Raw genomic sequence first — 72,089 nt, forward strand, 5'->3', positions numbered from 1 at the left:
CACATTTATTTGATTTAATTGTAACTGTAGGTAAGACTACAGGCCTTTTCAAAGAGAGGTGAGTGGCAAAGTTTTCTTGAACAAGACTGTATATGACAAACGGCTATAGATAAGCACGGTGTTTGTATTCGACTAAGCGTCCCTAGAATATATTCCACCTCCACTCTAATCACTAGTCTATAACACTAAGTGGTAGATATCTACTACAACTTATGGTTTCAATTTTAATTGAAAAATATTGGGTGGTCCTGTTTACTGTCTTTAAGAGATTTTGTTTTAAATGAGAAGTTCTAAAGCCAAATTTCATGTTTGTAACTTTCAGAGATTCTGCGATACCGATATGCTATTATATGAGAAATAATTTCTATTCTCACCTTTTCCTTCCCCTTTAGTACTACGATATAAAAGAAATGCTGAAACACGTGTTAAATTATTTTAAATTGGAAATCAAAATACCAAATTTTAAGTTTCCAGTCCTATACGTTTTGGAGATAAGGGTATCTTCTTAAAATAACTCTCACCCCAATTACTCCTCTTTTCGTGAACTTTCAAAAAAAATTCTTAGTGCTACGCCACGTCACAAATCCTATGTAGATGTAAATTCAAAGTTTCTACTAAGTCCCTGGAGCAGCGCCTTTTAATCTAGGGTTACGAGTCTCTGACAGAACTAAATTTAAAATCTATCTATATATATAAAAGAGAACGCACAAATCCTTTGTGAACTCATCACGCTAATGGTTGAACCAATTTCGCTTTGGCTGAACCAATTTCTTTCATTTTTGGGGGGTTATTATGATTCGGACCCTAGATGGTTTTTATCATATCACTTTAATTTTTAATTACCAGTGTCTTGAGATAATTGACCATTCAAGTGTCCATACGTACAAATCCTTTGTTATTAGTTCATCATAGGTAAAAATAAGCGTATTTATATGCAACCCGCATGACCATGTGACTCGGCGGGTTAACATAAATGACAGGCGCTATAATTTTAACATTTACTGCAATTTGAAAGCGAAAAAGTAAAAATTATCTAAGTAAAAAAGTTTATTGCGTTCCGGGGTGACCGCAGCGAAGCGGGGTGAACGCTGCTAGTTACAAATATTACGAATGTTGTAACAAACATTAAATTAAATATCATTTAAACACGAAATAAATATTGTGTAAGAACTGTGCTTTTATTAAGGACAAAACTGGTAAAATATAATATTCCACTGCACTACAATGCTATGCAGTAGTCTTGCTTTAAATAAATATAAATTTGTGAGAATATGGATATTATTATTTACTATTATTATATGCAAGCCAGTTCTTCGTACAAGTAGAATATGTTTATGGGAAATATTTGAAAGTTATATTTGATCACCCTTTTCCCGTTACGTAACTTATTTGAACAAAAGTGAAATAAAACCCTAGCTCGACCATGTTCAAAAATGTGTTTCATACGATGCAGTGTTTATTCTTTGCAAGAAATCTAAATTCTTTTCTGCTTTTACGATTCTTTTTTCAAACTGAGTTAATAAAATAGAAATGCCTCACGTGCTAAATATGTTTACAAATTCATTTCATACCTTTCAAAAACTTTGCCACCCTGTAACGTGTTTTGGAAGCAAAATTTTCGAAAACGCTGTGGCATGTCCACATGGTGACCTCGTTAAGTAAAAATTGTATATACCTAGTTTCATCTCCTTAGCATGGAAGATATTTAATTTTCGCCGTATGTATTAACTCCTCCACCTTCTTAGGATACGAATTTTAATGAAACTTACATGGTTAAAAAATGGCTTCAGCCAAGTGCTAACAATGTTCTAAAATTCTCAAACATTTTTCATGAAATGAGACGGAAGTGGAATTTCCTAGAACGCTGGGTTGCGTGTCTCCTTGGTTTTTATATTAAATTTCATCTTCATACATGAGAGATTTGAAAGATACTGTGTTTTTAGCAAATATTTTAGACCTTGGCTCCCTCTCCCTTAGAATACGCATTTTAGTGAACATGACAACATGAAACCATGCTCTAGAATAGTTCTAAATATGTTCAGTAATTCTCCTCGAACACTCTATGTTGATGAGACAGCCAACGGGGATTTGGATGTCGAGAAATAAGTAAATTAATCTCTCCCTCCTTCTGCTTAATAGGAGAATTTCGAAAACTCTAAAATACGTATCCCATTCTTTTTAGTTCAGATTTGGTATACCAAATTTCACATTTCGAATTTAGTGGTTAATTTTAATATTATCGAATTCGGATATTTTCTCCGTCTTTAAGAGGGGAATTTCCGGAAATATACGTTCAATTATTTTTAGTTAAAAAATCAAAGCCAAGTTTCACACCTCAATCTTAAGCAAATGCAGAAATTTTAATAGGTACACACTATTCTCCATACTCCTCTTAGGACAGAATTTTCGAAAAAGCTAAACATGCATTTGTTTGTATTTAGTTGACTTTAATTTTGAAATTTCACGTCTTCAATATAATTCTTACAAATAATTCTTACATTTATCATTTTCTAGAAACAAATGAAATAAGATACAGTTGAAAAATTAATATTATACGAATTACTCCTTTCTTGTTTAGGTGCGTAATTTTCAGAAACTGTGAGAAAAATGTTCAGTTATTTTTAATGGTTAGTTTATATGCCTAGTTTCATATTCCTAACTTCAGGGATTTGCAAGATACACTATCCTATTTACGCCCCTAAGGATACATATTTCCAAAAATCCTTCTTTTTCCCTTGCTTTCGTCAAAAAGAGTATTCTTGCTAATTATAGCATTATGACTTGTTCGAAAATGAGTAAGTCACTTACATTGTCTTATATATAGTATAGATTATTAATATTATTGTTTGATTTTGTTCCTATTACTGATGATTTGAGAATACAATGGTGCAACTAAAATTGCAGAAACGGTCAAAGACATGCGCGAATGATGTGGACGTGAAGTATGTAGTGGTTAAGAATGTGGGCGCTTGTTAAAAATATTGGAACTATTGTCCTAGAGGATCCCGAAACTTTAGTATAGAAAACACAGCGTCTTGTATAATTTCCTACTTTATAACACTACTACGAATAATCTATATGAACATTGTCCTTCTGTTAAATTATCTCACTGAAAAGTATTAAATGATCACCGAAAGCTAACATGAAATGGAGGCTTTACACAACTAGATCCGTTTCTTCTTTATTTAACTACACATTAAGTATAATACCGAAGTGCATTCTAAAGTGAGACTGTAGGAAAAATGAACCTTTCCTCTAACAGTTAAAAGAATAACAGAACATGGACGCTATAATAATAATAATAATAATAATAATAATAATAATAATAATAATAATAATAATAATAATAATAATAATAATAATAATAATAATAATAATAATAATAATTCAATTTCTTGAAAATAGTATTCAAAAATAAATAGAGGAAATAGAGGTTTGGTAATAATTATAACGAACCAGATTAAAACGTATTAGCCACTTCCGAACCCACTGAGGAAGAGAAAAGTTGAAAGTAAGAGATGAAAGGTAAGAAAGGAATAGTAAGAAGAAGAATGCAGTTGGTCGATGATTTGAAAAATGGAATCAAATATTGGAAATTAAAAGAGGAAGCTGAAGATCGAAAAAGGTGAAAGAAGAATTTCCAGACCAGAACTTAAGAAAACACACAATCACACCTGCCAACCGGTAGAATACTTAAAATAATAATAATAATAATAATAATAATAATAATAATAATAATAATAATAATAATAATAATAATAATAATAATAATAATAATAATAATAATAAATAATGATAATAATAATAATAATGATAATAATAATAATAATAATAATAATAATAATAATAATAATAATAATAATAATATATTTATTTTTAGTGCCATAAACAGCCAGATAGCAAAAATACAGCACTTAGTCATAGAACTAAGGGTTATAACACACATCATATATTCCTTTTAGTATTAATAATACATTTGTTTCGACGATAGGAGGTCATTGTTTATCCTATAATGTACACATAATTTTATGACTTGTGTCTTGTCTGGACAAACATAATTACTTCATTCTTCATTAAAATAGCTAGTCAATTATCTTAAAATTGTCCTTAAAACAAGGATACCGTCAAACATACAAATATACTATAAAAAATATGCATACCTATTAAAATGTTAAGAATAAGAAGAGAGATTCCCTTGCAACTTATAATCGATTGCTGAGAACCGTTTTTCGCTATCCTTACCGTTTTTGTTATATATTGATTTACGTCAAAACCTAAAATAACGCATTTCTACCATTTTGTTTGTCGAATCACCTCTATTAATGAACTCTCTCGAGAAAATCACACTCATACTTATTACAAAAAATTAGAAAATGCGCATCCTTTCAAATGGGGTTATCGTTCGAAATAACGGACGTATGTATGTATGTACCGGTACCTACTAACATTACGATATTACAAGTTGAAATAAGTGATGCTAATAATAATAACATCTTATGATCATGTTATGTTTTCTGTAGTATCATGTTATGTTTTCTGTAGTATCATGTTATGTTTTCTGTAGTATCATGTTATGTTTTCTGTAGTGGTTTGGGAACCGGAAGCTCTAGTATATTTATTTCACTTCCGATATGAGTAGAGGGATTACTGCCGAGATGGAATGTACTCTTGGAGCACTTAATATATTACCTAAAAAAACATCTCTTTATCCATTCAATAACGCTCAATGTTATAGCTGGAAGCGATAGATTTATACCACTTCAAGTTTAAGTAGAAAGATTAGAGTCGAGATAGAACATATTCTTGGGACAATTAATTGATTTCAGAAAGCGTCATATCGCTATTTAGTATCGTTTTAATCTGTTGTAATCAACACTAAAATGAAAAGTTGTTGATTTGTGCTACTTCCGACTTGATTAGAAGTTTAAGAGAGAAGGTGATATTTATTCCCACAACGCTATATTAATTCCTAAAACAGCTACTTCCTATCCCACTATGTAGATTAATTTGAAGCCAGAAGTCATAGGTTAATTTGTATCTCTTCCGGTTTTACCAGGATGTTAAGGATGAAGCTGAAAGTTATTCTTGATACCCTTTATTGATTGCCGAAAACTGCTTCTTACTATTTATTATCATTTCTGCTCTGTAGTGATCAACGTTAAAATCGGAAACAACCCATTTCTACCACTTCCAGTTGGCGAATCACCTCCATTAAGGAACTTCCTCGAGAGAAATCACTCTACTTATTTATTGCAAAAAGCAGAATAAAAAATTCGCATTCCTCCAAAGTTATCGTGTAAGGGCGGCACGTATGTACGTACTAATATCGATAAGTTCCACTACGCTCCCAATTAATACTTCAAATACCCCTGCCACACACACACACTAGCATATGTACACAAGGAAGTATACCCGGTAGTATCTACACGCTTACGCCAGAAACTAGAAACACACACACACACACACACACACACAGATTGAGACAGAGAGAGAAAGAGAGAGAAAAAATCTTGTGCCTTTATACTGAATGCACAATTACTCACAAAATCAATTAAAAAAGAAAAAGTTGTAAATGAAACTTTCAAAGATTGGTACCACTGCTCAATGTAACACATGAAATTGTTCCATAATGATTGATTCGTAATACGATGTATATGGGTTTCTTAATGTTACTATAACTAAATGCCTTCAAATTGACTACAAAATAAGAAATAAATTTATTTATCAAATTTTGTAAAATGGAAGTCGGTGAGCTTTATGGGAACAGTCTACTTAACAATATATGCAAATAAATAGTAATATACTTCACATTTTCCAGTAGGTGCAAGAAAGCTTCGAATAGTGTTTGGTTTCATAATCATTAGCGGATATATATATATATATATATATATATATATATATATATATATATATATATATATATATATGAGAGAGAGAGAGAGAAAACCGGTTTTAAGAAATTAGAATAGCACAACTAAATATGTATATGAATATTATAGATATATCCCCATCCCCCGCCCGAAGTTGGAACTTCATGGTTGAAAGATCCCAGGCCCGAACCTCTTTTATGTTGAAAATTTGATTGATATTGGTCGGGTAGTTCAAAAGCTATTAAGTTACGAAAATTGTCACTTTCAATTTTATATATATAGACGAAACAGTTTTTAAGGAATAATTATTTGGTTTGAATAGTTGATATAAGCGTAAATAGATACCTCTGTAAAGCAAAAGTGAAGCGTGCTAATGTAGATACCTTAATTGGTAAAATTGCAATTTTTGATATTATAACTAAATTGGTATTTACATTTGTTGAAGAGAAATACAGATTTGAAGTTAATGTGTTTCATGCGTTTGTAAAATTTGAGTTACAAGACTTGTAATAATAAAATTTAAATTTTTACCGATGTGCTGCATGAAGCTGCAGTAAGGTTCGATTTCCACTTCGCTTCTTCATTGTCTTTGCTCAATTGCGCCCTCTACTTCTGTGACCTGGAACTGAATCGTCTAGCCTTATGCAAAATCAGTAGCCCACCAAGGATTTTCATTCTCTAGTCTCACAAGAATATATTCTTAAAATCTTGGTAGCTCAGAGAGTAGTTGCTATTTTCAAACACAATTTCAAAATTGCCATATAGAAATTTAGAAGTTGTTAAACGCTCTTTCGTCGCGCATCCAAATAGAATTATTTGATTGGTTGAGAACGTGTGGGGTAATATCCAGCAATGGGAAACACTTCAAATCCAGAGGCGATCGGTTGCAAAAATAACATAACATAATTTTTAATTTATTAATTTTCGATGTAGATAATAAAACAAACTATATAATATGAGATGTGACCGATGAGATGTAAATTTTTCTCATTTTAGGGGACTCAGAGACCTTGACGTTTTAGAAAGTTCCTTTTTTAATTAGCTTACGTTATTATTAACGGAATTTAGCGGATTTTTTTCTAAGAGTCTTCGTGTAAAACCCTAGTACATTCTACAAAACCGGTTAGAAAGTTAGAAATAGTTTGCCCGCAAAAATTTTTAACCCTCGAGGAGTCGCGATGAAAAAGTAACGCTAGCAGTCGCGCGCGGTCATACGAACATAATGTGTTGCAAATATTGTTTTAAACATTTTTCTTGTATTAGAAACGTAATTTTGTATATTTTCTGATTAAGAGGGAATAACATTTTTATTATTATAATAAGTTTTACAGTAATAACTGTTAGAGAAACCTACAATTAGACATGTACTTTTTTATTTCTTATTTGGAATAAAAAGTTTTTTTTTCGTTAAATATTTCACTAGAGAGATAGCTACGCACTGCTTTTATTGAAAATTCTGAATCTGATGACAATCTTTTGTTTTTGTCAACTCTATGGTTCGCCTAAAATTAGAAATGCAATAGTAAATTACTAAAACGTATACTATATAAACATAACACTAAAATAAAGCTTCACAGCGCATTTTGCATTCAATTAGAGCTCACTCGTAGCTAAGCGGTCGGCATACACGCCTTTGGCGTGGGAATTACGAGTTCGATTCCCGGTGAGAGCTCATTAGGTTCGGATCCCATGTTATGCAGTAGGTCCACGTCTTACATAGCCTTGATGCTGAAACGGGCGCTAAATTAAAATCAAATCAAATTTACATTGAATTTTTTACGGTCCTGTTATTTTGAAACTTCACCTATATAGCACTACATTGAATTATTTTAGGTTATCTTCAAATTTACACTATTCTACACTTCATCGTCGCTTATTTCGTCCTCTCCTGCTCTGACTACATTCGGGGAATCGCTGGTAATTTCTGCGTTTAAGATCTTCAGACTCGCTCACAGACTCCTCACTTCACCTTTTGTGTTCACTCATATATATATATATATATATATATATATATATATATATATTTGTTATGATTTTAGTCATACAAAGCTTCCACGAGATCATCTCGGCCGATTTATCCAAATAGTCCATTCCTAACATTTCCCTCCGTTCTTTTAAGCTGTTTATTTCTAATTTCCTCTTTTTTCACACTTGGTATCAACTTGTTAACTCTGTCGACCTCTCTTCCGTTCATTAAAATAATATTTATAAAGCTTAAAGCATCTCAAAATCACGTGCAGAGCGAAACACTGAGAAAAAATATTACACGGTTAGTCGCGCGCGGTGGAAAGCACCGCAGAATCACTAAACAATCACTAGTAGTTAAACTAAACAACGGATAACGGAGTGATTGAGCAGGAATGTTCGAGAAGATGAGGTGGAAGATTAGCTAGACAGAGGAGTCTGTCGAACAAACAGAATGGACACACGATCAAAAATAATTTACCTGCGGTGCCTTTGATCGCGGCGCGACTACTCGAAGGTTAAAGTTGATTTTTATCATTTTTTACTTAGTGCGAGAAGCCCATGTAAGGTATACAAACCAACGTAGACGTCACGTCTGAGAAAAAGTCAACTTTTTTATTTGTGACTCGCTAGTATATATTAGATAATATTAAGTACTATAATAACTCCCTAAAATTCATTCAAATTAATTAACTAATTACTTAGTATTGTGCAAAAAAGGGTCAACGGAAGTTTGAAGTACCTTTCACCAACCAACTCTCGGTTTTCCATAAATGTTACAGAAACATTTCCTTTGACTTGAAGGGAAAAAATCTATTAAGTTAGGTAAATATATTTTTTATCTACTACTTGGGGACGAAGCGACCGGTTGAAGCTATAGATAGATAGATAGACAGACAGACAGATAGATAGATAGATAGTTATCTCAGTTGGTAATCCAAGTGTGATAAATTTAACCACTCTTGTCTTGGAGAGTGTGGTAGGGGTAACTTTGGAAATGTAAGTGACGAAACAATTTTCATTACATATTTCATTCTACGAAATGAGTCAATTTTGTTCAAATACTTATGATAGTTGATTCGTTACAGGATAGTAGAGTAGTAGAAATTAGTTTTGTTAAGTGTTCTTCTATTAGCTACATACATATGTATATTATGAATCGAAATGAGAAGTAATAACCTCTGAATGCTGTATATATTTGTTGTTCTTTTTCGCTCCATCCAGAACGTATTTGTATGCGTTAGTTTTGCAATTCTCTGACGAGTGTCTGGTGAAGAACAGAAATATATGTCTTAGGGCAGTGTTTCAGTCAATAAATATATTTTACATTAATATCAAAATATTGATATTTCTTAAGATAGTTACTTTGCAATATACGTATATAACAATTACATGTATAAAATGTATAACTATTATATTTTATACATATAATTATACCATATACTTTTCTAAATAACTTCAAATGTTTTCAGATGAATACAAACGTAAGTATTTTTATCAATATTTTATATTGGGAGTTAGTATTATAAACCTAAAATGTCAATCTTAGATAATTATGTAATTTAAACAAGAGCTACATTATTAATTATTTCATACTCCAGATTTAATGTGTAGTGCCTGACAGTAAGACAATATCAATTTAGTGAAAAATGGGTTTCGTATAGGTATTGGAGAGATGAATTGAAACATATATACAGTTTATCTATGTAAGTGATACGTTGTTAACAGTTATCATATTGTTAACTTGTGTTAAAACTTTATGAATTTTGTCATTGTGTCCATTAAGTCATATACCGAATTATTTTGAGAACGCGAAATTAAGAACACCAAAATACCTGCGATGAGCACCTTAACTTTTAGAGGACAACATGTGTACAAGTTAATCTCTTAATCTTAAACTCTTTCAAATTATTTATCACTTTAGGAATGAATTGTATATATCATGACATGCAATTGGAATATTTGGGAAGGCGAGGGAGAATCGGGCAAGTTGGGTGGAATGGGGTACTCCTATTTGCCGCCATGGTGATGCAGCGTTGCGGAAGCAACAGGAAATTAAATTTTCACTTGCTATCAGGGCGTGGAGTAAGCTGCGTTGCTGTTGGATAGGGCATGTGGCACGTGCGAATCGTTTGAGTTTTGTTGTCATGCTTTTCGACGCCTGTTAGAACATCAATTGTAGTAAAACTCAGGATAAGTCATATAAGAATCTAGAGAAAGGTTGAAGTCGTAACTATAGTTTCAGAGTATCATAGTTGCTGTAGGTTCGTGACTATAGTAAGTGAATTTGGGGTTGATTTCACAAGAGGCCATACACTACAACTGTATTTACTTTAGGTAAAAATTGTAATTCATATTTTGTTTTTTTCTTTCGTTTAATTGTAATAAAAACATATGATAGAATCCTTTGCTTCAACTATTATACCGTTACCAGCTCTTGGTTAGTTCATCTAATGTTACATAAACACAGTGTTGTAATACCAGGGTAAGATTCTTGCTGCATGCTCTCATTTGAGTCTCACCGTCCCTAAGTGAGACTTCTTAGATTTTTCTCATACCTTCGAACTAGCGCGCCTATAGCAGAACCCGACTTCCCAGGCTTAAATGCAAGTATGTTCTTAATTACCGAACTTGATGAGCTGGATGGAGGAGAAGGGCTGTTGCTAAAACATAATGTCCGTGTAGTGGAAGGTTATCTATGGAGCCTTGTTCTAAGCGGAATAGTATGAAGTTCCTTAACTCGGATACATAGTATGAAGTTTCTGTCATAATTCGAAGTAAAAACAATTTAAACAAACACATAAACACAACTACATACAACACACACATTCAACAGCAGCAACAACAACAACAAAAATACACAATACTACAAAGCATTCTTCTTGTAACAGATTTGGTGGAGACTACTCTTGAGTACAGAACTACGTTTTTGATAACACACTATGTGAATTTCAAGTGTGAGTAGTATTAATTAAACCACATTGAGAGCACTCTTAGCGTGATATTTAACCACATTTACCACTAAAATGCAATTTTACACAATTTTTGTACAACGTTTATGAATATTGCACATTGCTAATATTATTCCTAAACATAGTTTTATTAAATATGCCACTTAAATGTATTTTACACAGATAATTTAATCAAATATAACTTTAAAGCCTCTGAACAATACAATAACTTTGATTCTAAACTTAGAACTAATTATATATACATATTTTATTAACTTTTTTCTCTGTTTGACTTTTTCTCTTATACTCGTATTTTATTTCTTTTAATGTTGTTATTAATTTTTCTTTAAACTTATGATATCCCAAGCAAGAGAATGTATCCTATATTCTAATACGTATATTTTATCATCGTAGCTGCTTAATATTAATCCATAATACACCAAAATCTTTAAAAATTGAATTCTTTCACTATTTTTTATATTCAATATCTATGGGTTACCGAATATACGAAAATTAAAAAAAATGGAATGTATCTAATTTTTGAGAAAGTTTATGGACGTATGATAAACCATACACTGGACATTCACGTATGATATCATATATATTTGAGCTGTATTATTAGTCATACTGGGATAAGACATGAAACAATCTACTTGATATGACCTTGATATGACCCAGTACATGCGTCAAATAAGAGGAGTACTGTTTTGAATTCAATATAGTGCGTATATATCGATACTGTTTGCAACCTACACATTTTGCTTTTTGTGGTATAAAAGGACAGTAATAAATGTACCATAGTTTGCCGCTTTATCCAGTGTAAAGTAGGATTGAAATTAATTTTAGCCAATGTGTGTCTGATGGTCAGAGGGGTCTATAGCCTTCATAGCCCCTTGAATCCTCGCCTATATAAGGGACCATTTTTGGGTGTAATACAATGCTGCATTTTATACATCGGAATTTAGTACATTTTTCTTCTCATCAAAGAGATAGTCTATTTTGTCATACCGAATGTCTATTCAAACTTTCCTAGATGATTTTGGACGAACACGTCTTGATCTTTCTGTGTTGGGTGAAGACAGTAAAGCTAATACTGTACGTCGAGTGAATTCTAAGAAAGGGAAAGTTCTATCCAAATGTCTGTAGAGTATCTACAGGCTGACAATAGCACAGGTGAAACCAAATCTGACAAACGTCTGATACCACTTTTTTGATCTGGTTAAAATTCTATACAACAAACGAAGTTTATCAAAAAGGCCGACTCCACCCATGTTCCAGTGTTATTCATCAATGATCGATGGTCAATAAAATCCGTGTAGACAATGTGGGCAATATAATCTTCAAAAATGTCACGAAATATATCTACAGGGCTGACTTGTATATCACGCCACTGATTAATAATAAAGGGTTTCAAATTAATATTTTTTTCTTTTAAAAGATTTGTTTTGACTAAAATGTTTTCTTTTTCAAACTATGGTGTCCCTTTGGGCCGCTACTCTGTGAATTAGCTGGCATCCATCAGAACCACTAATATCGATGTCGTAGGTTTCTCCACTTACAACCGGACGCACCTCCATAGGTTATGATAGTAACGAAGTAACAACCAAAAGCAGGTTTTTGAGTAATCGCGAGGCAAAGTTGAATTTAGTGTATAATCGCTAATTAAGACGGCGTACGAACGCATGCAATTTGTTGACAAACCAGTCAATGTATTGCCATGATTCAAAATTACATTGAACAAACACTAGTTCTGAACCGAAATACTATATTATAGTGATTTTCAAAAAGTGGAGTTACTCCGCTCTAGCCATTTAGAACTCCATTTAGAATTATGTTCCCCTGTGATCATTAGAGTTCGATTTATAACTTCATTGTCAAGTAGTAGAATCGGATGTTGATCAGGATTGGGGAATCAACCAGAGCTTCTTTTCAAGTACAATCCTATCAAAAGAGTTCGAAAATGTGACTACAATTATCCTCAATAGAAATCGAGACCTTACGATTCCAATCCACGACTATCCAAATGCAAGGCCAATGATCTACCTACTAAGCCAATACTGCTGTCTATATAATATCTGCTATCAATAGAGTAAATTAATAGTAGTTAACCTAATATTGAAATTTTTAAAATCTGTGTTCGTAATCGTTTATTGCATTATTATCTTATTTAAAATCTGTATTCTTGTTCCTCTCAAACATTTAATATCTGACTTTTTAATTATTTTTTCTGACATGCAAAACTTTTGAGGCCACCATAAAATAAAACTTGTACTTTTATTTTATAAATTATTCTGATTATTGTAGACATGTGTCGAATTGGTTAGCATACAAGCACCCATTATCCACTACCAATACCAGATTCATTCACTCATGCACCACTAAATAAAGTGAAAACTCAAATTTAAAAATCCTTTCTCCGTAAATCACATTCAATCAAGCATGCATCCTTCACATTCGCTCGACCTACCACGAAACTCGTATTAAGGTCTATATAAGGTCTACAAGTAAATAATCAAGAACAATTTATAATTACAATTTCAAAGAATAATGCCATGAATAATTTCATATATTACTGATTCCCGTTAATAGGATTCTCCCAATAATAGTTATTATTTTCATGAAGTATTAATTCAATTAATTAATACAAATGAAAATATTGACTTACATTTTATCTGCTCGAGTAACTTCACAGCAATATCAAATTGAACAATTTACTAGGATAACAAATCTTGCGTACAGCAAAACGGTTACAATCCAAATTTGAATACTCGAAGTACATAGTGCAAAGAATACGATATAGTGCATACGACATACATTCCAGGCCTGGAATGCAAAAGATATAGTTACATTATACTGAATACATAACATAAATTTTAAATATATGTTGACCAATTGTATTTAATTCCTTAAATTTGACTATCTTAACTCAAGATTCTGACTAGATATGAATTACAGATGATTTGGCCGTTAATTATTTATAATTATTCTAGGTTCACGATAAATTTTCCTCATTGAAACATGGACTTTTCTTACATCATTTAGATTCTCAATTGAACCTATTTCTCGTAAGAAATGTCAAAGTCTGGTGTGTTCCAAGCCACCTGTAACCCAATGATTTTGTCACTTTATTTGCTGGACTAGATTTAAATTGAGACTTTATTAATATCTTATCATTGACTAAATAAGTTATAGGAGACATTTCCTTGTCATATTCTCTCTTCTTACAGTGCCAAGCTTTTTTTCCAAATTCTCTAAAGCTATTACCGTTAATTTTTTGTCCTTTTTCCTGACTTCATAATTATCAATTTCCCATTTTACGTAAAGCGGATCGCACCTATTATAATTTACATAGTTGCACATTTTGATTCAGTATGTTCCGTTAAGTTTAGAGAAAATTCAATTTCATGCAGGCCTTCATTAAACTTACAAGTAAACTTTACGTTTGGGTGAATCGACTTGCTGACTGAGACACATATGAGAAAGCAGTACTAAATGGTGTCAGTATTTCAGTGAAGTTGTAGGTGCGAAGCTCTAGGGGTTTAGGAGATACGGCTACCAGAAAATCACATGGAAGTACAGAATACTCTTGATACAGTTGGAGGTAACAGCTCTGTAAGACCTCTTCTAACGACAAAAGGTGAATAACAAATATATGGGTACATATTAGGACTAGGGGGAAGCCATATAGTAACGGTATACCTGACGGAGGCCATCTTGAAATCCGAAATTTTGAATTAAGGTTAAGTTTTTAAAATAGCAATAGGGTCATATGATACATGATTTAAGGCGGAAATTTAATCAGAAGAACAATGGTGATGTTAATTTTGATTTACGCGCAATTGGTAAAAAGTTACAGGGAAATTAAATATAGTTGCAGCATATCTATTAGTCCTTTCCCCCATCTTGTAAATTTTGTGTTAACGATAATAATTAAATAAAAAGCAGGTGGATAAATATTAGGTCTATGGTAAGATTTGCCTTGATGGCGGCCATATTCAAATCCGCCATTTTGAATCAGACCAAAGTTTTAAAGAAAACGTGTAACACTGACACCTTATTAATAGCAAATTTTACCATAACTCCAACGGTATAACCATTTTTGCCTTATCATTAACCAGCACAAAATTAAATGGATCGCTCCTTACGACTACTGCTTTGACGGAATTGTTAACGACAAATGTGTTAAGCGTATCTCGATTACCATTGTCAGGTGTGCTCACTGTGAGCAAAGCATTTGTGCAAGTCATGCACTCTTTTCTGAACTACGTATTGATTGTACTAATTGAGGACTTGTGTGGAAGAAAGACCCAAGTTCAATTATGACTCAATTCCACTTTGGTCATTTTTCCTTAAATTAGCAACTTGTTTATGCGATAAATGTAAATGCTGGTTAATGATAAAGCAAAAATGGTTATACTGTTGGAGTTATGGTAAAATTTGCTATTAATAAGATGTTACTGTTATGCGTTTTGTTTAAAACTTTTGTCTGATTGAAAATGGCGGATTTGAACATGGCCGCCATCAAGGCAACTCTTACCATAGACCTAATATTTATCAACCTGCTTTTTATTTAATTATTATCATTAACACAAAATTTACAAGGTGGGGTAAAGGGCTAACAGATATGCTGCAACTATATTTAATTTCCCTGTAAAATTTTACCAATTGCGCGTAAATCAAAATTAACGTCACCATTGTTCTTCTAATTAAATTTGCGCCTCAAATCATGTATTACATGACCCTATTCCTATTTTAAAAACTTAACCTTAATTCAAAATGGCGGATTTCAAGATGGCCTCCGTCAGGTATACCGTTACTATATATCTTCCCCCTAGTCCTAACATGTACCTTATTACAGTATTAGGGTTTCTGTCCCTGTGAAGGGCTTGGCCATATATTACAGTAAAGGGTTCGATTACCGTTTGTTCCTGTTCGGGAGAAGCCATTTATTAGTGTATCGGGGTTCGAACCTTATTGGTCCCTGTTCGGGAAAGCCATATATTACAGTATTGGGGTTCGAGTCCTGGTACGTTCCCGTGAGAGAAAACCATATATTACAGTCCTGGGTTCGATTCTCGTCTGTCTCTGTCTGTTTTCCATATATAACAGTACTGGGTTCGATCCAGGTACGTCTCACATAGGGATTAACCATATACTAGAGTATTGAGTTCAATTCTACTCACTCCCTATCGGGATAAACCCTTTTATTACTGTACGTGGTTCGTGTCCTACGGTCCCAAAGTGGGCTTGCGCTTTTACCATGGTCTGGGTTCGATTCTCCACCGTTCGAATGTCTTCTTTAGCATTTACTAGTGGGTTGGATTGACCATCGAAACTGACCATATAGCCGCTGGACAACCGGTTCAGAGTTCGGTCAGAACGTTACGGGAAACCGGCACAAAGCTTACTCCAATTGTATTCTTTAGCGCTAATGCAATTTATTAATGTATGAATTACTAAGTTGCATAGGCGCTAATCACTCGTGCTGTAAAGAAAAATGAATTAGGTTGTTCCTTAAAATTAACACATGTAAATTTAAATCATAATTATTATTTTGAAAGGATACTCGAATTTTAAGTTTTAATTTTAATTCAAAACACTAAAACTTTACGAACATATAATACATTACTTTTGGCACTTCAGACGGATAACTGATTGTTGTGATATATACATTGATTTAATTCAGGCCCATTGATTATCGAGAACGCGGATGACGCGGTCGTCACGGATTATTAATTATGTTTACTTACATTGCTGATTTTTACACTTTCACTAGCACTGTTCACTTGCTTTGACACTGGAAAGGGGGACCATTTTGGAAATTCATGGGGGATGTCCTGTAGGTTGCGGGTTGCTTTCCTCTAATCTTCTTTGCGATAGGTTGAATGGTTTGCCGTTCTCCAGCTCCATGCTGCCAAAACAACTTTATTCACATTTGTTGAAAATATCACCTAACGTAGCTCATTCATTTCGATAGTTCGTTCTAGTTTCTCCTGGCAACTTCACTAAACGTATATGTCAGACTCTTCATTATTGCAACATTTTCGTACCAGCTAATTCATTCGTGGTTGCCTCCTCTGGTGTCTCTATAACACTAACTTCACTTTTCTCTCCGTCTCGTCTTGTTGCTAGGCAAAGAATCGGTTTGCTACGCAGTTTGGTGATGTCAGAAGCTAAAAATAGCTATGACAGCCCATAGACAGGAATGTTTTGAGACGACGATTGTTCTTTGTGCTGAATTTTGGTTCCTTATTTGGGAAAGAGAGAGGAACTCTGCGATCTCCGTCGCAGACGAGACGCACATACATATATGCACATTCGTTTGTTGGCTGAGAGTAAAATTCTTGAGAGCACTATTGTGCGAGGTTCATTTAAAAAGTTAAAAATTTTCTTCACTAATAATCGATCAACTAGACCGTATAGTTACATTGGCGCTCGACAGGACGATTGTTTTGAGGAAGAGAGAAAAACAAACAGAACCCTGCAACACTGATCATTTCACCATTGTCACCAAATTTCTTCCACTGGTCTTCAAAGGGTTAACATCACTTAACTCGTCTCGAGATGATATAACGAAAAAAATTCAAAGTCCTTTCGGAAGTACGGTAACGAACACGTGGGCCATACGAAACGAATTTCGGATTACGGTTGGGCCATAATTTCAATAAAGTTTATCAATGTATTTTATTATTTCAATATTTGTCGTTTTAAAATACTTAAGTGCCAAAATTTCAAACACAACAAAACATAAACAAAGTTGTTATTATTCTCTTTCAAAATATCGCATTTAATAATTGAACAACTAATTACTAGCATTGTTTACCATTGAACACAAAAATATTACAAGTATATTAAGTAATCATTGTAACTTAAAATATTTACTAATGTAGTGTCTTGTACTTTTAAATGTAACATGAATTAATTGTCTTACTATTATAAAAGGCATTTATTTTCAATATTTACTTTCATTAAAAACAACTTCAAACACGTTGAAAAACTAACACAATAACTGTATATCTGTTTTCATTTGTTGTTATTATAATTAGTAGTATTATTTCAATTATCATTACTATTGTGAAACAAACATATAAGACACACATTAATTTCAAATATGAACACAAGTAAATATTTTCAGAATATTGGTTACGATATGAAAATTATGACTTAAATCTACAACGACACTCAATATCATAATATTTACATTTATTACATTCTGGTTGAAAATTAACCAAGAATAGACTGAGCAGTGGATGGTTTGTCAAACCATTTCACTTTTCAAAGTGTCTGCCCTACCCTCCCACATTAAAAAATTTTGAAGATACCTACCCACATTAAAATGTCATTTATTTCCATCCCCGAAGCAAAATGAAAATATAGGATATTTGGGTAAAATTTAAAAATAATATAGAGGGGATTAATAAGAAAATTGAATACTCCGGGCATTACATAATATGAATAACTCATAATATTGGAGGGACCTTTGCTTCCATGTTTTCAAGTTAAGACTTGAAATGTTTTCGTATTCAACGAAAAGATTAATACAAAGTGAAAGCAACAATAGTTGCTAATAATTATCAATACACAACTTACTTGATACTCATTTATAATAGGATGTCTCATTATATATTCTTTTCAACTGAACGACGTGCCATGAAGGTGTGTACAGGTAACTACCATAACTTACCACGCCAAACTTCAAGTATCCTCAGCTGATTACTAATCCCAGAGGCATACTGGTTAGTTAACACAAATAAATTGACATAACGCATCGTAAATATATATTATTATTAATTGGCGCATGTTTGTTGTTTAGAAATTAGGAAATTTAACAAATTAATTCAAAATATGATCATTCAGGTTTATTACCGAAAGGTTTCTCACCAAAATATCTAAATTTGTGATTCGAAGCATTTTTAATTTTGTAAAAATGAGACGTTGTGATGGAATAATCTGCATAGATTTTCCACATCTTCACAATTTAAATGTATTTCCTTTCACTATATTTGAAAATTTTGACTGCGCAAATTCACTCTTGCACTTCGAAAAGAAACACCATTATTTCCATGATTCAAAAAATTAAATTTCGTTGTGAATGCATTAACGAAAAAAAACATACTATTACAAGGGATTTCGTATTTCGTATGCTTGAAATATCAAGATTTTAAAAATGGTATCTCTAATCCAACCTTTTCTTCCTATTTTTTTGAAATATCAAAATCATTGCAAGTGTCGGTTTCATACAGTACAAGCAGTCCAGCTTAACGAAGTTTTTGTTTATCCTACACCTACCCTAGGTTTTTTCAACACAAAAACAATTTTGAAAGGTTTCATTTGCCAATAAACAAATAATGTGAGTGCATATACTAATACAAGATTTTCATCAATCCTGATTGCATTAGAAAGCGGTAGCTCAAAACACAAAATCGGTTTCTCAACATGTATGACTGCTGCATAGCACAAGAAATTGACTAACTTATCACTACTTGAGTTGCAATAACTTTTCTTTTGTGATAATTTTCGATATGCACCAATTTTACGGTATTCAGAAAGAACACTAAATTGCATTTCTTGTTCCACTAGGTCTTTCCATTTACCTGTACGTTTGATCTTTGTTATGACGTCACAATCAGCTGATAGCATATCACTGACAGTAATTGGTGACTGATATTTAATTCTACCATTACGTTCACTTTCAGATCGCTTAGACGTAAAAGATTTATTCACCCGGTTACCACATTCTTCCTGAAAAGGTTCGTGATGTTTGTCTGCAGGTGATAAGTGGTCAGCACCTGACCCCTTTACTACGTCATGGATCGCTAAGTTACTAGTGTGATTTGATTCAAAATTTTGGTCACTTTCAAAAATACACGTAGAGTATTGGTTACCATGGTGCGACAAAACAACTTTACATTCACGATTTCTTAAAGAACGTTTACGAACATACTTGGAAAATTTTGAAAAACAATACAACATGCGTTTAACTTCTTTTAGTTTCCGTCTGACTTTACATACTTTCTTTTTATGTTGCCGGTGCTTTTTGCCATATCGCACTTGTAAATTATATTTCCGTACCATTTGACAAACATTTCGTAGCCTACTAAAATAATCTTGACAGGTTTTTAATTTCTCTTCCCACGTTACCGAGTCATGGTCATTACCATTAGGCCTACCTGGCATAAAGCCGTTTGCACAATTTTCTAAGTACACAATTTGAGTGCAAGTGACTATGCAAAAGATGGCATAATTCATTTGTTATATCTGTATGTTCTTAACTTTCAACTCACAGCTTAAAGAACTACTCTCCTCTTGACAAATCTCTACAACCCTAACAGACACAAAAAATAAACAAGTTTTGTGAAACGAAACGCATTCTAATTGATTGGTTAGCAAGGTGCCATAGAGGCAATTTTCCTCTAACAAACTTAATACACTACAAGGCTGCGTATACGGGCTACTCTCATTCCCCGTTTCAACGCAATTTATTACAACTCTAGTAAACCTTTCTGTAGTGACGCACGCATTGCATCCATGAATGCCTTTTGTTCCTTTACAAAACAAACAAACAATAGCGGAAACAGCTGGCTGCTGATTCATGCACAGAGCTACGCTGGACGTGGCCAACTCGATGGTTGGTGGGGTTGCAAAGAAGCAGCTGGGTTGAGCTTGTTATTCTTTTCTCTTTCTATAATGCTATTCGACAGAGACAAATCAAACTCTTTGGCTTGGCCTAGTTCAACGTTAACGTGACTAACAACAGGAATGATTTCTTTTTCTGCTTTTAATTCACACTCAGACATTTCTTCAACCTGTTCAAATTCATTGTCAAGAAATTCAACAGTGGCTTGATTTAAAACGATAGGTGGTGACTGAGACCTAACACATGACAAAATAGTACAACTTTCAACACATTTATTTTTCACTGTTCGTGCGTATGCTTTCTGAGCTACGGGGGAATGTCCCACAAAATAACTTCAAACTCACGATCAACAAATTCTAAATTACCTTCAGCAAATTTTATTTTTAATGGTACTGTTTTTCCTTGACGATTTTCATAATTTTGAATATTTTCTAACTCATTAACTTTTACAAAAGGATGCGCAAAAGTTACAGTTTTAAGAGGATCAGCAAACCTAACCCGTTTCGGTGGTACAACTTTACAATTTATTTTCTGATTATCACTGAAATCCTTGTTACAACTAACATTGTAAACTTTGAATATCTTTTGTATATCCTTTCAGCTATACAAAAATGTAGAAATGTCTGAATTTTCATAGTGAACTTTCAATTTATGTTTAATGTCTGACAAGGAAATAAATTCTGATTCAAGAACACATTCATCTTTCACCTTTCGATAAAAATCAGATCTACGTAATTCACTCATTTTAGCAACAACTTTATCTTCAATTTCGGCCCTATATTCTATGTTCCTTTTCAAAAGAGATTTTGCAATTTCCTGTTTAGCTCCTTTACGAATTTTACAAACTTCCTGTTCTACTTTTAAAGCATTTTCAACTTCTAACAATGTAAAAGGTTCTTTTCTATATCTGAACTGATTTTCTACTATTAAGTACTCTGTTTCTTTCCATATTTTTCGCATTTCATGCAAGACAGGAATTATTTCTCTACTTAAGGACATGATGATTAATTTACTAACGCCAAAACAACAAAATTAAATAGTACTAATGAGGCACTACAATTTACCTTAATCGAGAAAATACAATTAACGTCGCTTTTATGCGGTTTTACCGAACGTTCCTGTGCTATCGGGCGCCATATATTACAGTATTAGGGTTTCTGTCCCTGTGAAGGGCTTGGCCATATATTACAGTAAAGGATTCGATTACCGTTTGTTCCTGTTCGGAAGAAGCCATTTATTAGTGTATCGGGGTTCGAACCTTATTGGTCCCTGTTCGGGAAAGCCATATATTATAGTATTGGGGTTCGAGTCCTGGTACGTTCCCGTGAGAGAAAACCATATATTACAGTCCTGGGTTCGATTCTCGTCTGTCCCTGTCTGTTTTCCATATATAACAGTACTGAGTTCGATCCAGGTACGTCTCACATAGGGATTAACCATATACTAGAGTATTGAGTTCAATTCTACTCACTCCCTATCGGGATAAACCCTTTTATTATTGTACGTGGTTCGTGTCCTACGGTCCCAAAGTGGGCTTGCGCTTTTACCATGGTCTGGGTTCGATTCTCCACCGTTCGAATGTCTTCTTTAGCATTTACTAGTGGGTTGGATTGACCATCAAAACTGACCATATAGCCGCTGGACAACTGGTTCAGAGTTCGGTCAGAACGTTACGGGAAACCGGCACAAAGCTTACTCCAATTGTATTCTTTAGCGCTAATGCAATTTATTAATGTATGAATTACTAAGTTGCATAGGCGCTAATCACTCGTGCTGTAAAGAAAAATGAATTAGGTTGTTCCTTAAAATTAACACATGTAAATTTAAATCATAATTATTATTTTGAAAGGATACTCGAATTTTAAGTTTTAATTTTAATTCAAAACACTAAAACTTTACGAACATATAATACATTACTTTTGGCACTTCAGACGGATAACTGATTGTTGTGATATATACATTGATTTAATTCAGGCCCATTGATTATCGAGAACGCGGATGACGCGGTCGTCACGGATTATTAATTATGTTTACTTACATTGCTGATTTTTACACTTTCACTAGCACTGTTCACTTGCTTTGACACTGCAAAAGGGAGACCGTTTTGGAAATTCATGGGGGATGTCCTGTAGGTTGCGGGTTGCTTTCCTCTAATCTTCTTTGCGATAGGTTGAATGGTTTGCCGTTCTCCAGCTCCATGCTGCCAAAACAACTTTATTCACATTTGTTGAAAATATCACCTAACGTAGCTCATTCATTTCGATAGTTCGTTCTAGTTTCTCCTGGCAACTTCACTAAACGTATATGTCAGACTCTTCATTACTGCAACATTTTCGTAGCTGCTAATTCATTCGTGGTTGCTTCCTCTGGTGTCTCTATAACACTAACTTCACTTTTCTCTCTGTCTCGTCTTGTTGCTAGGCAAAGAATCGGTTTGCTACGCAGTTTGGTGATGTCAGAAGCTAAAAATAGCTATGACAGCCCATAGACAGGAATGTTTTGAGACGACGATTGTTCTTTGTGCTGAATTTTGGTTCCTTATTTGGGAAAGAGAGAGGAACTCTGCGATCTCCGTCGCAGACGAGACGCACATACATATATGCACATTCGTTTGTTGGCTGAGAGAAAAATTCTTGAGAGCACTATTGTGCGAGGTTCATTTAAAAAGTTAAAAATTTTCTTCATTAATAATCGATCAACTAGACCGTACAGTTATAACCTATATATTTGTTATTCGCCTTTTTTCGTTAGAAGAGGTCTTACAAAGCTTTTACCTCCAACTGTATCAAGACTATTCTGTACTTCCATGTGATGTTTTGGTAGCTGTATCTCCTAAACCCCTGGAGCTTCGCACCTACAACTTCACTGAAATACTGACCACATCCAGTACTGCTTTCTCATATGTGTCTCAGTCAGCAACTCAATTCACCCAAACGTAAGGTTTATTTGTTAGTAAGTTTATTCGGGAAATAAATTTTCAGACAATGGTTCAAATCACTCCTATGCGTTTGAAGCTGCGCGATACTGAGATATAGAAATATCCCTAATACCCTTTTGCACACAACATCTTTAAATAATGAAAAAAAGGAAGAGACCCGAATTATTATGGAAAACCGAATGAGCAAACCAAAATCGGCACAAACATTATACAATTTATCACGTACTGTTTTTGCATTTAAAGTTTGGTGTGTTAGAACCCACACACCTTTAGTGCAAAAATCTACAACAATAAGACAATATTTGCCAGATTTTGACTGACATAATGGCCCACATAAATCAAAATACTATAGTGGGTTCGGAATTTTGTCATATTGGGAAATAAATTCTCCCATAGACTGTCTATTAATATTTTTTTTAATTGGCACTCCTTGCAACTAGAATCATCATTCCTAATTTCCTTTTTTATTGCATTCCAAGTGTATCTGTCACAGATTTTCGAGATACTTTTCTGGGTCTCAGCATGAGCAGCTGGTAATATATTATTATGATAATAATCAAGTATATATGCTATCAAACTCATAGGAAACTATATACAAATTTTGTAGGGATTCTTTAGAGCTTTTCTTTTCTTACACAATATTCCCTCAACGAGTTTATAGCTATCTACGTTTACATTATTTTCTAATTGTTCGCTAATTTGTATCAATTCATCATCCTTTCTTTGATGAGGAAACACAGCCTGAGAGGCAAATTACATTAATCACAAGTTAATTTTACACATATTTGTTACCTGATCCTTCCAACTAGGTTCTAAATCAACTGACTCAAATATCTGCGTGCTATGAACCCTAGAAATACAATCTGTAGGGGTGTTTAACACACTAAGTACATGTTTGACTTCAAATTCAAATCCCAACAGTCGATACAATAAACGTCCATAAATTTTTACGTTCTTTAAATTTCGTATAGCACAGGCAAGACCTTGGTGATCAAAACGTACATCAAATGTATTATGTAAATATGTTTTAAAACGTTCCATACATTCAACCAAAGTCGTCAATTCAAACAAATATATAGGCTTATTTAAACCATAGGGACGAAGTTTACGACTAAAATATGCTATGGGCCGTAGCACCCCGTTACGATCATATTCTTGTAGACATCTCCCTAAGGATTTAGTTGATGCATCTGAAGTGTTCACAAACTTTAGAATTAGATTTAGTAAGCATAACATAATACGAGTCACCAACGTTTGCTGTCCTTAATCAGGCTCAAGAACGTCATTAAAAAGTGTGGAATAAACTTGGAATAATATTGCAAAAGCGCTCCTAAAGTTAGAAACCTCTTTTGTTTTTTGGGTGGAGGCAAATTTTTAATAATTTAAAGTCTAGAGGGATCTAGATATAAATAGTTTCCATCTATAACATATTCCAGATACGATACCTTAGTCTGAAATAAGGTTGACTTACTTAATGATAACGTTATCCCACCTTCTCTGAAATTCTGCAATACCAATTCAAAGACACTCTTATGTTCATCGATACTATCTTGAAGGATAATTATATCCTCGACGAACCTCTCAATTCCTAAATATTTGATTGAATATAATAATTTAGAAATAGGTTTCGTAACATATGGGAACCTGCAGCTAAACCAAGTCACATAACACGCCACTGAAAAAGCCCCCTATGTGTTATGAAATCATTGTGTTTGCTAGAATTTTCAGTTAGTGAAATTTGTAAATAAGTCGTTCTGATATCATGATTTGATCCAATTTTACTTTGAGATATCTTTGCCAATATATCCTCCATCCTTGGAGTATATTTTGGATTTAAATATAACCGGCAATGTAAATGCTGAAAACTAATTATTAATCTCTTGTGACCATGTTTGTTAGTTACTAGTAAACTTGGAAAACACCATTTACTATCAGAATTTTCTATCACGCGATTGTTTAATAATTCATCTGAAAATAACATGTATATGCTTTTGATCTTGTTTACTTAATGGATACGCTTTTTCCTAATTGGAGATTGATTATTTGCTCGTATTTGATCATCCACGTCTTTAACTTTGCCAATTTTTTACAAAACACATTTTAATAATTTTTAACAAGTTCCTCTTCGTACATTTGCACTATATTTTCTTGCGCCAATAATTCGGGATCCGTCATCTGAGAATTAATACAGCTATTCTCCCCAGGACTGCTCTGGATTACCGAATTTGGTACTCTTTATTCCGTATAGTTGGCAACTCTGCTATCCATTCGACCACACAATTTGGATGTTGATTCTCCAACAAAACATCTGGACAAAGACTCTTCCGGCAATTTGCTGGAAAAAACAAAGAATCACTAGCATCATCGTCATCTTTTACTGGAGAGGTCGGGGAAATGTCTGTCCCGCCACCTTTCATTGAATCTACCGGCGAATATCTTAAAGTCGCAAATTATCCTTCTAAATTGAACCACAGTTTGTTAGCAACCAAATCAAGGTTCGTATGTATTTGTTCAAGTTCCCTTATACCCACAATAAAAACTGGACACAAATGTTGGACAAGATGAATTTTAAACTGTACATCCTTCTACGGAAAGTTATAGGTAACACAACATATGAATTTAATGTCAAAGTTGTATTATCCACTCCAACACCAGTAAAAGTTTCCTTTTCACTGTTTTAGGTTTAGTTAAGCATGAGTTCCAACGTTCATAGAACTCTTTACTTACCATCGAAATTTGTACTGCAGCTATTTAGGCCACAGTAGTATTTCTTTCCCATAACAAAAGACGTGAACAGAAACTGCAACCATATGTTTTTGTCGTAATGTAGTATCAGGATACTTTTTATTAAACTAAGAACTTAACGGTTACACTAACATCAAAACACTTGATCCTCACTGGGATTTCACATCATGGACCCCATATATCTCATATTACATTGTTTTCAGTGTCATAACCATGCTTAAATTGTGTCTTTTTGAAGTTTTGTTTTGGTAGAACAGTTCCTAGTAGAAGTTCCTCTCCCACGACCACTATTAACAGAACCAGTTTCACCCATCAGATCACTATTAGTAGGCTGGTTTCGATACGAGGAATGTACATCACGAGTAGTGGAGCGTTGCCTATCACTCACAGCCATGTTTGTTTTATGCCTACTGTCCGCCTTACATTACTCTGTTTATAAGAATGCGCACCATCACAAACGTAACACTGCTACAGCTTTTTTCTTTTATATAGGAAGCAGATGCCAGTCCTTTATAGACCAACAAATCATTTTCGTAAAGTTCATATTGATTAACCGCACTCAATATTTGCCAAATTTCCCATTCCTTATCACGAAATAGATCCTACCTAAGTTGCGGGTTTAAACCATAAAATAGTAGTCGAAGAATAGCTTTATTATCCGATGCACACTTGCCTCCCAATAACTCATAACATAAGCGCATTACTCTAATATATTCAAAGGCAATTTAAGTTGGATATTGTAGCCGATCAACAAGCTTATTTCGTATTTCTGGTTTACCTAACAAAGAAGCCATGACATTAAGTATATGAAAAAAATAACCAACCAACAATTTGTTATTGAAAACTCACTTATCAACTTCCAATGCAACTTACCTGAAAGCGACACGTAGCCAACGGGGGTTCAGGGGGCGGAACCCCATTCTAAACCAGAAATTGAAAATAATAAGGAAGCATAAAACAAAATGAAAAGAGAAAAAGAAGGATCAGCATTAAAAATTTTTAAGAAAATGAAAACTACAGGAAGCTATCAGTTAATTTTTGATTGAAATACTTTTTACATTGTTGAAGTACTTTTTATAATAATTAATGTGTTCTATAGTAGTTGAGGTTATAATGAAAGGAAAATTGTTATATTTGAACACACACAGGAAGAACGTAAATATTGTAAAATCGTTTTCAATGCGTCGTTTTTTGTTATTTTATTAGAGATTTCTTCATAGCTTGTTATTAAAGTACTTGCCAACATATCCTCATTTTATTGTCCTCACAAACCAATATGTGTTTAGTGTAAAATGGTTTAGATTGTTCAAGCTCCTGGGACTTCAGAATTGCATGTCCCCCCCGCCCGTTACGAAATCCTGGCTAAACGAACTAATATATGTTCCAGTAAAATAGTTTACAGTGATCGAGCCCCTGGTGTTATGATCATATCACGGACTCCTCCCTTCAAGAAATCCTGACTAAGTGCCTACCCGAAGTCCGAGATAGTGCAGAAAAGTACAAAGCCTCGTCAGGATATAATTCAGTGGTCTTTATATAATATATTGCCTTCAAAAGATTAAATATTTTTTTATAATGTGATCCATCACACTGTGGAATAATTTTATTGCTTCTAAAAAGCTAACGTTCGCAGTTGACTGAGTCACCTTTGACATATTTGTTCGTAACGTTAATCCAGAACAATCATTTGTTGGCTGTCTTTTTCTTCGTGATTTTCGAGGAATGGTAGTTGCCATGAACACCTGCTTGTACAGATAACTGACCTCGACCAGCCAAATGGTTATCAAATATACGTAATCTATTGGCATTATCAGCCAAGGACGAATGTCTTTCTCTTCGTATTTCTTGATACGAAGTAGACGACAAAAAAAGGTTTATGCCATGTGGTGTAGCATTCAACGGAACATTTTCTCTATTTTCAAGAAACGATAAATCCCAATCAAGGGGATTATATAATTCCAGTATCCTTATATCACCATTTAAGAAATAATTCAAACGCGTAATCGGAAAATATTGGTTAATCTGTATTTTTACAATTTGTTTAATAATATAATAATTTATATCAACAAACTAAATACCAAATTGTATCGCTTTTTACTTAGTAACTTTCCTAGCCAAAATCTCTAAATTTAATATGGTGAGTCGTAGTACCACACAGATACTCCCTACTTGTATTATTCTACCATTCATAATTCACACCTAACAAATAAATAACTACAATCATAAATCGTAATTTAATTTTCAACAAGTGCGATGGTTCAGTATGTGAGAATTCTGGGACAATTGTGAGAAAATGCGGGTTAATATTAAACTAAAAAATAATAAGGCATCGTCATTGGTCAGGGTCACAAATCGCCACCCCCAACATTATAGTAAAAGAGTAATTAGTACATAGGAAAAATATTTTGTAGCAGGCATAAGCAACTAATACTTTTATAAATATGTAAACCTGCATAGACGGTTTAAATAATTTAACAGCAGGCTCTAAATCCCATACACATAAATATGTAATATTCAAGAGTATCTAAATTCTAATATCAAAGTTTGAATAACTATTGAGTGAAAATATATTTAGAATACAATTATATAGCACAAGAAATAATACAAGAAAATTTTACAAACAAATAACGGAACTTAGTAATCATGCACTTTATGAAATTTAAAGTTATATTTTTTTTAATTTCAGATGTTCTTAATTTTAACAATTTCTTATACTGAATTCCTATATTTAATATCTTCTTAGTGTTAGAATAACTAAATATTTAAGCAAAAGCTGGAATATTTGAGTGGACGCTAATCACACAAATCTTCAGTATATACTTGTCGAATTAAATAGATCGGCGACCTCATTTGACAGATTCTAAAGTTTTAGTTAGAGATTACTTATTCTAAATCATAGAACAGACTCACCAATTGTTAAGCTGATAACATAACTCAATATCACGCATAATAGTAGTCTTCAACTAATGATCATGAATACACAATGCTATGTTATTATAACATTTTCAACACTTGGTCAAAGTGGTTTGACCAGTTTTAAGATTCCCTTATTTCTGAAGCAATTCGTAAAAACAGAATTTCATGCAGAAGATTCTGACTTCAGTCGCCAGATGTCACTGCTACAAACTTATCAGTGTTATCAACTTTTGTTCTACTCAAACATTTCATATCTGACTTTTTAATATTTTTTTCTAACATGCAACAATGAACAGTACCTCTAAAACGACCTGTTAAGTGATCATGATCAACAACATTATGTACATGATTCTATATTACTTAAAGTTTTCTCTGAATTTGTGTTATTTGATTTCATTTTAAGTGTAACGTCCCGTTCAGCAGCGTTCGTGGACCTACTGATTAACCCATAACTTCCCAGTGTGTCCATAAGATGACGCAAATAGGGATAACTTTTTATGCCTGAGAGATTGTGTGTGGAATTTTGTGACACGGCTCACAGTGAACGCATTACAACAATAACAAAAATATTTCGTTATTTTCACGTTTAATACGATCATATGGAACAAACGTAACTGAAAATGTTATAAAATGAGGAAAAACATTAATTCGGGCAGTTATGGGTTATCGTGGAATCCGACCCACATGAGCTTCAAGCTACAATTGAACCCGGGCTTTCCACGCTAAAAGCGCGTATGCTAATCTTTTAGCCAGGAATGAGCTCTAAAATGTTCCAACGCTCTTTTACTTAACAATATCGTGTTGGCCTGCATTAACGCCGGTTGTGTACCATTCTAAAGAGTTAAAATTCTGTTCTGGTTCATAGGTAGCAGGAGAAGTCACTTCTTGGACAATCTTTTTATTTTTCTGTAACAACTGTAACGCATAGTTCGAGACTTCCATGGAAGAGATTAGTGATCTGGTTAAATTTTTCAAATGCCGTTTACGATTGTAGATTTTTCGCAGAATGTTGGGGAACCTGCTGCGGAAATCAGACGGCCACGAAAAAGTGAAAACATGGAATCAGAAAAAAATTTGGTCACAGAAAGGTCTGTTTCTTTGGGCAATAAGAGTGACACATCTTTATTAAGGTCCGAGTTCTCACTTTTTCCACATCTCGAAGAAATAAAAATTGCATGAAATCACGCACAGAACGGAAGTTTATCCCAGCCGTACCCCTAATTGAAGTTTCTAATGCCAACATACAATATTCGTACGTAAACAACAACATTGTGTATTGTTCAAACCAAGTTCTCGTGTTCTGGTCTTTTCTTGATTATCAGAATATTGTGATTAGCTTCTGGCACTCTAGGCTAATGTAATGTTTTCAAAACGTGTCATTACAACATTCTCTCCGAGTTTTTATCAATTCTATTTTTCATATTCTTCTGCTTTCTTTTAGAACATATCTTTCCCTCTTTCTTCACCTATTATTTGTTTTGACCATAATAATTGTCAGGCTGTGCGTCCTTAACCCTCGAGTAGTCAGACTGCGGTCAAAAACACCGCAATGAAATTATTTTTATCGTGTGTTCACCCTATTCTTCAGAGAGACTCTACCGTCCAGCTAATCTTCCCCCTCATCTACTCAAACATTGAACCTCAATCACTCCGTTATCCAATGCTTAGTTTAACTTCTAGCGATTGATTAGTGTTTCTGCGATGTTTTACACCGCGCGCGACTAAACGTGTATTTTTCAGTGCTTCACTCCGGACTTGACCATTGCTTTGGAGATATTTTATGGTTTATAAATATATTTTCTTAGTGGGCAGAAGAGAGGTCAACAGTTAACAAACTGGTACAAAAGTGAAAGAGGAACCTAGAAATGAACACCTTAAAAGAACGGACGGAAATGTAACGAACGGACTATTCGGGTAAATCAGCCAAGACAATCTCGTGGAAGCTTTGTATTAGAAAGATTATAACAAAGAAGATAATGTAGAAATAAGTTAACACAAAAGTGGAAGTGAGGAGTCTGCAACCGAGTTTGAAGACCTTAAGCACAGAAATGATCGGCGATTCTTCGAACGTTGTCACAGCAGCAGAAGCCGAAATAAGCGACGACGAAGTGAAAAACAATGTAAAATTGAAGATAGTCTAAAATAATTCAATGTAGTGTTGTATTGGTTAAGTTTCAAAATAACAGGACCATAAAACAACTCAATTTGAATTTGATTTGCCTTCAATTTAGGGCCCCTTTCAGCATCGAGGTTATATGAGACGTAGGCCTACTGCTTAACGTGGAATCCCAACCACATGGGCTCCCACCGGGAATCGAGTTCGGAAGTTCCACTCGAAAGGCGCGTATGCTAACTACTTAGCTACAAGTGAGCTCTAATTCAATGTAAAATACGCTGTATGTTTTGTTTTTTGTTATGTTTATATAGTATTTATTTTACTAATTTACAATTGCATTTCTAATTTTTGGTCGAACCAAAGAGTTGATTTCCAAATGTATTATTATTATGAAAAAACAAATATTTGTTTCGTTACAAAAACAAAAGGATATAATCATATTTCGGGATTTCAATAAAACCAGTGCGCAGTTACTATCTAGAGAGGAATGTAAGAAAGAAAATCTTATTTCATTCCAAATAACAAATAAACAAGAGTAGAGGTCTAATTGTAGATTTCTGTAATAGTTATTTCCGCAAAACTTATTATAATAATAAATATTTTACTCCATCGTAATCAACAAGAAACAAAATTACAGGAAAAAAAGTTTAAAACGATATTCCCAAATCATTATATTCATGCGGTCCTTTTGGCCGCGCGCGATTACTCGCTAACTTCGGCAGCGAGAGTTCTTGAGCATTAATTAACACAGCCCTTTCAACCCATAACCACTATCCTCTTGGACAAACTATATTTTCATCGATTTTTAATCATCGAACAAAATTATTATTTTATTCATGTGAATGGAAAAGTTTTTTTGTTGCTTTGTCTGAATGCACTAGAGCCAGTGAGAAACTACATTTATCTTAACACAGGTCCTCTCTAGACAGTCTTTCACCGTCAATTATAGAAATAAATCATCCCTTATTAAACTGAATATTTATCTCATTAGCAGAAAATCTCATTAGAAACAGTAACCGCTTTTTTCTTGAGTGGAGCGGCAATTTATATGCCGACGCACTCTCATTTTTATTTCCTTCTACAGATTTACCTCCTAACCGTTCCTTTTTTACAGGCCATACAAGATGAAAAGAATGTATATTAGTATATTAATTTTATGTACTTGGATTCAGCAAGCAAAGTGGACTATTAAGTCTTAAGATATTTTAAATTAACATTTTAAATATATTTTAAATTAATATTTTTTCGTTATTATAAGAAAAACAGCAATCAAGACGTCGTTTACTTTGGTTGCGGAAATTACTGTAACTAAAAATATTTTCTTTTTAGAGCCTATGCTAACTGTTATGGCTGCTTATTAACATTAATTTTCATTGTTTAGCATCTTGATGCGACCGATCCTTTGAGAAGAGATATTATGGTATACTAACCAGGGTGCATTTAAATTTATTTTCACAGCTGTATTCAAGGGAGGCATGGCGTGTTGAACAAAAGAATAATTTTACCCCTCCAGTAATTAAGACATCATTTCGTAGTTGTTGGAAACATCTTCGCCTTTTTTCATTTTCACTTTGAAATTTCATTGTAACTTGTTTATTGATAGTTTGTATTTAATGTACAATTTCCTATGTATACTGAATAGGAGAATTTAATTATGTTCCCCTGTATTAATATTAAATTGTATTTTATGCTCTTGTGAATATTTCAACATTTGTAAATTTTATAATATGCTTAATGCCATGTTCATATTTTAACACGTTTAAATGAAAATCTTAAATATTTCTGTGTAACCCATGTTTTAAGTTTCTATAATACTTTCCAATAATTACTTCATGCACTTCAAGATTTTTTCGCATGCATTATAATGCAGTATTTTAAATAATGATTTTTTTGTATAATTGCCAGTTTTGTTTATTTAGTGAAACAAGAATGCATCTCACTTTAATTATTTCATATCATATGAGCTAATTTCATTAATTTCTGTCGATAACATAACGGTAAAATTTATCAAAGTAAAATGATATGAATGTTAATATTCTTATTTCAACTGAAGACCTGTCGATAGCAATTTATTGGATTTACAACTGGAAAGTTAGCGAGCACATTCAAATGATGTTAAGAAGTACTTATTCTATTTTGATACTTTTAACTCACTGCGTCTTATGTACACTGATATCGAATATTTCAAAACTGTTTACATTTGTGTCTTCATTTTGTTATTTTAAATAATTACTTGTCATTATGCTTCTATGCATAACCATCGCAATTAATTGGTAATAGGAGTTTTGATAGGTATACGTTGAGTCATACTTTGCAGAGGCGAATATTTGAATGTTATGACAGACGTGTGTACACAAGAAAAACTGTTTTTACACTTCCACTTTTAATACCCTGCTACCAACATTCACGACTCTAATTTCCCAGCCAGAAGGCAGAGAAACATGAGTTAGTATAGGTTAAATTTTATCTAGAGTTATAGTAATCAAGATACACCCACCTAGTTGTACCCTATACTTCTATCCTAGAAAGAACGGCTTTAGGACTAGCATAACGGAAGAACTCTCTTTCTTCATTTAACAATATACAATTTATTAAAATAAAGATAACAAGAAAAGAGAAAGAAGTAAACAGTAGTTTGCAAAACTCTGAATATATGTGTAACAGCGAAATGATGTAACAATACTTTGAAAGACTTTGACAAATTATAAAAACTTAGCGGTTTCAAATTCTAAGTTTCAGTAATTACAGAATAAAGTGAAAATCCAAATAATAAATTACAATGACAATTATTAATTGTGACCATTTTCAATCAAGCTGATCATAACCTTTGCTAAAGGATTTAAGTTATTCTAGCATTTCAAAGATAAGGAATTATTTGAGAGGTCTCCACTTAATACGTTGCCATATTGAATTTGTTCCGAGGCTGCCTGCAAGAAAAGGTTACTTAAAACATAAACGTATTTACCTGAAAAACTGATGTTAGGCTTCGCGCAAGAAGTTGACACTACACTTTCACTCGCACTGAAATCATACAATGCTTACGAATTCGGTCAATTTATCATGCCCGATTTCGTCATTGTTAACGCATGTGGTGGAGTGATATTCAGGATTTTTTCAGAAATCAGGATGAGTCTCTTGTTCACATGTCAATGTGAGGAAGGTAGGAGGATAGTATATGAATCATAAGCAATTGCTTATCAGGAACCTTTTCTTTAACAATCAAAATAACTGATTGTCTAAGGAGTGAGACGGAAAAGTCGGATATTCAAGAGATGTTATCTTACTTGATTAGAAGCATCGCATAACTCCTAGTTTAAAGTTTATGATATCATCCTTATAATGAAATTTCCTGAATTGAGGCAACAATTGATTCATATCGAGTGCTTATCCCTTTTGTTGCAAAATAGGTCAGGTATTCACTCATCGTGCAACATAACCTTGAGTTGGTTTTGTTTTTGCTTTCTTTTCCTGACTAATCGCCTGATACCTTTTCATCTGGAAGAAACCGAAATGTTTACATAATTTACAGTTAGGGATGAAACTGGAATATATTGGACATTCAAATTTTATCTCACTATTTCCTCTGTTTTTGAATCACACACTACTTGAGGTAAATTGCAATATTTAAAGAAAATTACTATCAAAGGCTAAGATTGTTGTTCCTAAAAGGAACACATATGTACAGGAAAAAAATTGATGATAAAGTTTGTTTCCAATGAACTTATGGGGAATTCAACCCAGGACCTAGGAATAGGTAGAATGGTCATGAATTAAAAGCGATCACAGAGAATGTATGGAAGTCCAGCCACCAGCTTGTATAATCTGTCCGCAGTGGATTTTCCAAGTGACCCACTTGAAGCAAATATGATTGGCACACAAAGGGTTAATGTGGTAAATGAGTACAATCTACTTGAAACTGAAGGCAACTCGACGCTTCAATATAGCATAGATGGATAACTCACATCATAAATGCTATGTTTATAAGTGAAGTAAGAATACCGTGTGACGTATGAGGGTAAGTCATATACTAATGATACAACTCTCTAATCAGGAATGTTACGTGGAATAAAATAGAAACTTAAAAAAAAACTAAATTACAAAGAAGACAAGTATACTAATGTATGACTCTGATGAATTAAATGGACGTACTCAGGGTAAAAGGAAACCAGTTGTTTTTATTCATTTTTCATGAGAATCAAAAAACTAATTGAGGTATAGTAAAACACCTAAGGAAATAATTTAAAAATCTGTTTTTTTTTTCAGTATGTTTCGTTGCGAATACTTTGAAGTAACGAATTGGAATTTTACTCTTACCACCATTATTAAAGATATTATGGTATGTTATGTGACTTATTTCTATCAGTTCAGTTATATGTTGATACGGAAAAAAGGTACAAGTCATCATAATAGTCAATTATAATTACTTTATTTCTAATAGAACACTATAGATCTGTCGTGTTACATAAATGCTTACATTGGTACATACTTTGATTTACTAAGTGTACAAATTAACCCAAATATTGTTAGAACGTTTTCAGCAATATCACATTGTTCCCATAGATTGTTACGTATTTAAAAATAATAATAAAAAAACACTGGAACACACATAGTTGACAATACTGTTAAACTCTTTTTAACCTTATGTTATAAGACTTCGTCTCATCGCATCACCACCAACCTTTGTTAAACATTAAAAAGACAAAAATGAATTTTGACACACGCGACTCTGATGAGTTAGCAATTAAAACTTTAAAATCTCGGATACTCCTCGAGGTTTTCAATTTTTATTCCTCACCCGTCCCAACTGCATGTGTTCCAATCAGTTTTGTCGTTTTAATGTTCAACAGCCGATCTTGGTGAGGCGATGGGATGAAGTCTTAAATATAAGATTAAAAAGTTTGTCAACTATTATTTTATTGGAATATAATTTCTAATCTTATATACATTTTGCAATATAAAGCTATGATAAAAGCTGTGAAGTTATTAATAAATTTACTTTTAATTTAATGAAAACATACTTTCTCACTTTGCAATCCTAATAAAGTACTAAAAATATTAGTAATTTTTCGACTTAGAAACGTCTATATTGTTAAGTATGCCTGCGTGCACACCGACCAAGAGTACATTTTCAAAGAAACTCCTTCCGTTTATATTAGAATTAGAAGAAATATGATAATGACACTGTAAGGAGCTTACTACAAACTTTCCCCCCATCAACTGTATTTATTCATCATCTTCAGAATCAAGGAGTGGATCTTGCACACTGGTTCCAGTAAACCTATGTAGATGTCATGAAATATTGGTGGAATATAAGGCAATAGAAATAACAATTCACTCTTTTTCTCTGCTGAGATTGGCAATAAAGCACTGTAGCACACTCGAGATTCGAAAGTGAGATTCTTTATGCGTCGCCGAGAAAGGTCCATAACAGAATTTTTCATCATTAAGTGACGTTTTATAATATAGCTTCAGTGGTTCAGTTCGAAAATAACAGAGCCACATCACAGACTGCCATACAAAATTTGCTCCCTCTTCGTTTGTTTTTTATCCTTAGCTGAGTTTTCGCCAGTGTGGAGAAATCAAGAAAATTATCTTGGGTCATTTCAATTACTTCAAAAGAATTTTTCTTGGAGGCAACTCTTATTAACTTTGTCCAGTCATAAGGATGAGGGATGGGTAATCATCTATCTTTTTTTAAGTTTTTCTATCTTACCATGGTCAGAGTCACACTCCATCTTGCTATGTCCATAGACCGGAAACTTATGATCCAAAATGTTTATATGAGTTGTTTCATCACAAGTGATACACAGATTGTCACAAATGAAGTGTTTTTTATTTTGTCCAGAGCAAGAGTCACTGTAACCCACTACGTGGTTAAACTCCTTTGGTGAAGCTGAAATATCTTTTGATACATACGAAGAAATCTCATTTGTTCCTCGCGAATTGCACACTCTTACATTATTTTCATTTACGGAGGTATGATATTAATAAGTCACTATTCTGTTTTTCCTTTTCTGGTGTCTCTTCTCTTTCTTGAAACATTCGGGGAATTAAAATCTATTACGGCTGACAAGAAACATGCTCTATGGTCACGAGAACCCTTTTCCCAAGAGGTATCAAAAACTTCCTTTGCGTCTCTTCACTAATTTTATCTTCATATTTCATACAAAATGCCTAACATAATAAAAGATCTCTTCGTGACATATTTTCCACTTTCAGTTACGTAACCCTGTCCTGTATTTTTGGATACCTTCATATTCTTTCTTATTTCCCTACTCCTTAGTTTAACACATTTTCTTGTATTGCCACAGTTAAACTCATCTTCTCCTTGCAGTTTGCTTACTTCTTCAACATTTGTTTCGTAAACAGGATCCTTATCATTGTCGTCACTACTCAACACATAACAAACACTTCCCTTTTCTTCAGTTTCTCTCACAGGTTCACTCTGCACTTCCAAAAAAATATTATTTTTAGGTGCGATTGACACTGTCTCAATTCCACACTGGATGTACTACGCTGATGGGAACATTGGTAGACTTAGTTAGAATTCTGAACCCATAAAACTCAATTTTCTTACAGCAGTTGGATTTACTGTAGAAACCGACGTTCCAGTTTTACTTTCTTCATCATGTTTTGATTTTACCATTTCTAAATCTTTCCTCCCTCTTGAACACATTGTTGCTGCAGTGAATTTTAGCCCCGCCCGCACTCTACAAGAATGAAACTGAAATGAGAAACATGAAGGAATAAGTCAGTATCTGATCACAAAGTACAGTCAGTCTTTCTAACACAAATTCCTCGGGGTAAAGGGTAACAAGTCATTTTATTTTGTTTAACTCTGCGTGTGTCCCTTTGTAGTTTATTTGTTTCCTTTTGCAAAATTCTTGTACTTGTTTTTGGTCTTGTTTTTTTCATGTTGCTTTTCATACAAAGGAGCGCCATTTAAAATACTAGAACTCTGTGTTAAAAACAGAAAATTCAAAAAAGATGACTTGTTACCTTTTACCTTGAGCCCGTCAACTGTGATCACAGAGAATGTATGGAGGTGCAGTAACCAAGTTGCTGTGCATGACATAAGAACTGTATTAAAAATAGATCATGAAAAGTGTAAAGTATCATCATATTAACTTCGAAACCATAATATTGACATTACTGGTTTATACTGTCCAGAAATATCGCTATACTGTAACACATGGCATAACAAGCTGTGGTAAAAATCCCGGACAATAACAAGAACGTTAACGATAATATAATGTAACCTACTTCCCTACTCATTTAACACTTTCCTTTATATTGTTGAGAAATTGAACTTCGTACTTATTCACAATGTTTTGCAAAACTAAAAAAAAAGTAAGCCGTAACTTTTAAACAAGGAGGATTCAGCAGTAGCCGGTTGTAAAATTTACATTTGTGCATTGCAAGCATTCAGAGTAATGCTTAATAATAATACATAAACCAAATAATATAAACTTTATATATAATGTAAGCAATAGTAAGAATAAAAATAGTGAAATAAAATTTAAAATTTAAAATTAAAAATTAATAAAGATGGGAAAAATAATTAATTTTGGAAGAGGCTACTCAGAAGCAGAAATAAAAAAAAACTAAATTGTATTATAATCTACACTCTAATTACACTACACTATAGTTGTTCTAAATGAAACAATACATTCTAAATGAATCAAACAATGAAATAAACAGTAAATACACCATACAGTAAATACATTGACCTTTAATTTTTAACATAGCGCATTGAATCAGAGTTAAACTATGTAAACAGGAACTGAAAGAGAGGCGAAATACACTTACAATATATAGCGCTAAAGGGGTTCGTCACCCCGGGGTAACTTCGTCATGGTTACAATCTTGTCACATTATATGCATGTGTGCCGTTATCAATAGTGAACATAAAGGATATTTCCTTCTTTTTTCAAGTGAGCTGGAAGCATGCATTGAAAGTACTACAAAGTTTTGGGAGGCCGCAGCTATCAAAACTACCACAAGGAAAAAAATGCATAAGGCCATGAAGTTAATAGCTCACGGAAAATCCGCCTCTTACACTTGAAAAGTGACAAGTGTGCCACAACGACTCTCCAGGACAAAAAGCATGCGCTCAAGGTTGAACTTTGGGACGACATTTGGCGTTGGATGAAATGGAAGAGAGGTAAGCACCATGCCAATGGAAAACATGAGCAACTTTGACAATACCAACATAACAGACGACCCTGGACTAAAAAGGTGATTGTTCCGCGAGGTACAGATGATGGATGATGGTGCCCAAAAACGATCTGGCAAGCATCAAGCCTTATGGAATGCTTGAACATTCGCCGTAAGGAAATGGAGCCGAGGGAACGCACACGTGGTAAGGAGATTCTACAGGGAAAGAACATGGAACCCTCTGGTGTCACAGCTGCCTGCCTACCGACAAGGTGCCAAAGATTCTGTCCTCCCAGCATATAATACGGAAAGCAACGACAACACGTGTGGCATCGGAATGTGTGATTACACAGGCCTACAGAAAAAAAATTTTTTCTTGGTGCCTAAAATTTTAGAGCTGATTTTAACTATGTGTGGGGCGCTGAATCCAATAATGTAAGCAGTTTTTTTTCTATCAGCTCTACTTTGGTAGATACAGGCTACTGTACCAGTAGTGTTATTTACGTTACAATGTATGTGGAAGAAATATTACAATGCAAAATAAATATGTAAATTATAAATGATGTAACCACTATTTCTGCATGCTTCTTGCAATAGTATACAAAATAAGCAAAAGAAATACAAATATTCTCGTAATAACAAGTTTCAATATGATCTTATAAACTCTGCAACTCAAATAAATCCTACTGTGCTCTATAGAGATTTCTATTTGGAAGAACGGCGCTCTTTTCTCATTAGTACTGTTATCTGTCGGTACTAAACGGAAACTAGTCATATAGTAGTTCCAGGAACGTCCACTAGATTGCATTGGTATTCTACTTGGCTAGTGGATCGTAGTTGTTGTCTTGCAGGTGGAGTGACATGTTGGAACATGTGAGTTTTGTTCTGAAATCATAATTTGTATCGCGTATACTAAGGCTTTATATTTAACATCCGTGTTAGTGGCCTGAACATAAAATGAGTTCAAGTCGAAGAAGTTGTGTTAACCATCCTGATGTGTTTTGCTACATATGTGGTGAGTACACATTTAAAGACAATAGAAAACATATCAGTGACTTTGTAAAAAAAGCATATCATGCATATTTTGGTGTACGCCTAGGGGACCAAGATAAAACGTGGGCTCCACATATTGTGTGTAAAATGTGTACTGAACACTTGCGACAGTGGACAACTGGAAAAAGAAAAAGTCTTAAGTTTGGTGTTCCAATGGTTTGGAGGGAACCCACAAACCATGTTGATGACTGTTATTTCTGCCTGGTAAATGTTACGGGTATGAATAGAAATAACCGGAACAAGTGGACATATCCTGATCTGCCTTCAGCAAGACGTCCAGTTGTTCATTCCGATGAAATACCAATCCCAACGTTTCACCACTTGCCAGAGCTTTGTGAGACTGAAAACGAACGTAGTGAACATTCTTGTGACATGGATGATGGAAGTGACAGTGATTATGAGGGAATGTCAACAATTCCTCAACAGTTTAATCAAGATGAGCTAAATGATCTAGTTAGGGACCTTAATCTTTCAAAAGAATCGTCTGAATTACTTGCTTCCAAATTGAAGGAGAAAAACGTACTAGAACAAGGAACTAAAATCACATTCTACCGAACAAGGGAAAAGGAGTTTTTACCATTTTTCACTGAAGACACAAATATCGTATTCTGTCACGATGTTAGAGGTCTCCTAGAACACATGGGTCTTCCAGAATACAATCCAGATGATTGGCGCCTGTTTATTGATAACTCCAAGCGAAGTTTAAAATGCGTCCTTCTACACAATGGCAATAAATATGGCTCAATTCCAATCGCTCATTCAACACGACTGAAAGAAGAATATGAAGCAATTGCTTTGGTTATGGAAAAAATTAAATATCAGGACCATCAGTGGGTGATTTGTGTGGATTTAAAGATGGTGAACTTTCTTCTTGGACAGCAAAGTGGCTACACAAAATATCCTTGTTTTCTATGTCTGTGGGATAGCAGAGACAAAGCAAACCATTGGTCAAAAAAAGAGTGGCCGCAGAGAGACGACATGGTTGTTGGTAAGAAAAATATTATTAACATGCCTATTGTTGAGTGTGACAAAATCATTTTGCCACCTCTACATCTCAAGCTCGGTTTGATGAAGCAGTTTGTAAAGGCGCTAAATAAGGACGGGCCGTGCTTTGCTTACATGGGAAACAAGCTACCTCAGATCAGCACAGAAAAATTAAAAGCTGGAATATTTGATGATCCGGCTTTCGTGGAGTCCATGAATGAGACTGAACGTAGAGCTTGGACCTCATTTGTAGAAGTTATCAAGAATTTCCTTGGCAATAATAAAGCTGATAACTATGTTGAGCTAGTGAACCAGATGCTTAATGCATTCCAAAAACTTGGATGTAATATGAGTATCAAAATTCATTACCTGCACAGCCATTTGGACCGTTTCCCAGACAACGTAGGCAGTCTGAGTGAAGAACAAGGTGAAAGATTTCACCAAGATATTAAAACAATGGAGGACCGCTACCAAGGAAGATGGGATGCCCATATGATGGCAGATTACTGCTGAAACCTAAAAAGAGACTGTGCAAAGAAACATTCAAGGATGTCACGAAAACGAAGCTTCCGAAGTGTTGAATAGATCGTTTTGAACAAATTATTTGATTTTTTATTCATAAAAACTATTATAAAATGTAGTTACAGAGTTATTATGTACTTGATGTTTGTGTTTATATGGTTTTCATTATTTTCAAAGTGTTCCAAATAACAGATTTAAATGTCATAGTTTTCTTTTCACTTACAGTAAAACAGCACCTATGCAATTTTCAACGTTGTAGCAGGTCAGTCTTGCAATTCCTATATCTCAAAAACTAAAGCTGTTAGGGGAAAACTAACGCCATATTTGGATTCAGCGTCCCAATTCTACTTCAAATCAGCTAAGAAACACCCGGCACCAAAACCACTGTAAGCCAGTGTTAGAGATACTGCCGTGGAGCTGACTGGGGGAAGTTATATCAGGTGGCGGGATAACTCAGTCAGTCAATAAAATATTAACTTGGCAACTCTGAGGAAAGAATATCGTAATGACATTAATGGTACAAGTTCATTACGATTTACGTGTTCATACCTCATGGATTTCAATCATGTATCCAGTGTTGTAGAGTTTGCTTACAGAAATATGCTCAGAACCTGACGAAGTTACCCCGGTTTGCGGTACATCAAAAAGACTTGAAGTTATGAGAGATTTTATCAAACTTTTAATTCAATGCTCGTGTCCTTATTGCATTTTCCACTTTTCATTTCGTCAAATAATAATTGTAATATTACAACAAAACAGAAAACAATTTTCAGCTTTGTCAGGAAGCATAAGTATATATGAATATAGAGACACGGCGAAGCTATAAAATGAAACGTATGAATAACTTTAGAAACAACATGAATAATTTCAATATATGAATCACACATATTGATTAATATTAATAATGCTGGCTGTTACAGAAGATGGGAACCTGGGATGCAAAATATATCCCAATGTTCTTTATAGGTAGAGTCAAATAATGGTCTGGATGACTTTTTCCTTGACAAAGTTTTATTACAGAATATAATAAATACAAGTGTCAGTAATTCAATGTATCTTCCTCAATAACCAAGCGAAGGAATATTAAATGTTTAGCCAGGCCCCTTCCACTCATGGTAGTTTTTACAACACTTTGGTAGGTTGTAGGTTAGATTTGGATTATAGGTTTAAGATGGGATCCATAGTCCGGTATGATGTAGGTTAAGGAAGAGGTGCTCCTACTCCACAGCGACATAGGAAGGTTAAGGATAAGTTAAGCGATCAGTTGGTCGACTGATGATGGGTCCCTCGCTTGTTCGGCTTTTATAAGTCCTCTTATGGTACTTCCGTGAGGTCCGTCTTCTGTCGGTGTTCCTCGTTCTGTTTCTCTTCTGTTACCGGTCAATACGAGCTGTTTACGGTCAATAGCACGTGTTGTTTTGACATGTGTTCTTTTTGTGATGCGGGAATTCTTACAGCATAAAAAATCGAGTATTAAAGAAATATGTTCAACTGCACCGAAAGATCCGAGTTCTGTGAGAGTGGAAGCCATATCTTATGGTCGCCGTTTCCCAAACCATAGTTCTCGAACACAAAATGCTCTGACCACCACTGGGAAACACCGAGCCATGCAGAATGTAGACCAACCTTAAGCAATTGTATATATACAAGAATATATTAATAAAAGTATTGGTTCAAAGTTTGGTATATGTATATATTATTTGTTCCGAAATAAAGGTTAAACAGTCAATACACTAGTATTGTTGATGACGAAATATTAGCATAACACATGCTCGGCAAAGTACTATCACATTATGTCGCCTTAGTGGTGTGCCTAGCTGTTTCATCTGGGGCCAATCTCAAAGAGCCTGCTGAGATCATAGCATTATAATATCATATAGCATATCCATAGTGAACAGCGGCGTAGGGTCTAGAACAAAATACTGGGATGTACCACTGAAAAGTTCCATCCCATGGAAGACAAACAAAAGGAAGCCATGGAAAACCGCGAGTCGCGGCCAAACGGTTCAAAACCGTTAACCAAGGATCCAGAAATGCATTAAACGAAAGACATCAGAATTAATAACAGAAGTATTTGGTAAACATGTCAAAGGTAGAATCTACTCTGCAAGAGAAATAAAAAGTGAGTCAAAGATAAAAAAGAAATTATGCAGAACATAAGTATTACAAGTATTTAATCTTAGGGAGCAACTCATAACACTATTTCACGTTGACGCAAAACAAAAGCGGGATATACGGACTGATAAGAAAACGGATATCCAGAGATATGAACTACGCAATTCAGTCTACGGTAGAAGGAACTGAAAGGTGGATCGGCCCAGGGTAGTTGTGAACCGAAAACGAAATCGGGAGTGACCGATAAACAAAATTGGGCTCAACAACCTGGTGCAAAGTGCCAAGGAATACGAAAAAAAAACATGAATCGGTATTGACTTTGTGACGACCGCGTGCAAACGCAAAGAGAGACACAAGAATACGAGAGGTACACTACGAACAGAGAGAACCCCGATAGCAGGTGAGTGTAATGAACTCGTATCGAAGTGGTTATTTTACCGTAATCTGAGTTCGCTGTTTCGTTAGTTTCTAAAAAAATCGAACAAATGAGCAAAGAAATGCAAAGATAAGTTAAGGAGGTGGGCTTGTGATGACTAATCATGTAGGCGGAAAGTAAAGAACAAAGTGACAAATTCCTGCGGAAGCGAACTCATAATCGCGTCTAATATTTGTATCAGGGCAAAATATATATGTGGTTAGTAATAAAGGGAATGAAAAATCGGATACAAAAAGAGAGGTGTGCCAAAAAAAACAGGGGAAAACAATCATGGCGCCTAGGTGTGGCAGGACGTACGTGGCAAAAGAACAGAAGGTAATTGGGTGATAGAAACATGATTTGATTGACTGAGTCGAGGAAGAAAACATGGCCGACTAACAAAAGGGAAGATGGGAAAAAATATGGCTTCCACATGAAACACTGTACCAGGGACTGAAACTGAAATACAAAGCAGACAAAAGAAAATGAAATTTAGAGTGATACAAACAAATATTATTATTATTATTATTATTATTATTATTATTATTATTATTATTATTATTATTATTATTATTATTATTATTATTATTATTATTATTATTATCACACAGGAGGACTGGAAGAAAAATTCACTCAAACCAAAGCAGTACCGCAGAATACCATATAATGCTAAATACAAACGCTACACAAAAGAGTCTGGATAGCCAAATGACGCGTAGGCAGGACAAAATACGGTGGAATTCGGCCGATGCGAATAGCGGGATTGTACATCGAACGTGTCAGAAACTCGCCATCCTATTGTCGAGATCGTTGAAATGGAGCGTAGGATTGATTTGTATGCGCTCTGCAGATAACACTCAAAGAACAGGAACAAGCAAACTAAAAAATAAGTAAAAGAAAGCAAAAACAAACAGAAAAGACCACCATACTAAAATTACGCTACTAATAACAACTAGACATAAATATTAGTAATTTTCCTTTCTGTGTTATAAGAAAACTAGTAATGCACAAATGTAGATCGTAAAGCACTAGAATCACATATTGTATTACAAATACTGAAAGAACATAGCAAAGAAAGAAATTGGAAAATTAATTGATAAAACGAACTAAAAAAGCTAACTTGATAAAACTAACATTACATTAAAACATATCAAACCAAAATAGAAAATACGAAATCCGAATAAGCAAATAAAGATAAGAAAAGTTGCAGCTGCTAAATTTAAGACTATTTTCTTTACGATATTTCTATCTTTGGTTCCAGTGCGAGGTAACATGTGGGCTTAGTGAATGTATGCTTCAAAGCTTGCTTGGCCGCTTACTTAATATGCGGTGGTGTTTGTAAATAACTATGTATAGATATAGGTTGCCCTTCACTAGCCAGCAACTAGTATGTAAGTGCAGGAGATGCGTGACCCATACCGGGATCGAACTTTGATGCTTAGGTGAACTTCAAGAAAATATCAATTTGACATGGTGGCAGAGAAATGAAAAAGAAGCACAACCGCCGGAAACCAGCATTAGTGTCCTGGTCCGTACTGGAACCAAGAATCCGTTGGGTGGAGTGATACAAGGGGCTGAGTTTTGAAAGTGGTGGATACTCACATAACATTAGTAATAAACAAGACTTGGAATATAAATTGTCTGTCAACCTCCCGGAAGTTCATCCAAGATGGCGGACACAAAATACTGATAACTGATAAAATAAGTGACATTAAGTAAACAATAATTGCAAGAACAATAGCAGTTCGTGTGCGAATGATTAATATACACTACAAGGGGTCAATTATCCTACAATATGGTGGAACTAATTAAACATAAAACGGCCACTAATACTAAATAATAATTAATGAAACTAATTGTTGTAAAAAAGTAATGATTATTTGCACAACAAACGAAGAGGATTGACATCAGTTTCCGGGACCACACGGAACAAAGATGGCCGGCTTATGCTAGTGCAAGGATGTATTCTGAATATCGTTATATCAACTACAAATAAAATAGATACACCTTGCTACTAATAGTAGGCTATAGAGAGGCACAAAGGTAGATTGAAATCCCTTGTTACAACTCTAAATGTAATTCGTGCAGGAGTTTGGTAATTAGTACAAGAACTGATTGGACCTCGAGGTGAAAGGGTTGAGAAACAACATGATTCAAATGTAGGATATGTAAACAATGATAAATGTGTGTGTAGTTGTTACTCTTACGAAACAGTATATATGCAGTCGGCATATAGCTGAAATAAAAATAATATCATAAACATTGATCAAGTTTTCTCACCTACTGAAATGATATTTGCACTTTTCTCAGCCCATGGTTAGGATAGGTTATCCATTTGAAAGTAAAACTAAAGAACAAGTTATGGTTGAATGAAATGGTGTTAACGAAACACACCAAAATCAACTGAACGAATTGTAGAGTTCACAAGTTTAGTATTAAATAAGAGGTTATTACTACTAAATAAGAGGAAGTGAATACTTACATCTGATTATTCCTTGATTTATTTTAAGACTCTACAGCAATATCTACTGAATGCTACATGATACTATATACAAAACAAAGACTGAATCCTTACATTTTGATGATGAATACCTATATTTACATAGTGAATGTCTTAATAGATGGGATAAATATACTTATTGTTCTAAATCTACTCCTTTCAAATATTAAGAAACTAAGAACTTTTTATGCTAGGCAAAATAAAAATGATAATTGAGTAAACGTAACAAAGGTAGATATAACGAAAATCGATAATATAATTATCACAGTATAAAAGCCAGTAAAATAATCACTAAAACTGTTCTCTTATACTTATTTCCGTGTATAGATTGTCTTTGTACCTACTAACATTGTCCTTTCTTTCAGTAACCGGGTTTTAATGCACCCATATACTTGGAAGGTTGAGCATTACGTGTTGTTTCATATTCCGCTAATCGGGTAGCTCGCTGGTGCATTTGATTTACAAATCTTACTCGAGGGGTCGGTGTAGGTTTGCGAATTAAAAGGCGATAATATAAACAACCGAGGGTTATAAGGAATACGCATAGTGGAACATTGATGCTGACACTCACCGACACGAGTACGTTTCATAACGTTCGAAATTTCTCATGTAGTGGATGCTGATATAAAGTAAACGGATCAAACACTGCTGTTACTGTAAAGGCACATGGGGTTATCCATTTGGATGGTACAACATGACGGATTTTAGAATGTAAGGTACTAAAATGTACATGAAAATAAAATTAATAAAATGTTTACTTATAACATTAAGTACTACCCAGAGTGTAATTTTCAAATATACACTTTACAAATATTGCACATTGGAAGTTGTGTATGCATTTACTGATTTCAGATTATTGGTTGTTTGTTACAACTAACACATACATTGAGCACTGTACATATTCCTATTTACAACTAACGGAGTACGATATAAGCCAATCACAGGCAACGGAACAGGAAGACGATGCTAGAAAATGAAACGAACATCATTGCAGTAAACAGAACAGTAAGGAAGTGTAGATCAGAATATGAGAGACATTTATACACATGGATAAGAGAATAAACAATTTCCAATATTCTTTTTCAGCCCAGGCTTCAAGCGTCGGTTGGAGTTTCAATCTAATAAAACATATGCCATAGTCCTTAGTATGTTATTATGAGTGTTTTTGTTTGAAGTAGTTTTTTGTGCTATTATCATATTCGTGTTGCTGCGCTACTGTAATCATAATACCGTATCATATTTTTTATGTGGTAAGTCGTATATTACGTATTAGCAAGGTCCAACTTAGTATATTTCAGGTTATTTATCTGGTCTACGGGCGCAAATAGTTAAGTTGAATTTATTTTTCTAAACATCCGTACAGAGTAGCACCTAAAGAGCAATTGATTTTAAACAAATCCGCCAGAAGTTCCCTGAAAAAAGTTCAACAGACAGTCCGAAAGAGGACCTAAAGGCTAACCAGTACATTCAAAACGTAGTAGCCGTACAAATAAAGGAGATCATCAGCGCTCTCTATGTTTGCCCAGCGGTTTGAAGATGCCCAAGATTGGGGAGGGAAAGAGGCATATCCCAAGGAAAATGAACTACACAGGTTGCCGGTGCGAACGCAAACCCGCATAGATGTGAAAGTCCACACCGATGGTTAGCATAAAGTCATATAGAGCATGTAAGATCGACTGGCCAGTGTTCACACTTGCAGGTTATAGCAGTGCGCCATAACAAGCCCACAATATAAGGCGTAAGTATGTGTTCATGCATGAAAATCGTAGACCTGAGTAGAAGGAGTTGTCGAAGAGGTGAACCTTGCGCACGCAGTATGTAAGTAAAAATATCTTGAACATCAAAAGGATGTACAGAAGTCCACCAGAGAAAAATAGGTGTGTAATAATAAAGAGTAGAAATTTTTCCATAAGGAAAGTACGGCGGGAGGAAAATAAAGCACCACCACAAGTTTGTCCACAAATAATATCCGTTCTTGTTAGTAATAGCACAAAACGAAAATAGTAAATCAATCAATAACATTACTATGTAGCGAGTATTATGTAATTTGCAAGGCATGTATAGAACGAACATAAGTAGGGAGAGCCAAATTAGGTTGCTAAAAACCGTGAATTTCCACACACACAAATGAATTCCCTGTGCAATATCAGTAGTACAAAGTCTTACGGATGACAAGGACGTAAGCTAACGAACGGCGGGAAAATACGCGTAGCACAATAGATCCAGCAAACAAAAAGTTATATCCATTTTGTACGTATGTATCCTGTATGAAATTAGCTAAGCGAGAGTTAACAATCCTCACTATTCTCAGTTCGCGTTTGCCAAGTGTAGTCCCAGAACAGAGGAGAGGAACATTCAGGTGAAGTAGCGTGACTTGTAATTGGCTGTTCTGAGCGTCCACGTTTTGGGAACAATGCCAGAGTGCTTCTCTAGAGCGACTTTCCCGCAGTCGAGAAGAACGTAAACGTGTGAGTGAAGTAAGAAACTGAAGCATAGGTACCACCCTAATAGTTAGTAAGGAAAGTCCAATGCAATGAGAAAATCCAACCCGTATCATACTTCTCGTTCTTTGCCAAGTGAATATCAAAATAGACCCCTAGACCTCTCAATCCGAGAAAAGCTCCATGCGCAGAGTGGAAAAAGAATAATAAATGTATATCCGTAGACCCACGTGGAAGAAATGGTAATAGCTCGATTCGTTTCTACAGAAAAGGACATAGAAAAAAACATCTGGTAAGAAATCTGCTAGACGAAATTGACGAGCTCGATAGAAGCAACATACTTCCGATTCACCGAATAGCTCCAATACCGCGAACATTATTAGCTCAAATGAGCAATATTTAATTCAATCTAGTAACTCAACAAGTAACAACCCATGTGTGGGGACCCCTTTAAGGGAACCCACTGGTCTACCTTAGAGGACGCACCGTTATGGATAAATGCAAAATGGATAGAAAAACTTCTCGTCCAGAATAGTACCTTATCGGCTTCCTCTGAATTACTGGAAGCTCCTCGCACCCTGATATGACTCCCAGCGGGCAGGAAGCCGCCGTGAAGTGAAATTGAGGTCAAGTGAAGTTTTGGGAAAACAACCCCGAAGGAAGTTGCTATGGGTTGTAAGGAGGACGCTAAAACAACCCGTTCACTACAATTAGCTATACATCAGACCCGATTACATCTTGGTGTACTATTACAGAAAAGCTCAGGTCCGACTCACATGAGTCGAACACACAAGAGACGGTCTAAAATTCTACCGAATATGGCATAAATATTTCAGAAGTAGTAGATAAAAATAATGATAATGCGCATGCATCTACTTAGAATTTTAATTTACAAGAGGAGACTGTACAAGAGTCACCTTCTTCGGAGTTGACTGTTCACCATTGCTTGGTGAACCATAGAGAAAGTACAATTACTACTGAATCCACTAACGTTTTCCGTCACATAAGTCACTTAGAGACAAGTGAATCTCTGTCTGCTCATCCTTATGGAGTAATAAAAAGATCAGTTGGTCAACTTTTGGACAGACTCCGTTTTATGACATTGCTCTGCGGTTTGGTAGTGAATAAGCATTTAAGGAAGAATGTTTAATAAAAGTAGTCATGCCGCATCAAGATATATATACTCTTGGAATTTCACCTCTTTAGTGGCATTACGGTATGATATCAATGAGAATTCCCTAAGTTCATAGTAACTAATCCTAAGACACAGGTCTGCATTCGCATGGTCACTTAAGACCGTCTAAAAGCAGACAGTTCCTACGGAGTAGTTTACGACTAGGAACATTACAGCCATCCGCTGCAAAAGAGACAGCGACATACTAATACACAAGAGGTGAAGAAGGTCCCTCAGCTACGGGATCCTCAACTGCTGACAACTCTAGTAACAAACCAAATAAGCTGCCAAGCATTAAAGCTGCAGATTCATCTTCAGAAGAAGCACCAATATGGTTCACGGATCTTCCGCGTCCTACAACTTTCTGAGTTCATGGACAGCACAGATGAGCTTGGGAAGGAAACAGAAAATGAAGGAATCAACTATCCTACTTCTGATGGTGATGCCTTTCGCAGGCCACGTTCGAATAAAACAAATAAAAACTGACGAAATTGCTCACTTATCCTCCAAATACATATCTGATAAGTGTGTTATACGCTATTAGCAAATCTTTCGAAAAAAAAGCAAACCCAGGCACGGACTGGAAAGCAAACGAACCCCCTATATATTGATACAATTTATAACAATTTTAGGAAATCTACAAACTTATGATTGATATTCCATCCTTAATAATGCTTCAGCACAGTGCCTCAATGGTGAGAAAAGTATGATAGATTTTCCTCAGAAGCAGTCATAATAATGAAATAAAACAGAGAGAAATTGAAGAATTTCAAGAAGTTACTTGGTACATTGATGTTTTTTCTTTCCGATTTATTTCTACATGGCGATAGGAAGCCACAGGTTATATTTTGTAAAAGAAATGTGCAGGGTGTAGATACATACCACAACGTTGGTGCAAACTGACAGAAAGTGTTTTCACGAATACTCTATGAATTCTCTAAGTGAATCAAATAGTGCTACACACTATTTAAATTAAGTGTATTAGGGCACAGACAGAGAGCCAAAACTAAAGCACTGAGATCAGTGGTAACATGTAGTTGATAGAAAAATAAAAGTAAAAGGATAAACACATCAGGGCGATATACATAATTACAAGTATACACGATATACAGAAAGCGATCGCGATATATGTGATATTAGAAAACTAGCATATCATATTTTTAGCAACATTTGTAACACATTAGATTAACGAGTTGAACCTTAGGAAATGAGGAATATTATCATTGTCGAGACTCCAGTTGGGTGGCGAACTCGCTGCGGTCATGACTATTGTATACCAAGAATACCTAAGATACCAAGAGAAGTTGTACGCGCGCAAAATTACTCATGCTGTGAAGGGAATCTGTTTCGAATGAATGTGAACGGACATGTGTTTCTTCTTCTCCCTCTCTTTCATTCCCATTACACTATTAGTATGATAATATTTCACCCAAGTTAGAACTTAGTCCTGACTGTTGCTAAGGAACTGCTCGTTTGGCATGTAGAACTTCTCTCTTTTCCTTTTCATTTGAGTTGTGTTCACTGTCATTCATCTGGTGACCCGATGGACTAGACGACGAAACCTGAAACATTGCGTCTGACTTATGTCGGTGATAGAATATTATGAAAATTATCAGAAGTTATCTCAAACACATAATTATCGCAAAATATTAATCCATGCACTCCTTGCTGAGATTTAAGTGTCGCCTTGCTTATGTGTACTATAGATTTTCGGCGCCCGACACGTACAAATAAATGACAAGCACAGTATTTATTATTCCCTTATCTTTAGTAGTCCACCTGGCAAACACCTCCGGCCATTTTAATTGGACTGTTGGATGTGGGCAGCTAGAGCGTTCTACTACGATGTACCCACTCAAATATTCGACTTGGATACGCAATGCCCGCGTGCAAAAGACTCCTGCACCACGCTAGGAAACGGTCTTGCGTACGAAGAGGAAGAGAACAACCTCGATGTTCAGGTGAGTGTACTAGGCGGCAGATCCGCCTCCAAAAATGGCTGAAAATTCGAAGTTCCTCACAGCGGATCTTCCGCAATAGGCATTCTGTCCCTTCACTAGTACAAACTCACTGTTTGTATTAACTCATAAGTATACCTCTGATAGTTTCCAACCTCCTATTGAACAGGAAACACCGTCCTGAAATAGTTATTTTCTTTTCCGGGGCGTCTGGCGTCCCATTTTATCTGGATGGAACTCTATTGCGGTCATGCAACAAACAACTCCAATGATAAAGCTGAAACCAATTGTCTATCATTTTTTCATAATGATAGAGATTTAATATTATAATTAGTTATTATTCTAAACATGGTACCTACAGCAATGTCTAAGATATGCTATACTCTTAAACTCATATTCTGTATTGAGAGTACCAGTATCTACTCGTATTTATTTTTGTTTGACAAATAATTAGTTTACAAAACCGAATTATTACTGTGGTTATTTTGTTCACGGCATATTTAAGGTGTAAAGTCCATAAAGCACGGCTTATTTTCAGAATTAACGTTCATCTCACTCTCTAGATATTGAAGCCGCTACTGTTCTAATGATAGAACGCAGCACAAATACATTAGAAAGTGCAGGTAAACATATGCCAGTGAGTGCATATGAAACACTCTCTGATGTTTATTTTGTAGCAATAACAAGGACCACTTTCGATCTAAGTCATTTTATCACGAAAGAAACAAGCTTCCTTTCTATCAGTGAAACACCACTTGGAGAGCCTTTATACACCATGAAGATCATTTTACTCTCTGCCCTGCATTTCCTTTAGCAGGACTTTCTGTAACTTAACGTATTAAAATTGCACAGTGTAAGGCGGAAACAAGCACTTTATTTGAGTCTGGTCATAATACATTAGGTATGACTCTGGATCGCATATCCTCCAACGTACCAGATGGTGCAGTTGTCTATTTCATTGGTTCCACATGCACCACTATTTAGTGCCTCTTGGTCGGCGCACTGCATACTTAACTTACAGAAGTAGGGTTCTTGTGACTGGTATACGTGGATCTCTCAGCCATAACTTAATATTTCCTTGACGTGCCCTTTAATCATGTTATATGGGAATTGATCTCACGCCCTGTAGGCTAACTACTTTATATTATGTATATAAATTAGACCTTAACCGGACTTGAACTTAACCAGAGTTGGCCACCGAGTACTCCAATTTTGTGGGGCTCGTCGAATTTCGATCCAGATGAAGCCACACTCCCCACTACTCTCTAACATTCCAGAAAAGGATGGTTTCCCCTTTCTGGCAAGGTGGATGTTCAGAACAGCCAATTACAAGTAACGTTACGTCACCTGAACGTTCCTCTCCTCTGGTCTGGGACGATACTTGCCAAACGCGAACTGAGAATACTGAGGGGTTTTAGCTCTCGCTTAGCTAATTTCATACAGGATACTTGCTTACATGATGGATATAACTTTTGGTTTTCTGGACCCTTGTTTCATAATATTACTTTGTTCCTAAGCGTATTTTCCCGCCGTTCGTTAACTTACCTGTTTGTCATCCATAAGACTTTGCACTACTGATATCGCACAGGGATCTCATTTGTGTGTGTTGAGGATCACGGTTCTTAGCAACCTAAATTGGCTCTCCCTGCAAATGCTCGGTCTATACATGCCTTGCAAATTAGAAAATATTCGCTACATAGTAATTTTATTGATTAGTTTACTATTTTCGCTTTGTGCTATTACCAACCAGACCAGATATTATTTGTGGACAAACTTGTGGTGGTGCTTTATTTTCCTCCCGCCGTACTTCCTTTACTGAAGCCTTTCTACTGTTTATTATTCTACACCTATTTTACCTCCGGTGGAATTCTGTATATCCACTTTGATGTTCGAGATGTTTTTACTTACATACTACGTGCGCAAGGTCCATCTCTTCGGCGACTCGTTCTACTCAGGTATACCATTTTCATGCATGAACACATACTTACGACTTATGTTGTGAACTTGTTTGGTGGCTTAATTTTACGGCTTCCACGTTTTGAATCTACTTGTTAGCCTTTATGTCCCCTTTCGGACTATCTATTGGACTTTTTTCAGGGAACTTTTGTCGGATTTGTTTAAAATCAACTTGGCTCTTAAGGTGCTACTCTATATGGATGTTTAGAAAAATAAATTCTGGTCAACTATATGCAACTGTAGACCAGATAAATAACGTGAATGATACTAGGTTGGACGTCGCTAATACGTAATATAGACTTACCACATAAAAAAATACGATACGGTATTATGGTTACAGTAGCGCAGCAACACGAATAATGTAATAGCACCAAGAAATACTTCAAACAAAAATATTCATAATAACATAGTAAGGACTATGACATATGTTTTATTAGAATAGAACTCCAACCGACACTTGAGGCCTGGGCTGAAAAATAATATTGGATATTGTATATTATTTTATCCAAGCGTTTAGAAATGTATCTCATATTCTGATCTGCGCTGGCTTACTGTTCTGTTTTATGGAATGATGTTCGTATCACTTTCTACCATCGTCTTCCTGTTCCGTTGCCTCTGATTGGCTCATATCGTATTCCATTAGTTGTAAATTGGAATATGTACAGTGTTCAATGTATGTATTAGTTGTCACAAACAACCTATAAGTAGAAATCAGTAAATGATACGCAACTTGCATTGTGCACTATTTGTAAAGAGTATATTTGAAAATTGCTCTCTGGATAGTATTTAATGTTATGTTTAAACATTTTATTAATTTTATTTTCATGTACAATCTAATAGTTATAGTAGTATACGTTATTCGTTATTATGTTATTCGTTAATAGTATATTTCAAAGCTCTTAATAGTAATTAAGAATAAACGAAAGAACATTTATTGTATATAGTCTTAATACTAGTTAAGTTATCTACGAAGCTATGGTTAAAAGTGCGTAGAATTGAACGAGTAATTTTTATTGATTTTAGTTAATGTGTAAAAGGAAACACTGTAAGGTACCAAACGTTTGAGCAAATAAACTGAAAAATGAAATTCGGCAACCTAATAACACCATGGTATGTTAAACATATGGTAATTCTTTCTTTGTTGTGCCACCCAACGCCTCTTTTGGGTTCGGAATACCAAATGAAACTCTCGCATTACAATCTGCACCTTGATCGAATAACATCTTTCATTACTGTTGCTACAGTATGCATATCATGTGGTTTTAAATCCGGCAGCAGGTTATACGAGAATATTTTCTGGTCGCTTTTATAATTTGTAAAGGCAGTATTTTTTTTCAATTTATACTTTTCCTGCGAAGCAAATAAGTTCTTTGTTCGATGGAAACTGCTTTTCTTCCAACGCAAAATAACAAAGAAGTCGTTATCGTTTATGTATCTGAAACGGACTTTGTGGTGATAATATTTTAGTAAGCGTCGAAGGCCCTCATTGTTTCTCCCTGACTTATTATTATATAAAGAGTACGTCGCATGGTTACTTGGAACTGAATTAAGTGTATCTTCCAATCATTTATGGAAATACTGCGACCCAGAGCACACCAGAACGACGCCTGCCTCATGGTTTTGCCAGGTAGTTAACTAAATGTTCCCATATCCTAGTTATCGCAATGTCTTGTACGTCGTTGTCAGTGAATTAAAAATAACGTAATTTTTCATATTCAATTTGCATTTACAGGTGTTTTAAAGCCTGAATGTTTTTAAAATGTACTGCCAACATTGATCATCCGATCAGTGCAGGTCGTATGTCGACCTCAAAGTCCGAAGAATTTTACCCTGTAACTATGAGAGCAACAACGTATGTTGCAAAGGGCATCAAGCATAGTGCTACGGGGCATACGTTATTAGCCAGTCAAGGACATAGTTATTGCTAGCCACAATCAGTGAAATCCCAGGTTCACACAACTAGTTCGTCTTAGCTATATAAGCGCCATCCAACATTATCATTCCAGTTTTGGTGACTACATATTTTTGCTGAAGACTAACGTCGATCTTTAAAAGTTGTTTGGAGCAACAACCATATATCTTCGTGGGATTATCCCGATATCCCCACCAGTCCAATCGCTCAAATGCATTAATGGTGTAAGAAAAAACATATTCCATTCAAATATATAAAAGTGATAAAGGACAATAGTCTAGTGAAAAAGCAAGGTGTGATTTTACTAGTGGAAATAATTATATATATTCAGTGTTGAGTGATGTGACACGTTGTTTCTAATCCCTTTTTAACTAGTATTTTAATTAGTAAGAATAGTGTCTTTCAATCCGTGTGTTTTGTTGTATATATGAGTAATGTTTGTGTGCGTCCATGAGATTTTCGAAACGAGACATCAAAACCTTTTGGTGCCTAATGCTCATCTCGTTATTGAAACCGGGGGTAATTTGGGAACGATTTTGTAATTTCTTTTTAGAAATTTCCTTTAACATGTTACTCAGGTTATTCCAGGTCTCCGGAAGATACCCATTGGGAGAATAACTAAGGACAGACCCCGGAAAGTAGTTATAGTTTAACGCTGATGGTGGTTTTACATATTACATAAAAGAACATCGTTATAAAGGACAACCAAGCTTCGGAAGCGTTTTACGAAACGGGGATATAAAATAAATTAAGCCTTTTTCTATTGTCTGTCCTTCTGTGTGTCTTAATATCTGAATGGGGAATCTGTCCCCCTCATGCCATCGAATATATCCAACTAAAGACGTTCAGATTTGACAGAGTTCAGCCCAATCTTTATTTGCAACCTTATGAAAAACAAAACATCAAATTTAATACAAAAACGGACATCGGATTACTTCTATCTCTTCGGAGTTGTTTAGTAACCCTCGGATTTATCCAGAGTTCAATATTAAGTATAAATTTTGGAACTTAACTAAAAGCAGAACAAAAGCAAGTTTTAATATAGTTTCTAGGAAGTAAATTAATAGCAATTTAAAGCAATTAATTAAGACTAGTCAAAGACGTCATCAATAACCATTACGATAAAAGTATTAAATTTTCAACATATTAGATAAAACTTGGTTAATCTCAAAATATCACATATATTTTAAACGAAATGTGGAGCCCAAGTGTCCCCCCAAATTTCAAACAACCTTGCATTACTGTTACATCTCTAGGGTTCCAACTTATATCTTACGACCGCTAAATATCTACTGTTGTCATCATGTTTCCCGATTGACTAGCTATAAGCATGTAGGTATAGGACTTATTAATGCTCGTTGCAACAGGGTGATCCTTAGATATATGGGGAATATAAACTTTCGAAGATCTTCCGCTCCTCCCCATATTTGATTTCCGTTGGTAATAAAAAATCATAGGGCTACATAAAATTTCACAAAAATCCATCAACCTTAACCCGTGAGGCAATGATCTTGATTTCTCCAAACAAAAATCATTTAAATTTTAATACCACTCAATTAACTATTTGACGATAAACTCATAACAATTAACCATATTCTTCAGTAATTTATAATTAACTGATGTTCAAATACAGTCGGTTAGTTATCATGCAAGCCTCATTATAGTCATCGTCCGTATATATAGTGTTACGACCTACTGTGAAAAATGTATTTGAATCTGTTTCTTATGCCACTTGATTAGTTAATAAAATTTACATTAGGCAGAAATCAACCAGCTAGTAAATAAAAATAAAATTGATAGGCGCTGATTTTCCAAACATTACAAAAATATGTATTTGAAATGTAGATCGACGATAACTTTTACATTTTACACAAACTAGCTTTTCGACATCCAGAAAAACAACTTTCTATAGTTTTCACCACTTTCAAAAGGAATGCTTCTGTTCTTCATTTTCAGTTAGAACTGCATTGTATTCTTCAATTAACTTCTGAGCTTTTTCTGCTACGTCGTTTGTAACATGCATCATATCAACTACCTTTTTTCGAAAATAAATTTATCATTTGTTGATCAGCAAACAGGATCGAGGAATAAAAATCGTGTAGAAATCCGAAATATTTCGAGGAACTCCTAGGAAAATTTCGAGGAATCTATTTCACAAGCGTGAAATTCAAATAACTTCATTGTTTCATATGAACTTTCACCGTCTCAAAAAGTTTCTTCCGATTTTTTGCTTTTACTCATTATTGATGTTCTCGTCTAAAAATAAAAGTGCCATATACCGGTTGCAGAGGTACCAAATACGAGAGAAAACTTCATTAAAGCCACTCTGGAGACATCAGAGTTTATGAGTTTGTACATTTGAAGGCTCTTGAAAAATTGTTAATCCTGATGTTGTGCACACATGCACTGGGACAATTAAACCAAGCCTTTACACACAATGGATCAAGAAAAGTGACACTGGTCTCAGTCCTCCTTCACGCTTATTTATTTTAACAACGACAATAACACGTTACAAAATATCTCTTTAAGTACGCCACACGATTTCATGAAGTAATTTACCCAACTTTTCCCCCCAAAATTTAGTGTTTAGGTCAACCTAGGTCGTGCTTGTTCTCTAGAGTCTTCGAGCAGACTGAATGGACCAGGAATACCAGTAGACGCGACATGTCAGAAAGGCGCAAAATGTTCCCTTTTTCTCTCTTTGACACTCAAAAGCAGAAACTTTGTTCAATTGACGCAACATCTCAGAAAGGCGCAAAGTGTTATTGTCATGCTTAAAAGGATTACGGAAGAGAGTTATCTTTAGCAATATATGACTCGTCTCATCCACCTTTCCAGATGTACACCTCCAGCGATTCGGAAAAAAATACCTCGAGGAGGCTTCCTTCCTAGAATAACTACTGTAAGCTCCAAACATTATCTGTAATCGTATATGCAATGCTCCATTACCAAAAGAACGAACTAGCGTATCTTTCATCAAGTTGCAGAGAACTGAACTGATACTACGATCATAAATTCCTGCAACCAAATTATTGTGTTCAAATCTCGGTCACTGTTTCTGAAACGCTTTAAACAGGAACCTCTGAACCGGAAGAAACTGAAACGCATTCCTCAAATACACGATTTAGTATGAATTCAAAAATATGATGATTACACGGAAAATATAAAATATATTCAATTTCTGTTCAAGAAGAATACAAGATCCATTTGTACATCCAATACTAGAAGAAGATTTGTCTCAATGCTTCTGCTGTTGCGATTAATATGTGTATGAAGTTCTATGTATAGCGATCAAGAGCCTCAACGAGTCCTGGAGTAATGAAACTTACTCCCCCCAGTTCTTCTCGAAGATCCTTCCACTGCCTAATTTGAATCTACTTCTAGGATTGGAATGGTATTCTCTGTTTGACGTACATCTTCTTCACCACTTCAATTGATAATCGACTATTCGCCCAATTCGCTTGCTCTACACTCTTTCTCTTCATGTTTCTGTTTTCGCGACGTTTCAAGCTCTAGTCGCCTTGCTACTCTTTCTTCTTTACGAACTAGAAAAATGTCACTACCAACTTTTTGATCTTGAGATATGATTTCCTTCTTCTTCTGAATGTATATTAACACTAGAAGGACCAAAACGTTTACCTCCCTAGAAGTACCAAGCCATCATTTTGACGGCTATTTAATTCGAAGAGATGTATATTATTTTTCTTTATATTTCTCTTATTTTAGCTTGAATTTAATCTGTTTAATCGACTAGCTTATGTTTTACGTAAATTTTTCTCGTGACATAATACAGGGTGATCCACTAAACCCCGTCAATATATTAAATATAATATTAATATCGGAAGGTCGCCCACAGGACAGTGACAAGAAAAATTAAAATAAAGGAATAATACTTGCATTTCTACGTATGAAATCCTTTTTATACTATTCACGTGATCACCCTACCTGCCCTGTAAACATTGGCTGGGCTACTTTTCTTTAGCACAGACCCTGTGTATAATGTACCAAAATAATTAGTTTTATATCGAACTTTTTATTACATGGAAGTGAATTTACATTTTCAATATATTTTTTTTATTTCAACTTGTATGCACTGAACTCAAGACAGCAACACTTTTCTTGCGCTTACACTTGTGTACAGTAGTGGATTTCCTGATTGATCTTCATATGAGTTTGTAGTGATCATATCCTTTTCTTTCTCATTCAAGCACATTTTGGGAAATTCTCCTGTTTGGACGCAGACTACCAATCAAGGTCATCAGTTTCTTTTCCAAAGATTCTGCTCATTTTTAACCTGTAAGGAAATTATTGCAAGTAACATTCAGTCCTCTGTTGATAAAAGGATCCATCGTTTTCAGAACAATATATTCGCCTAATTGTAAGTCCCGACATCGTTCTTAGTAGTTTTCCAGGTAGGGAAATATTTTAGTTCATACCGTGACTTTACAACTGGAAGCAATCAAATTTGAATCCAAATTTTTCAGGCTTGTTAGGCATACATTACATGAATTTGCATCTCATCTTGGTAGAGAATAACTGTTCATCTACACAAATACTGTCGTTGGTTTTATAGTGCCTGATAAAATTCTCAATGAATAAGTTGTACACAGATGATGCCAAAGCAAACTTGTTTGCTTTTAGCCTTGAAGAGCTAGGACATTTTTCAACTAATCGAAGATACTTCATTATTTCAAGAAATACCTTTCTTTCCATAAACTTTCTGTAAAACACTGGTCCATAACTTACGTTCTATAGTTCCTTTACGGGTATATCTGATGCTATACGAAATATCAATATTGCTAGAAATGAAACTGGTTCTGTAATTGACAGTAGCTAAAGAGAATCTTGACGCTCTCTGAGCTTCAACAACGGTGCATTTCAGAATCTTTCTCAACATTGTTTCGTCTATGAATAAGCGAAAAGCATTACCAAAATCATCATCTTCAATATGATGTATAACATAACCAACAGGTTTCTCGCGAAGGATGTCGTGTGAGGCAGTAATCCCAACATTGTTCTGTTTGTCCACCTTACTCCAACGTGTCCCGCGAGCCCCTATAAAATATTTGATCGATTACTTCTGGAAACATCTGTATCTGTTTCCTTCCTCTTATCCGAAGAAGCAGCTTCAGAAGCTGCATTCTGCTGTCTTCATCGAAGCAGTTTCCCTGTTGTTTTTCCAAGTGAAATTGATTTTGACTCAAATCTTAGAAAGTACGTAACATTTTATCACGTCTCATGTTGCTTTTGTAATTATTCATATGTACATTCAAAAAAACTTTTATTTCCACAGAGAATAATGTTACCTACGAAATACGAACATAATTGAAGAATAAAATATATTCAAAGAAGTCCCATATATCTTTTCCCTTACAGCAATGAAAAGCAGAAATAAAACATTTCAAATAACAAACTCGTTGGAAAAAAATAATGTAAAATATTTCAAAATTTATTATTTCCAACAGAGATACTACCATTTAGCGTACAACCTATAAAAGAGTCCACATCAACAGCAAAATATATGTTTTTAAATGAGGCAGTCAAATTGACGGGCTGATCCTTCTAGGGGTATACAACAAAAATATGTATTTATTTAAAATAGACAAAGAATGTTTATATGCTATATCAAACATCTCTTTAAAATAATAAAAGTCCTAAAGTATGGTTGCGTCAGTCAAAGAAATATATGAGATATAGAAAATTGTTCTACGTGATGCCGTCAAAATGACTGTTTGGCCCTTCTAGTGTTAAGTTAAAGCATTTCCGTGCCCTATATCAAATAAATCGTCTAACATATATAAGAAATATAAGTGTTTTGTTTCTTCTTCCATTCACTATTTCTTATACTTCATTTTTAAACTCGACGCCACATTTAGTACAATCCAGTGAGTTTAACGCTGCCGTGGTAAAATATGCTTGATCAGTATTCTTCCTTTACACCAAAACATCTCTGTTTAATGAACAGTTAACCGAGTACTTTCTCTTAAAGGTAATTCCACCTTTCGTAAGTTATAAAAGAACGCACTAAGTACTTGTCTGTTGAACGGTAACTTAGAATTCAATATCTGTTAACAAAGGTTACCACTGCAATGACTGTATTCACTAGGCATAGAACACATAATTATCACTTTCATTTAATCACATGAGATGATATAAGGCCCAGAATGAAACTTGATGCCCCTGAAAATAACGATTACATTATCATACCAAAAGACTACTAACACAAAATACATATTTTGTCCGTCATCCCGGTTAAAGGTTTGAGCTCTTTCTTCGGGTAAGTGCTTTAATTTGATTTATTGAGTTGAAGGAAATTCAAGTGGACTAAGAGGTTTTATATTTATTATTTATTTATTTATTATATAATATTAATCATATATAATGTGAAATTATTCCAGAAAAAAACACATACATGATCAGTAATACAAAATACATTTTTTACTTTTTTATGTTAGCTAACTATAATGTAGCTACCACTAATTGCGAGGGCTACACCCTCTATTAGGGAAAGAGATTTGATATCATTATGAGATATGATATCGTTATGAACATTTATTAACTTTATTTAACATCCATAAGTTTTTTTTAATTCAAAGATGACGTTTGGAAATCTGAGTGGACTAACTATTTATGGTGAGATGAGTAAAATGAAATGAGAATGAAGTGTTGCAAAGACGACACAATACAAAGGAAAATGATGGGTTAAAATCCAGCAGCGACTGTGGTCGTGATGAGATATACATGGAAGCCCTGTTAGTAACAACCGGGTTTACTGTGCATGATATGAAGGTGAACTATGAGCAGGGATGTGTGACGTGCTGATAATATTGACGATGTTAAAGTCTGGATGATCTGGAGGTACAGTATATTTATGTATTGCGAAAAGGAGTGAGAGAGGTGTAGTCGTGTTGCGATGGCTGTGTGTGTAGGGAGCGTCGCTGTAAACAATTTCAAAAAGAGAGCGTGTTCGCTGTAATAGAGCACAGTTATATACCGAGACGAATAGCTTTGTAAATTTCTGTTAACACTAACATATTCTGAAAGTTGGGCAAAATTGTGGAAATCGCAAACGTAGACTGTTTGGAAATTTGATCACTGAGAGACAATGTAGAAACCTATTGTTTCAGCAAAGAGATGTAATAACATCAAAATTTGGTAAGAAAGAAAACGACAACATCACCGTCTGGAGTACGACATAAAAAGGTTATGTCGGAGAGAATCGAGATCAGTTCCAAGGGATCAGTCGCTGGAGGTCAGTTCCTAGGATCAGTCCGTAGAGGATCAACAGCAAGTCTTAACGGTGGACATAATTCCTCTGTGAATCAACGCAAGGAGGGAACTCTGAGTCCATGAGTTCGAAGCTAACCGCTTCAGGTATGTGGTATTACATCTCGAGTTGCTCTCAGTTGAGTGAATAGCCAACGGTCTATCTTGTGTGATCTGACAATTAACTAACTTATTAACACATACATAATAAATATAAATCATCAACAATTCTTGACAATAAATGACTATTTTAATAGCATGTCTTCTTTAGCTTAATTTATAGTATAACATCTCTTTGTTAAGTTCGTAATTCCTATCCAGTATTGGGAAATTCGATATTAAGTTGTTACGGTAGAGAGACGGTGAGACGTCGAGTAACGACTCCCGGACATTATGGACTCCTTGAGTCTTCGAGCTACGCACTTGCTTTAAAGGCCCATTCAACCGGGTTGGCAATATTTTCAACCCACAAATATTTTTTCGTATGAACTTCTACCTCTTTTTTAAAACATGACATACATTCAGGCACAATAAGGATGTACGGTATGAGAACTGCACATACATAAATATCATTTTCAATAGATCTGTTTGGCTTATTTAAATTTTAGATTGCATTTTAGGTTATGTTTAAAATATTGCAGCCCAGATGAGTCTTTTTATATGACATATATTTTATAAATGTTTGTTGTAAGGGTATACATTTTATTTAAAGGAGACTCTAAAATGCTTTAATAGATCAGTACTTATTATAATTTCTCCAAATTTATGTATTTCTATTTAGTTGGCTAAAGATTTGTGGTATATTCTTTCGATCAAAATTACCACACCACATTCGTAATTTCTTAGCTGTTTCCGTACTGCGTCACTCATAAATAGACTTTAAAGTTTCTTATTCAAATTGTTTGACGACGTGTATTAAATGAAAGATACTCAAGGGTCTGACTTTTTCTTTACACCTTGTGGGATTACATTTTCAGAAGCTCACTGGTTTGCATGGATACATACCACATTTGGAGCGGCATTTATGTGCAAATAGTGAATTTCTATTCCAAATTGTAAAAGTTTACACTCTTTTGTTTGCTCGTTACCGTGAAAATACATTACTGTTTGAATATTTTGCTGCAAGCAAATCAATATTTTTATCTGTACGTACCTACTTACGCAGAAAATTGTAAAATTAACGTTCTCTTGTCTCTTTTTAAATCAAAATACTTTCCAACGCTACTTACTGTGTTCCCTGTGTACTTAAGGATGAATTCATTAATGCAGTGTATTACGTTCTTCAACATCTACAACTTCAAGCCCACCCACCACAAACAAGAAAGTCCAATGTACAACAATACAACAATCTCCGGACAGCAGACTACCGTTACTAGGTGGAGGGTTGAATTTCGTAAACAGCTATTTACCTTCCAAGATGTATATTTTTTTTTGGTCAGTTATACTTTTAACCAACTCTTCCCCAAGTCAGCTGATCGAGTGATCTTAATAGAATCGTTGTAATATACTGAAATGTACTGGACGGGACATAGTCCAGCAAATGGTGCATACTTCCTTGCATATGACCGACCTTGCTTCACTCACTAAAATGTTCTTTTTAAGCTGTACCACCGTGATGTCCTTCTTGAGATTCATTTCAAGGTTTACTGCGTTTGTTGTCATATTGCAATATGGTTTGTATGCTACACACAGACCAGAATCGCCCGATTCCATTATATTTCTTCAGAAAATAATATGTTTGATATAGAGTTATCAATTTTACATAGTTGTGATGTATGGAATGTGTTTTTTTACATGTAGCTGAATATTTGCTACATGCTCATTCACTGTACTTTGTGTTTCGGAATTACTTATTCGTGCGTTTTGTAAAGAAGTTACATTGTAGAATAACTGTATTTAAAAAAACGCAAATGCTTCATAAACTATAAGGGAAAAAACCGAACGGTTAATTACCATACTTCACTTTGTTAAATCACTCCCTCAATATCTCCATGGAAGGGGGGTGTAAGGAGGGTCAATATTGCGGTGGAAGGTGGGCTTGCGTGCTCTAATGATCCCAGAGCATCGCTATCAGATGGCTTCCCCTGCCAGACAGGTCTTTAGGGATAAGTTCCAACGAAAAGAAATGTTATGGTAGTGAGCAGCAGCTCTACCATTACCACACTGAGGATGAACGTGACTTTTATCGGCAAGGCTCAGATGTGAAAAAAACAAGCAGGGACAGGAGTAGAATACCGGCTGGTTAGAAGGTCGAGCCAGCAAAAAATTATCTTGTTTTCCTAGAATTCGTTATATTTTCCTAGATTCGAAGGCAAGTTCCAATTGGCCTTTAGTTGTTAATATTTGTATAATAACAAACCCGTTTTTAATATTTGTATTAGATATTAACTTAAAATAAATAAATTAGAAGCAAAAAACATTAAATCGACAGAAATCTCGAGAATTACCAACGTGGGGAATTTTCAAGAAAGCGAGGGAATTCTGTAGTTGAAAACGAAACGGTTACATCTATGTCATTGAGAGAAACGTAGATTAGATCTACAAACGAAACTTATAACGACACATTTCTAATAAGTCTTACTACATGCATTATCAGCGAACTCCAAATATATCAATATATTCCAAGTATTAACGTAAAGATAGAGCAAAAAGTGGAAATTATCTATGGAAAAGACGAATTGGTAGCGCGACCGTAATGAAAAATCGTATTTACCGGAACGTAAAGTTCACGTAAGAAAACAGATAGATAGGCCTCCCAGCTGGTCTAGTGGCTAGCACGTGCGCTTTTGGTGTACAGGGTCCCGGGTTCGATTCCCGGTGGGAGAGCATTTGTGATTTTAACTGTCCTCGATGTTTCTGTGTTCGTGTCCCTGTTGTTCTAGATCATTGGAAAAGCAACGTAAAATTAGTAAAGCAAGTAAAATTAGTAATAAGTAGTTCAAGTTTCTGAATCACGTTCGGTGAGTCAGTTAACTTAAAAAAATAGCTCAGTTAGTTAAAGCAACGAGTCTGTATGCCGAAGGTAGTGGGTTCGAATCTACCTCGAAGTGTCGTTGCCATTTTTATTAGTATGGTTATTTATTTTTATTTTTTATGTGGGAAAGAATCAAATTTTAACATATGTGTAAAACTCATGATGATACCAAGAAAAAAAATGTCGTTGCCGTACTTGCATTAGCGTCCCTAATTTTGTTTTCAAACAGTTTCGTAATTATTTTCCCGGTGCTCACTGCTCACTACATGCTCACTGGTGCATAACGAATGTTTTCCAATAATGTTAATTCTAATTTGGAGAATTTTATAAAGTTTCACAATGTTTCTCACTTAATAGTCTTCTATCTACTTGTTTGGACACTTTGATAACAGATTTCCCTATATATATTTAATTACGGAAAAATTTTACAATGTATTTGTCTTAAATTGAAATTGTTTTGAATTTACCACATGAGCTAAGTAGCCCGAAGGAGGAGAACTGAAGTAACTGATATTCTACGTAAAAGCAACCTGTTGTAGAATGATTATGCTTCTTACCTTCAGCACATAATCTTTACGTTAGAGAGTCATACAGAGAAAAATCCTGTTTTTTCCTCTCCTATGAATACTCATCTTAAAGCTCTACATGTAATGATTCGTATCACATAATATCGGCTCTCCAAAGACATTCATATTTATTATTATTATTATTATTATTATTATTATTATTATTATTATTATTATTATTATTATTATTATTATTATTATTCCTGAATATGCCACCCTTACATAGTGTAGTAACTTTAGACATCTTAGTTTAAAGTGATTTCTTTAGTAATAATTTGAGCAACCACATAACAAAATTTAAGATGTATGAGGAGGGACGACGTTTTATTTCCCCCCTCTCTTTTCGGCACCGTCCCAACAGAAAGTATATCATTTCTGACAAGCAGGGCAGAGAAAATGAATAAGAAATATATTTGGAGTATCCTTTCCTCCTTCGTGAATGAAGTATCACGTAGCATTTTTTATTCTGCTGAAGACGACTCTAGGCCGTTATGGTTAGGTAACAAAAGAAATGCCTAATATATTTATTGCACCCCTTGACTATAATATTACCTCTTTATTTGTTCGAGGCCGCCCTACACAACCAAGGGTGACAAAAAAGGAAAAGTTTCTAAAGATTACAAAGCACTTTCTATTTTGGAACAAGGAAATGTTGTGTCAGAAACAAGGAAGTGTATACACAACATTGCTTTCGTTAACAAGTGTTTCACCCTTGAGTCGCTTATAAAATTGGGTAGAATAAACTTTTTCCGATCATTGTTCTAGAGGGATTTGTCCAGGATGGTTTAGTGTCGGGCTAATAACGATGAGTATCCGGTTTGTTTATTTACATCGCCGTTAAAGATATATCAAACTTTCTGAAAGGAACTTACTTAGGAAACATCAGATCCTCCTTCTACTTAATTTGATCTAGCGTTCTGAGTGAAAGTTCTATGGGACTATCAGAAAAATATATATTTTCGTTTCCACGCTTATGGTAGAATTTCTTAAGCAGTTATTGAATTACGTTCCAAGCATAGGCGTAAATACCACCCTCGCAACCCTGTGGCGTGGTTACCGCACAAGCTGCAAGGCCAAAAATATACAGAAAATACGCAGGCGCGGACCAGGCCAAATTTTCACCAAGGCAAAGTGACTTTTTGCGCCCCACTGGTACTAGCCCATATTTTACATTTTACTGTAGTGTTTTTAATATTTTAAACCCATTTTTCAAAAAGACATTCATTACCTAGGGAAACTTCACAAAGGATATGGCCCGCTATAAACAATACGAACTCCGCCCTCCCTTTTGGTCTTGTGGCTAGCACGCCTGCCTTCTGTGGTACCGGGTCCAATTCCAAGTGGATTACTTTTGAACGATAAAAGTTGTTCGGATTACATTATAATTAGTATCCAAACCTCTTTGGCCTAACATCGTGTGCGTAGGTTTTCTCGGGGATCTCCCGTTTCCTCCTACTTTCTTCATTCCACCATTTCATTCATTACTCATCATCATTGTCTCCTTTAGCCTAAACGGCATAACCGTGGGACGTAAAACTCAAAGATTTCATTTTTCTCCTTTAGCCATTAAAGCATAACCGTACAACGCTGAACTCAAGCAAACAAACCAACAATGCTTACTCCCCCGCTACTCTCCATTCTACATGCCATCTTTCGATTTTTCGATACAGCCCCCTTAGTACTATGAAACTCTCCTCTTCCATGGTTATGTAATTGCCACTACTTTACAAGAATATAAACCAAAAAGTCAGTAGAAATCACGCTATAAAATTTACTTTTTTGAGGCTCGTTTTGGCGCCCCTCTTTCTCTGGCGCCCCGGGAAGTCGCCTGGCCTTTGGCACGCCCATGAATGTACGGACGCATAACTAAGGACTGCGGAGGAGAGGTTAACCATCATGTTAGACCACTGGTTTGACGTGTTTGAAATGTTCAGTGATTGATCGGTTAGTGAAATAATTTCGACGGTTTCGGATTTTTAAAGTTTAGCTAAGACAAAGTTACCTAACTAAATACATTTGATATCGCGATGTGACAATTTGATTTTTCCTCACATAAAAAAGATAAAAACAATAGTAATAAAAACCCTTATTCGTACTGTGCTCGAACTACCAACCTAATTCGTACAGACTAGTTACTCTGACCAACTGAGTTTCGATTTCTTACGCAAAAGAAGTCGAAACATGCTTATATTACGAAACATGCTTTTCGTTCTCAAAACTGTTCGAAGTAATACGAACATGGCTTAAGAACAGAGACGGAACTGAATTTCCACTCGATTGACCTTGAGGGCAAATCACCAAAGGGTAGCTATAAACGTAAGTTCAGCATGCATTTCTGTGGAGTTCTGTTCAGTATTCCTATCTGCCAATCACGCTTGTTCGTTGGAGTAATATTTTACAAAATTAACCTTTCGATAGAGCACAATAGCAGGCCAAAGAGAAGGAATTATTGCCCTTGTGAACGTTGGATACCACAATGTGCAATAAAATTGTCGCGTTTCCTTGAAGTGATATTTTATCGAAAGTAACTGTTTTCCTTTATATATCAGAAGTTTTTGAGGGTTTCAAAATGAGGAATGGTTACTGTCAAACAAGGACGCATTTAGGTGTGGGTCCAGGGAGTCCGGACCACCCTCTGAAATCCTAATTTTTCTCTAAATTTAGCCTAATTTTGGGGATTATCTTTTTAAAATCTTATTATAATTTATCCTAATATTGAAGTCGGACCCCTCCCGAAATAAATTACTGCATACGTGCCTGCTGACAATTTTCAATATATTCTTTAAATACTAAAGTAAAATAATTAAATAAGGAGCAAAAAACTTCAACACGGGCTAACTTTTGTCCACTGCCAATATTGTTAGAAGGGTTATTAATAGCAAAAATTGCTAGTCAATGATGTGTTGGAAATTTTACAAAAAGAAAAAAAAACGTAAATAAAATACGTGAGTATCTTACCTCACTTTCCGCAAGCGTGGTTTCCGTTCGTCGTCTTGGATAAAAGGAAAAAAACCTCTTATAGGTAAAGCTCCCCTTGATCTTCCTATCTTGTAGAAGATTCGACGTGATTTTCACACTGCCGGTCAGTCCTGTGCACAGGCTGGAGTCCAATACTATACACGTCCCAACTTCCTGCAGTACTAACTTCCAATTGCTATAAAAATCACACCGGAGCACGTAATTACATTCACTTCACTTACTATTAAACTCACGATCTGTGTTAGACAGGCACACGATCTGTGTTGACCGCACTCTACGATAGTTGCATACGACTGCTTCCTACAGAGCAGCAACTTCCAGCTCACTGCACTCATGCAAAACACAAACTATAACTGTGTGTGTGTGTGCCTCTCGCTACTACAACTGCACTTACGTATTGTCACTAGAGGGCGTAAGGTAATGCCCGTCACTCACTCTGACGTCACTAAACGAAAACTTGATAAACAAAAGCACATAAAAAGATCTGTATGTGCAACACTTTCCCTTGTTGACAAGTTTTCGTCAATATTATGACACATGGATAACAATATCAAAGTTACTTACAAAGTTACTTACATATATATACAATTAATGTACAACTAGCTATGTTCTATTTTACAAGGCCTATCTTGTTACAAGTAGTGCTATCCTATTTCTCATGAGAGGCTTTGTCAGCAAATCTGCCAGCTGTTTTTGTGTTGAGATTTGGTTCACCCCTAATTCTTCTTGAGTCACCTTTTTGCGAATAAAGAACTGCTTGGTCTGAATATGTTTGGTCCTCTTGTGGAATTCCGGGTTCTCTGCTAGTCTCACCGCTGCGCTGTTATCGACTTGAATGACGGGCATCTTCTCCAACTGTGTAATCTCTTGGAAAAGCCTTTTAAGCCAGATTACTTCCTTCGCCGCCTCTGTAGCTGCTACTAGTTCAGCTTCTGTGGTTGAGATCGTTACCATACTTTCACGTTGACTCAACCAACTTATACTTCCTCCAGAATACAGCACAAGAACTCCCGTGGTTGACTTCCCTGTTTTCTCACAGCCAGCAAAGTCATATCACTGTAGCATTCAAGAATACCTGTGTTCTTGTTATGCTGATAAACAATTCCTAGCTCATCAGTACCTCTTATGTGTCATAATACACGTTTTAGTCTCATGACATCAGAGTCAATAGGATGTTCAAGCGTTCTTGAAAGCACACTCACACTGTAGGCAATATCTGGTCTCGTACCTAGCATGAGATACAGTAAACAACAGACTGCCTTGCGATAAGGATAGTCTTTGTTTACCTTTTCTTCTTCAGATGTTTTCATTTTAATAACAGGTGTTGTTACTGCTCTACACACATCAAAATTGAACTTGTGAAGCAGTCTTTTGGTGTATGCAGTCTGATGTATCTTAATATCGCCATGGTCACGCCTCTCTGTTTCCAATCCCAGGAAGTAGTGACCCTCTTCTTGAACAGTTATCTTGAATTCGCTTTTCACTGTCGCTAGGAATTCATCAACTTTTTCTTTGTTACTAAATGCGACCAGGCCATCATCCACATAAAAAATTAAGAGAATTTTATCCGTATCTCTTTCCCGAATAAAAAGGCATGGATCAGCATCACTTTTCTTAAAACTCTGGTTAAGCAAGAAATCACGAAACCGTCTGTTCCAACAACGGGGTGCTTGCTTCAATCCATACGGACTTCTCTTAAGTTTGCACACCTTTTCTGAGCCATCCAGGTACCCTTGTGGCTGGTTTATATATATTTCTTCTTCTAGATTTCCATATAGAAAAGCTGTGGATACGTCAAATTGAAGTAGATGTAGTCCCTCATTCGCTGCTACACTCAACATTGCTCTTATTGTACCAAGTTTTGCCACTGGACTGAAAGTCTGCTTGTAGTCGATGTCTTTCTTCTGACTAAAATCTTTCGCCACTAGTCTCGCTTTGTATTTTTCAATGCTACAATCTGGATTATTATTAACCTTGTA

Source organism: Thermobia domestica, chromosome 4 (genome assembly GCF_964235325.1).
Source record: "Thermobia domestica chromosome 4, izTheDome1.hap1.1, whole genome shotgun sequence".
Classification (NCBI taxonomy): domain Eukaryota; kingdom Metazoa; phylum Arthropoda; class Insecta; order Zygentoma; family Lepismatidae; genus Thermobia; species Thermobia domestica.